Raw genomic sequence first — 72,089 nt, 5'->3', positions numbered from 1 at the left:
ATAGGAGGGGCAAGTACTCATATCTTTACTCTTGTGACCAGTGACAGGACTTGAGGAAATAGTATGAAGCTGAGTGAGGGAAGGCTTAGATTGAATATCAGGAAAAATTTTTCACCAAGAGGGTGGTTGAGCACTGGGACAGGCTCCCCAGGGAAGTGGTCAGGGCACCAAGACTGTCTGAGTTCAAGAAGTGTTTGGACAACACTTGGGGTGTCCTGAGCATGCCAGGGGCTGGACTTGATGATCCTGATGGGTCCATTCCAACTCAGCATATTCTATGATAAGTGTCAGTGTCAGCTGTGTTAACAATTGAAGGTATGCCATTGCAATTGCAGCCTGCACAAACTTGCCCTTAGTCATGCATTACAACTGTTCAGAGAGGAGTGGGTCTTCATTTGAAATACCAATGCCTTGCTAATAGAAGTCAAATGTCTCCTATGTTGCCTCTGAAGGAAGAAGGGCAAACACCACTTAGCCAGAGTTCTTCAAAACTGCAGAACTTTATTCCTGCAGAAGGAAAACAACTGGGGCAAAGGAAATTCCAGTCAAAAGGAAGGATTATCATCCTGAATATAGAAGACTGAGTTGCATTCTGAATTTTAATTTGCCATATGCATTTCCTTTGAGTCACATTTACCATTTATTGAATTCTATTTCCCTCTATCATCAGATTTAAAAGAGGAATTACAGAAGTGACAAACTTTAACCCACTGGTGCCCCATTCACTTCTCCATCTAGGAAAAGTCCCAAGCCCTGTTTAGTGAGGGTGAGAGAGTAAGATGTGCTGTGCTAACAAAATATTTACTAATTACATAAATATTTACTAATTGCTGCTGTTCAAAATATTTACTAATTACACAGCAAATACAACCAGCAGTTTGGTGCACTGAGTAGCATCCCTTGCAAATCAAATTAAGAGAGGGACAAATTCTCATCAGAAAACACGATCACTAAGTATCATGACTTAACCATTGGATGCTCAGATCAGAGAGTTCACTTTCACTGCCTGTTAAATTGTGCTTACAGTATCATAGTCAGTGTCAGGACCTGACACTGTTTTTCATTCCCCAAGCATTTTATTGCAGTGTAGTGAACCTCATCAGAACAGGTAAGTAAAGCCTTGCAATAAAATATTTTTGTACAGGCCATCTCTGTGATCAAGTTTGTCATGTATCCACACAGCACAGGAGATTTCGTGGCAAGAGGAGTGAAAGATTGAAAAACAAAACTAACTTAGTTGGAGCTCCTGTGGGATGAGAGACTGTGGAATGAGCTCTCTGGCCTCTAACTTTGGCAACAGGTAGTACTATACACAGGGGTGTGTGTGAGATTATGCTCTTTAGCCATACAGGAATGCTCTTATGTCAGTCCCGTAACCAGGCAGCATTGGCTGAGTTTCCATCTGCCTCCAGAGCTAACCCACTTTTTTCAGAACAGAGAGGTAAGTGGAAAAAAAAAAAAAAGCATTCTAGTGTGATACAGAAATGTTACATCACATGCTCACATAGAAAGTATGAGTATGTGTCCACGTGCTGTTAAAATCAGGGGTGTCTAGCAGCAGGTGTTTTCTGATTTCACTTACAAATTGTAACTTTGATGCACCACGAACATAGATAATCAGTAGACTCCCACAGTCAGCTGCAAAGAGATTGCTGCTATGTAGCTCTTTGCTCACTGTTTTTGGATGCTCCCCTATGTGGATACGGTGTATTTCTCATAGTATCCTTACTTGTAAGAGAATCTGCCTATACTGCAGGAGGAAGTGTCTCACAAGAAAATTTTCTGCTTTCTTCATGGAAAAACAAAGACAAAACACAAACTTGTGAATGGTTACTTGGGGAGTTTGAACTAAAACATCACTTACAATATAGATGTGTACAGGCTGTCAGGATGGATTTAAAGACAGAAGTTGGAAAAAAAAGTAATTTGTAATCCTTGCTGAACACTAAGCAGAATGAGAAAACTTCCTACTATCTGGGACTTAGAAAAATGTCTTCCTAATATAAAGAGTAATATGAGGTTTCTGACAAGGAAAAATCAGACACAGCAGGGAAGCAAAACAAGCAAAAGAGGTCAGAGGTCTGAGAAATGAGGCAGCAAGGCTCATAATCAGCTAATAGAAATAAAAGTTAGCAAAGCTTTAATTAATTAATTGAATATATATGAAAGCAATGGATGGGAGATGTATTCTAGTATAGGAATAAGTAGGGATTGGAGGAGAACATGGGATGGAAACAGCAGGGTATAACCAAAGAACTAATTAAACATCCATGTGTTGGAGGGAAGCCATCAGGTAAGGTAGTCATGAATACGTCATATGGGCTTGCAAATCTGTGCCGTGATGGAAAACTGGGGCAGCCTTGCATGTAGATAGGGGCTACAAGTGAAAATAAATGATAAGGGGAGAAGGAAACAAAATTATAATGATTCTGTGCCAGGGCTAGTCTTAATGCCTCTTGTTTTCCTTCTTATCAAATTATGTTGTCTTTTTTCTCATTTCATATGCTAAATACACTAGAAACAGTGAGGTGCAGAACTTCTAGAGTACTGTAATGCATTTTGTAACATGTGGTCATTAATTCTCTGAGTGTTCAGCCTCATTCCATACTTGTATCACTGTGAGTTACCACTAAAAAAAGAAACATACTTTGTTCCCCTGTTGTTTCATTACTTTGTTTTTTATATGTCTAAAGTCAATGGGAGTTCCCAGCTCTGCACCATACTTTCTAGGATATCAGCTCATGTGATTATTAAGCATCAGAAATTTTTGCTGTTCTTAAGTAAGTGCCTCTCAAGAAGTCCCTCAGTGAAACTTTGTGAATGCCAGAATATACTTGCATGTCTTGTGATGCTCTCTTTTGGCTTGTTGTGTATTTCTCAGTTGAGGTAATGCTGCAAATGTCTGTGAGGGAAGTAAAAGCTGCTACATTTCTCTGCATTAATTGTTGGCCTTCAAATTGAAGAAAAATGCTATGAAGAGGAAAACTGCTGATATTTTTATGCTTTTATGTCCTTGATATCATACTTAGTTGCCAGCTGCAATGACATTAACCTTAAAGTCTGCTACATGTAAAATTCCAGCATTGGTGCTCCTGGATTTTAACTTGCCTTTTCTCTACAATTTCTAAATTATTAGGGTCTTCAGTTGCACAAGAAATCCACACATAAGCATTTTGGTGAAACCGTTTTCTCAGAGAACATGTAAATTCATGAACATTGATCACAAAGAATTTACAGTAGTGTACTGGTTTGGACAAAGTTTCACTGTGTTCCCCTGGTTATTTCAGAAGAGCCTCAAACCTGCTACTTTCCAAGTGATCCAGCTGGTATCTGAGGGACCAGAGATTAAATAACCTTTGCTTTGCCAGGTTTGATTCAAACCTAAGTGTCACTCTCCCTCATCTGCAAATTTGGATTTCTATGGTCCACCTAATAGTTTATTTAGGTTGAACAAGTCCCCCAAAGAAGATAAGGGTGTACAGGCCTGCTTTCCACATGGTGGTTCTGGATGTCCCTCAGTGCTACATAGTTGTGCTGCATGGTACACATGCCATGTCATGCAGTGCAAGCTGCTGTTTTCATGATGTAAAATTCTGACTTAAACTAGGGAGGTGATGTCTATTCAGGACTTTGAGGTCTTGAGTACTAACAAGGCTATTGATCTCTGCAGGGCTCTGTGGGTTAGAAAGTTAGAGAGTTTAAGGAAACCAGTACTTCACATATATAAACAGGGGAAAAAATCCTGTCCAGCTCTTTTAGCCGCACTACTCAACCCCTTTCTAAGTGGTATATTAAGTACTATATTTACACTTTGATGATTTTGTTACATGTTTGAAAGGCATCCAATCCATTTGTTAACACATTTTGCCTACAATAAACAGTTGTATCTTTGTGTATTACACATAACATTCTCAATTTAGAATTTCCTGTTTTCACACTTCAGCTCTGATTATAATGCTTATAGCTGGCTGTTTGTGGATAAAACTGCACATCATGTTATTTGGTGGCAAAGGGCTGATGCATGGGATACCACAGCAGCACAAAGTGGTATGATGAAAAAATCTGAAGGAAGTTTGTGAAGAAAGGAAACCTGTCCAGATCTTTACAAGGTACAATAGTACCTTATTGTATTTGTATTATCTTACTGTATTTTGTTATCTTTCACTATATTTTATACTAGAAAATTTAGAAAAACAGGGCTCAATTAAAACTTTTTTTTCCACAGCTGACTTCAAACAGCCACAGGAGGTTTTGATTTTGTGATCTTTTTTTCCCAAACATCACTTGCTAAGTGTGAAACCTCACAGAAATCCTATGAAATCAGCTCAATATTACAGAGGCAGAACTTTTTTTCTCCATTTTGGTTCCATTTGAATAGAGGATATGATCTTAGCACTCACAGTGTCATTTCTCATCCCTCTGAGTATGAAGTAAGTCCCTTATATTTTCTGAAAGATCTGTATTGCTCACTTAGTTTCTGAAATATTTTTCTATACTAGATTTGAAAGTTCTAACATGTTAATTGCATAGCTCAAAGCCAAACAAAACCACTTTTGAAATGCTTACCCATTTAACTTCCTGTAACTGAAGGATAGTTCCACTAACCTTATCTTTCTCAATCTTCTTCCTGTTCCCTGAAAATTACACTTGCACAAAACATGACCAATGGACCTGGTTTTAGACTGGACTTTGTTTCAAAATCTGTCAGGTTGAAAATTACTTGCTTTTTAAACCCAAATCAATGGTCTCTGACGTAGTGAAGGAGCTCGGAAAGCACTGGGAAGTATGTCAGAATAACATGTGAAGTGAAAGAATAGTTTTTCAGGGAAGAAGGGATAAGAAAATAGAAAGCAATAATTACACCATGATGAATCCATCATGCAACCACACCTTTCATGATGAGTGAGGACTAATTCCCATGTATTTTATTCGCATCTCAGATAAGATCGAGAACTTGTATGCAGAAGAGTGAGCAGGCTGGTTACAATATGCAATAGCTTTTGCTTAAGACACATTTCAACAGCTTGGAAGATTTAGGAGGGGAGAGACGTGATAGAGGAATATGGTAACTCAAATTGTATGGATGAAGTGAATGATTATTCAGCTTCTCACAATAAACAAATAGGTGACAGCAAGTGACTGTCATTCTCAAGCTATAAACAAATACACAAAAAAGTGTACTTAATAACCAGTGTTTCTAGAAATTGCTTACTAGAAGTCCCATTTCAGAGATTCAACAGTCAGTTATGTATGTATATTGTGAGTATTGGATATTTTACAAAGTGATTGTGGACAATGTTCTTATTGCTCAGAGCAGCGTTTTAAGGAAAGAAGCGTTTCTTTTCAGAAAGCTAAATTGCACAGCTGATCCAACAGGACTGATTCCTGTACCTATACAGTAGTGGGAGTGACATCATTTTTTACCCAAGAACAGGCACACTTGTGTGAGTTCAAACATCTGTTTCACCTTGTATTTTACTTCTCTGGTAGGCAGTAGCATGTACTTAGGCAAACAGTGACAGAACAGGGAAAGCATACAAGTGCTCTTTCCCCAGTGTGTATGGACACATTCAGTTCAGAGACTTCCTGAGCCACAGAAAATAGTTTTCTGTTTAATGGTCCCAATGGATAAATGGAGCAAATGTAGTTGATGTGCTTGTGCACCACAGCAGCTTCTGAGCAACTATGGAAATGTTGGTTTTCTGCCTTTTGATCTCTGGATAATCTGTGTGAATTTACCCTTAAAAAATAGACTTGTTTCATGTAGGGTACATATTTAGTTTGTTCATGTTAGTATATCACACATCTGCAATTACAACCTTAGGGTTATATCTAACTTATCTGCCTTTGTAGGCACATAATATTTATACTGTGTATTTAGGGAAGCTATTAATTATTGAAGGTACCACTGAATTGGAAAACCATGTATATCAGCCGATCTGCTGCATTTTAAACTGTGAACCATGGATTGTTTCATCTGTGGATCATGCCCAGCATATGACAACAATAACTAAAAAAACTAAACTCCTTCCCAATGGGTTTAAATTTGCTATATGGGGACATGTAGCTCCATTGGAAAATTTCTAGACATCTGCAAATAGAGAAATACACGAAGAAAGAAAGATCAGTAAAGAAGGTGGGGGAAAGTTTCCTATCATGTTCAACAGACACCCCTATCATGTCTATTTTTTTTCTTGGACTGGTTCTTGAATAAAAACAGTGATCTACCAACTTTCTGAGCAAAGAAAATCCACAGGCAAGCTTGTTCACCGATGGTTTTCAGCTAGAAGCAATCAAAACCACACCCAAGCTTTGAAGATTGAGTTCTTATTTTCAAGTTGTAGTTGTTTGCACTCCCAAGTACTGGTGGGTACAGTTTTGTTTTGTTTGTTTACATGATTTCATAGCCTGCCTTTTTGTGTTTGGCATAACATTGGGCAACAAAATACTGGTCAGGAAGGTACGGCCAGAGAGATTGCTCAGACGCCAACCTCGCGTTACCAGTCTTTAAGAAACAAAAAAAAAGTGTGATGTATCGGCTAATCTCAGGTCGCGTAAGAAGGGGCAGGAGTGTTACAACCAAAGCCTCACAGGGCCTGAGCCTTCTATTCCAAACAAACGACCACAAACACAATCATAGCCCGTGGGCACCACGGTCCTCCATCAGCTGTTCCTCTCCAGGACGTCTGCGAAGTGATTATGGAGATGACAAATTTAATAAGTGAATTTTAAACCCAACCTCTGAAGTGCTACAGTGCCCGAGAGGGACCCAGGGCAACCCTCACGACCCCGCACTGGCGCTGGCGCTGCCAGCGGGGGAAGCGGCCACCCTTTTTTCACGCTGTTGGAATTTCCTCTTCACGCTTGCACCAACAGTAAAAACACCCACAACGCTCCCCTTCCTTCCTGCGGAGACCCGCGCCGCTGCTCCCCGGAAAGCTCCCAGCAGCCCCGCGCCGGCCCCGCCGCGCTGCCGGGAAATGTAGTGCGGGCCGGGCCGGGCCGTGGAGGGCTCAGCCTTCCCTCTCCCGCAGCACCCTCGGCGGGGCAGTGCCCGGGGTGTCTGTGCGCGGCTGCGGGAGCGGCTCCAGCCCCCGGGGCCGCAAAATGGCACCTGCTGGGTCGGGCGACGCGCTCGGAGCGCCGCCGTGTCCCGGCCCGGGAGGGGCGGCCCCGCTGCGGCTGTGCGGGCACTTGGGCAATGAGCACCGGTGGAGCAATAGGCAGCACAGGCCCCGCAATGTTTTCTCTGGGCCTGCAGCTTAGGTGTGCCCCTGGGTGGTGACGTTTCCATGGGTGAGACGCACCTGGGCGCTTACATGCGAGCAGGCTCCCACCCTGCGCTCTGGGAGTGCCAGGTGTAAATGTTACAGTCCGAGTTACGATCAGACCTGCTTCTCTGTGGTCCCAGGACTGGAATCTTTTCCCAAGTCTCCGATGCTTAAAGCTCAAGTAATCCACAATTCCTGGCTTCCCGCCTTGTGTTCCCCGCACCCTTTCCTTTGGTGGTCGTGTGCTTTCCTCAACTCTTTGGGGATCAGAAGGAGATCAGAGTCCCTTCTCCCTTAGGAGAAGCTTATCTCCTTCCACTGAGAAGATCCTTAGCCAACCCACAGTTACCACATATTGTAATTCTATCAGTGTCCTAAATATCACCTCTTCGGCATTGGAACATGGACACACAGCATTTTAAGGCCAGATTCTCAGCTCTTATCACCCCTCTGTTTTTGTGCATTACTAACTTCAGCACTCCCCAAACTCTGCAGTCTTTCCTGCTCAGCAAGGTAACCACTGTTTTATTCTTTCTACCCTCAACTATTCTCTTCGATTTTGTTTTTACTTCATCTCTTTAAATCTTAAAAATCAATCCTTTAGTTACCAGTTACATCATTGAAATAGTATCTGTGTCTCAGTCATTCTCAATTGACCTCAGAAGTCTGGGGAAAGACTTTCCACAGAGGAGGTTGCCCAGGCACTTGGCTAACAGGACAATGAAATGTGTACCAGATTGTGAGAGGCTGGTGGCAGACAGTTACTGATACAGCAAAGCCAGAGAACCTCTTAAGCATCAGGGATATAAGAACAGTATTGTTAATGACCAACAGAATCTGTTTCTTTCTTCATTCCTTCTGTTAGGTCTAGAAAGCAGGGACAGAAGGCGCTCTGATGCATACGCCAGCCACTCCCTCAGAGAAGCCTCTTGTCTAAGGTTAAACAACAGTAGTCAAAGCTGGGATAGTCTAGCACGTAGGAACATGTTTTACCAGCCAGATTTACACAGGTCAGTACTGCAGTATAGGAGAGCTTTCTGCTGCATGGGCCTGAACAGGAGCTAGCAGAGAGCAGCAGTGTTGTACTGGCACCTGTGTACTTTGACTTCTTTTCCTTGGCACTGGGAAGGTGCTGACCTGAATGATGCCAACCATGAAGTTACCCACTCTAACTTTCTAAAAGGTTGCCGTAAAGTGCAGAGCTTCTCTCACAAGCAATTATGGGATTAACTTGGCCACAGGCCATACTTTCCAAACCCACACAAATAATGTCTAATTTACCTACTCTTCATACATCTTGATGAACATTCAATATTTAGGTCTGTCTCCACAATCTGCTAGTGTTTGTTGTCCACCTCTTCATCAGTTCTGTTTCTGTTGTATCTAACTTCCATATGACTGTTTCTGCATGTAATGAATGGTGAATGACATTTGGGTGAGAGGCAAAGTGTTCAAGAAAATTCTCTCAGTGGCTCGCTTTCTTTGTTTGGGTGTTTGTTTGGTTGGTTTTGTTTCTTTTACGGACATGGGCCTGTGTTTCTTTGTCTGCCATATATTTATTCTGCCATCACAGTGTTCAGATGTGACAGGCAATGAAACTCACTAGGGTTTATTTTCATGTACTTCCCTGCAAACCTCATTCATGTCTGGCAAACTTGCTTTGCATGTGGGAAATTGAACTGTAAACACTTTCAAACTAGCTTGTCTTTTTAACTTTTTCTCTGAATCATTTAACATGCTCCATAGAAAAGTTTTTAATACTGGACATGGTTTTATGATGGTCCAATAATAAAAAGAAAGGTAAATTGAAAGCTTCCTGAGTGTCCTAATTCAGACATAGTGGCTGTTTGAAGAGGTGATGGTCATTAGTTGTTGCTGGAAATTACTGGACCTTTAAGTGTACAAAGATCAGTGCAGTACAGAGGCTTCAGTTTTAATAGGTTAATATGATTCACAAAACAGTCTCATTTTAAAGAAGATATATTTATCCTATGTAGAGAAATTTCATCTGTGTGTAATTTTAATATTACTACTAAATATCCTATGACTGTGAAATCTTAAGTGAAAAAACTATGCAGAGAAAGGGCATGTGACTCCTTGAGCAGCTGAGCCAGCAGTTATCTATCCTGAATAGCTGAGCCAGTGCTGCCTGGTTTTCAGAACTAATGCCCACACTAATAAGTCCTTCAAGTGGAACCATTATTTGTCTGTGTCTTCTCATCATCTTGTCTCTGGTGTCCCTTTGTAGAAAGTCCTTGAAACAAATTTCCATCCTTGTTTAGTTTCTCATGTTTCTTCTTTATCAGCGTATCCTGTGAACTTCTTGTGTGTCCTGCCAGCTCCTGTATAGATGTAGTGATGCATTCCCTCATTTGTTTAGGAATTGTAGCAACCACAGTAAAAGGTACACACCAAGGTATTTAATACATAATAAAGTGACATCTTAATTTGATTTATTACCAAGAATAATAGGGGAAATGTAAGAAGGAAGTCCTGGGCTTTCATATTTGAGCAATTATACATGTGTGGAATGAAGCTAGAATGGTTGTCATCCTGCCAAGTTCAGTCTTGCCTAACCTCACTGTAGTTCCAGTTCCCGTGACCATCTCTCAAGGCCTGACAGAACTGGAGTTGAATGGAAGACATCAGAGATCAGAAGGCTCAGAAGTAAAAATATGAACTGGAGCTCCCTGTGGGCAGAAGTAAAAAGGCCACCTCAGATTTGATACACTCAGTATGTTGCCTCATACAGATAAGATAATTCTATGAGCAGTAAATAGATCATACTGTATCAGCAGTAGATATATATGTTTGCCTCCTAAACTCCCATTTCTTCATGTCTGTTCAGGTTTCACTTTGTTTATTTTTAAAACTTGGAAGCACAGTTGCAGGTCAAAGCTAAGCTAACACCATCTTTGCAGGTGTTATTTTCCAATATTCATGAGTTTCAAATACAATCATATTTTTCTATGAAGAAAAAATACATGTTATCAGTATTCTATAGAATACTTTGTATAGCTAATATACAAGCTTGTTAGGCTTATGACTAAGTCTGAAACACACAAGACCACCATCCATAAATTCATACAACCAGAAAAACAGGGCCAACAGTGCATCAAAGACTCATGATAAATAAACTGTCTCAATTTTTCTGAACATGATGGTCATATGAGGAAAGAGGATTGTATACAGAAGGGTGAGGAAGAAGTGGCTGAGCTTGTGATTTAAAAAGCTTGGCTATTAGTTCAATAATCCTGCTTGTTTCGCTGCAGAAATATGTGTTGCCACATGGTCAAAATTGCTGTGTAATGTCTCATGCTCCTTCAGAATATGCAGTGCAATAACATTCTGATCTCTGAAAACCGGAGTGAGGAATCAAGATGCATGTTAATGCAAGCTTAACACTTCCTCTTTGTACAGGTAATGATCACTTGGAGTTGTCTGATGGTATCCAGTTGTGTCTCCATCTTTAGATGATACCGAGTTCAGGGGTTAGGGATTAGCTGAAACAGCTTGAGACAGCTGTTAATTAGGGCATGAGATGATTCATCCTTCAATATGGGATGAAGGATGAAGGCCCTCCTTTGGGCCCTCTCCAAATGAAGATCACAAAGATGATTAGAATGATGGAACACCTTTCTTACAAGGAAAGTCTAAGAGAGCTGGAGTTGTTCAGCCTGGAGAAGAGAAGGCTTCAGGAGACCTTGTTCCAAACTTTGAGTATTTACCTGGGACTTATAAAATAGATTGGGACAAACTTTTTACCAGGGCCTGTTGCAATAGGACAAGGTGCAATGGTTTTAATCTGAAGAGGGGCACATTCAAACTAGATATAAGGAACAATTATTTTGCAATGAGGATGGTGAAATACTGGAACAGGTTGCCCAGAGAGCTGGTGGATGCCCCATCCCTGGAAGCATTCATTAAGGATGGAAGTCTGAGCAACCTGATCTAGTTCAAGATGACCCTGCTCATTGCAGAGGATTTGGACTAGGTGACCTTTAGAGGTCCCTTCCGACCCAGACTATTGTATGATTCTATGGTCCACCCCATTTTTATGATCAAAAGAAGACAAGAGAGATTCCCTAAGTGGTTCAGAATGGCCAAAGCCAAGTTTTATACCATGCATCAGTGGTGGATTCCTGTGGTCTTGTCAGGGCTGCTGATGTTCAGAGTGTGTTGTGGGGGTCAATGGCAGGCCTGTGAAAGTATAGCTGTGTGTGAGAGTTATGTGGTTGAGAACAAAATAACCATTTATAAAAATTAACTGTGTTAATTCTGGGTACAAGACTAAAAGTTTGAGTGCACAGCTGTGTGGGATGCTTTGATTTAACATGTCTAATGGAAACATGTGCTTAGTTTAGCAATGAGGTGGAATCAGTATCTAAACCTCAATTCTAGAACAATATAATCTTCACGGGTAAAATATATTTATGTGAATTAAGCTACAGGTGCTCAAAGAGAGCAGAATTTAGGTGATTTTGGTGTGTATCAACTAGTTATTGCTCATCTTCAGAAGTCTGAGTGCTAGTGAACATGGTGCATGGTTGGTGTGTGATCGTATTCTGATACTTCCTCTCCTACACCTCTCTATAGTAAAACAGGGATAATGATCAGACTTCGAAATACCTAAAATATGTTAGGGTCAGTGAAAGAAACAAAAAATTTGGTCTAACTCTGCCAAATTCCTACAGCATATTAGGGACATTCTTCCCTTTCCCCCAAATACACCATCTTTATGCCAGGCAGGAGTCCTGGCTCATCCTCTTTATTTCCTGTTGAAGTGCAAAGTTGCAAGTGTGTAAAATGCTTGTGCTTTCTATCTCATATTTCCTGTTGCTGGGCACAACATAGACATCACTTTAGTTCTGGTTTACCTGAGGTATCTGATGTGCTGCATCTGGAGATGCTTCTTTATAATGCTTCATTATTTTTCTTTGAAAAGGAAAGGGTGGTACTCCTCTTATATTCAGCCTAGTGAATTCATACCAAGATTGATCAAAATAGAGAATAAATTGCAACAGTTAAATCAGTAAGTTGATCAGGATAGATCAGTGCATTGGGGGGATTATGAGTCCAGATCACTATCTCCTCAGTAATTTATGCACAGCAGTGGTATGTTAACAAAGAGCTTGTGATCACTACAGTCACCCAAAACATGTATAACCATATGGGTATAAAATGCTCTTAGAAGAAAAAAAGAGGTCAAGATTTTCTGGCAGCAGCTTCTGGAAAGAGCAGAGCCGAGATCTGCAATTTGCTTGTGAGAGCTCTATTTGTCTGTAGTGAAGAGACTTATTTAAATCTCATGAAAGTGGAATGTGCTGCAGTTTTGCCCTTCCCAGTCTGAGGGTTAAATTTGCATTTGCTTCAATGTCTCTCCAGCTAACATGAAAATAGCTTCCATGTGTCACTTCTCTCTTTAAAACTAGTTGGAGTTCTTTCTAAATTATGTTCGGTATTCAGAATATACCCCCAAACTACAAATATCCTGAAGCACTTGAATGTAGTTTTAATTTCTTAATTTTGATGTGTTCTTGATTGCTACAAGACCTCCTCTGTTCTGCCTTCCGTGCTAAAAGCAGCAGTCTGGCAATATACAACCATTGTCTTAAACACACCTTTCTGAGCATTAGTTTTAATCAGCGCTTTCGTATTTTCGTTACACAAAGAAATGAGGACCAAGGTCAAATCCCCTAATGGGGAGCACAGTGAAAGCTGTTTTTAGTATGTATTGAGACCCCAGGACTCTTGTGTCACAGGCCTGGTTTCTCACCACAACAACACAATACTTACCAAGATGTCTTTCAGCTGCCCTGCTGGTAATACCATCAGGAATATTTGGCAGAATGGCATAGAAGTTACATTTCCACTCTTTTTGTGGAGAGTTATAGGAGAGAAGAGCATTAAACTGAGGGAAATGTAGGAATAATTAAGTCATTGCCTGCACCAAAGCAGCCAACCACCCTTGGTGAGTCCTCCAGTGGTGTCTGGTGTGCTCACTCTCCATTCAAACCAGCAGGAGATATGGAGAGGGGACAAATCTGAGCATGAACTAAGTAGCCAGAACTAGACATGCAAGGGTAGACTGAAGGTGTGACAGGGTCCTGCCTTGGTGGGGTAGAATTGGAAGAGTTGGGAAGGGATGTGAAAGAGTGGACAGGGATGCTATCATGATGCTGCTAGGGGGAGGTAGGATGTTCTGCAGGACCCATGAGTTGTGCTGCCCGTGGAACAATCTTTAATTTAGAAGCCCTGATTGCCATTCAGAGAAAGGGATGAGAAGAAAACAAGAGTGTCAGAGAATAGTTCTGTTTTCTTTTGTGATGTGCTTTCCTGCACTAGGACTCTTTGGAATGTTAAAATTAAATAAACCAATGCACATGTACTAAGATACACTAAACTTCTGTGTGGATGCTCTCATTCATTGTAACTTAGGTCACCATATCTTAGCCTATTGTGAAATAAAACTGCCTTTCTTCTAAATGAAAATGTAATAAGACCTGCCTTACTTACATTGTCAGGTTAATTTGTCTTGACTAAACATTTTCCTTAGTGTCCCATGTAAATAAAATCTTAAGTGAAGACAGTACTGGAGGCACATTGTTGGGCAACAAAGGTCACAAGCTTAGCTGAGAGTGGTGTTAGGGTATGATAGGATCAGACATCAGCTTTTCCTTAGGAAGCCCTTGTTAACACCAATCTAAAAATACCTCCTTCTTGATGCAGACAGGCACATCTATTCCAGGCCATTTCAATCTGCCTTTTTTGAAAAAGTTTACAGTGAGGCAATTCCAGAAATATTTGGAGGCTTTCTATTTCCTTGATCCCCACCAAATTGGTTTCAGGCCTCATTATGGTAGGGAAACTTTAAGACTGTCTGCCTTACTAGCTTACTGCAAATAGTCAGAGGCTGAGTTTACATATCAGTTATCTACAACTGGGTCAGCAAGTTTGGGGACATCCATAATAGACAAATACTTAACTGGCAAATATTTTTCACAATTACATGGGCACTTCTTTCAGTGTAAGAAGTCATGGTGAAAATGTCAACTGATCTTGTCTTGCAGGATTTATTACATGATGTTTGACAAGGTGGAATGAATATGGAATCTCATCAAGATCAAATATAATAGAAGTGACTCTACTACCTGGCAGAGCTCAGTATTTCTTATTTTGTGATGATGGGTAGATACATGACTTTGCATATGTCTTAAATGCTTGCATTTTGTTTGTTTTGGTCCTTGAAAACATAAAAAGCTACCAATACTTTGTGACAGTTATCCCAGCTATAGTTATCCTTGCTTACCCATAAACCGAGGAGAGTTTCCCACAAGAACAATAAATAATTAAGATCTTCAATCAGAATTAAGAATTCAGTTCACACTTTTCATATCAAAAGAACCTCCCTCTATTTATCTGGAAGGGCATGCCCACAGGATAACAGCTGTGGGTGACACCATTGTTCATAAGCGGGAGCTGACCGATTCCCAGGAATCAATTATGTTCTGAAGGTGGAGTTGTGGGAGAACCGCAAGAGTCAGCAATAGTTCTTTGCAAAATCCGGAACTGAGGACTCCAAGGATCTCCTGTGTTTTTCAGCCAATATAAGGATGTCTGTTAGGACCTGGATGATATTCACATTCTCTAAAGAAAATGTTTCTCCAAGCCCCCCAGAAGAACTATGATAAAATTTTTGCAATGAAACACGCAAGACAGAATCACTGAAAGCAGAGTAAGGAAATAGATTATACTATGAGGCCACCTACTGGGCATTGTTGCATTTGCAGAACACGTGGTAGAAAAACTGGAGAGTCAGTTGACAAGATTCCAAAACAAAATAATTATCTTGCTCCTCAAACCAAAACCAAAACCAACCAAACAACAGCAACAGCAAAACAAAAAAAAAGAGTATGGGGTTACAACCCAAAAAACCCTGAAAAAAGAATCTTATGTTTTGGAAGCTCAGAAATTTTTTAATTCTTTGAGAAGTTTCAGAAGTAGAAATGGAACTTATAATGGTGTGACTTTCTTTCTTTCTTTCTTTCTTTCTTTCTTTCTTTCTTTCTTTCTTTCTTTCTTTCTTTCTTTCTTTCTTTCTTTCTTTCTTTCTTTCTTTCTTTCTTTCTTTCTTTCTTTCTTTCTTTCTTTCTTTCTTTCTTTCTTTCTTTCTTTCTTTCTTTCTTTCTTTCTTTCTTTCTTTCTTTCTTTCTTCTTTCTTTCTTTCTTCTATCCTATCTTCATCCCTCTCCTTTATAAAATCAAAGTACGTTGTGTAAAGCAATCTAGAAAACCATAAAACAGTTAATTCTGATGCCTTTAACTAGTCCCATTTGAACCAAATAGTAGAGGATATCTAGGATGGTATGGTAGGAAAAATGTGTTTTTGTCTCTTAAAGTGTGATATTAGGCATAATGACTAACCATTATATACTAAAGTTACTGCTTTAAACTTATTCATCACATTGAATTTTGTACCTGGATTTGTTAGTGGCAATGTTGCAAAGTTGCTCTGGGGAGAACATAGACATAAAACCAGTATGTTAATGCATCTTAGGATTTGTAAAAAGGAATTACTCTTATCTAATTCTATTAAAATGAAGTTTGTTTTTCAAATTTAGTGTTTGTTCTTTGGCTTTAAGATACCACTGTTTGTGAGCAAATTCATCAGCCCAGGAAAGTGTTTGCACCTTATAAATGCCTGTGCGGAGTCAGAGGAATGTGAACAAATGTAATATAGTTTCAGCAGTGCTTTGAGCAGAAGTTTGTATAAGTGCAACCTGATGGTAAAACTGAAAGATTTACATGAGCTGAAGGTTCTTGGTCTTTGATCTTTTCTGCCACTTGACTTTCAAAAACCTGCCTAAGAAGAAACTATTTTTGGAAGATGGAATATCGTCACCAGAAGATACCTATCTTTTAGGTACTTCTTCATTACTTTTCCTTTCTACAGCCTTCCCCTCTGTTGGTATGAAAAAGTGTGAATGGCTAAAGAATGTGTAGAAATCTGGCCACTGATTTCAGTGCAAAATTCACAGTGAAACACTATCAAAGCAGAAAACTCTTATTCTACCACCTGTAGCTATACAATCTGTAGCAATTAATTATAAATATGTTATGGGAACGCCAGATTTTAAAGGAATCAGGAGCAAAATATCAAAGACTTGGCAGAGGAAGATTCTCCTTAATTTCAGCGTGGAAGGTGGCATTGAGCTAATTCAGACATTAATGTGTTGTAGGTAGTACTATAGGCTGCAGATGGAAGCAGGATCCACGCAAGGTCCTGCTAATGATCCCCCACTGGTGGCTGTGGCCCCAGTCCTGCTCTATTAGCCCTTGTGCAGCTGGTGGGATCATGGCATAGGAAAGGTGTTGTGGTGCTCTGCTGTAAACATGTCACAGATGGGCTTTAGTGTGTCAGAGAGTGAAATGGAAGCAGGTGATGCTGTGTGGAGTTTGTCTCATCTGAGACAAATGGGTTTTAGTGGGATGAAAAGAAGGTTACCTTCCAGGCTGGTGTGATTGCCCCAGGTAATGGCATTGAATGGAGCACAGTGCATCCCCTCCTTTCACAGCCTGCATGCACAACTCAGTCAGCCATGAAAAATTCAGTCCAGTGGGAGAGTTCTCCATCCAGTAGGACAGGGAAAGAGACCACCTCTATCCAGCAAGGACTTGAACAGTTTTGGCCTCAGTTGTCTTGATTTCTGGTTCTGGTTGTTTCATAACTAAATAGGAGTGGAAAAAGCAGACCTCAAGAGTTTATTTCACAATCAAAATAGAACAACATGGGCATGTTACAGACAAGGCTACATTGATGGGGAGAAGTCTGAGCAAAGCACATACTATCTGAACAAATTATATGGGAGAGACTCTATGTTTCATTCAGAGCATCTGAGCAGTGTCCTGTGCTTGCTGATGCTGAAACATCTGAATTGGGAAAAGCACTGTCAAGGATGAAAGTCTGCTGTGTGGTTTTCCAGGCATTTCACTGCAGATTTATGGTCAGTAAACTTGGCTTCTGAACTGCAGGGATGTATTCAATTTTTTTCCTGGCTTCAGTATGCTGCTGATCTTCTGTGCACTATTTTTCCTTCTGAAAAGTTTCCAGTTCCTAATGAATTGATTATAGATTTAAGTACTATTTTCTTCCCTGCTGAAAATAATATGCTGGTCTTTGACTGGTCTGCAAAGAGCAGATCTAGCTTTCAGCATATGTGTTACTTGGTATTTACTGGAACCAATTATTGATGTGATAATGTAGTCACAACTTCATACAGTATAACAAAATATACTCACAATCTCAATGAGTCAGAGGAAGAACACATTGTCATGTTAGGAAACAACTATCTAATATCTCATGAGACTAGAAATTTGTACAATGCTTGAGCACTGGAAAATATTCCACTTCTCACAGCCTATGTGGTAAATTAGTCTTTTAAAAGACAGTAGTGCAACTTGTTTAATATATTCCATGGAAAATCTTCAGAAACTTGGGAACTACACTTTGAAACTGCAAGTAGTATTGAATGAAAGTAATTCAGATACTTATGCAGGAAGGTCGCTACCATCTAAAATACTTTAAATTACTATTTTAGTTGAGAATTACAGTCATAACAATTTTCTTCTTTTACTGTTTGTATTTGATCCACTGTATCTCAAAAATATTAATGTTTTAGCTGAGAGGTAATTTTCAGCACTGAAACATAGTATTTGCATGTCAAATATGAAGCATTTTCATGAAATAATTTTTTTTCTCTAAAAAGTTTTGATCTCACCTGTAATGTGTTGGCCCTGATATGCCGCTAGTTTTATGAAAAAATAGTATGTTGATGGAATAAGTAGCTTTTCCCTGATGTAACCTTTCCTAAATGCACTTAACAAAAATAAACTTTTATTTAATTAGAATTACCCTTTTTTCCTCATGTCATTAGCATAAGGTTTTTTTCATAAAACTAGTATTTATTAGGCCAGCTTTCATGCATAAACCATGGAAACTCATTCCAAAACAGGTTATGCATTTAAAATAGGAATGTGAAGTTGAAGTATTTTTCTTAATTTAAATAACAATCCTATAAAAACCCAAATTTTCATTAATTCTCATTAATTTATAATGAGTTTAACCATCATAAAATACTTACTGGAATAGCAGAATAGAAATAATAGAAATAATACTGTTAAATATGTCTGATGCTATTCTATCTTGCCGTACATTCTGGTATGTATATGCATATGGCCTAAAATAGGATGTGATTGATCATATCTTCCCAAGAAAATAAAATTCATAGATTCTGAATTTAATGACAGTATCGAAGACCAGTGCTGAATTCCATTCATTGTTTGAATAGGTGATGGAAAAAGCAACCTGTCCATTTTTCTGAACACAAAGACATGCTCCTCTATCAGCAAAGGGATACTTACTTACTTACTTACAGGTTGAGTAGCACTCCCATTGCCAATCATGTGGATGTTACAGGGGACAAATAGAAGTCAAATCTGAACCAAGACTCTGTTCTGGTGGATAGTAAAGCAAATTTCAAGTGGGCTACACTGGCAGGAGTATTGCCAACAAGTTGTGGGAAGCTATTTTTTTCATTGTAAGGTGCAATAACCACAAGACTATAGCCTGGGATGTTCAGGAGGGACACTAGAAAAAACTTCTTATTACACTGACAGTGCAGCACTAGCGAGGGAGTCCACGGAGATGCAGGAATCTCCTTGCAGTTTTCAAAAGCCCTGGCTGACCATGTAGTGCTGAGTGGAAAGATGGATGAGAAACACCCAGAAACACCTTCCAGTAAATTTGCTTATGATTCTGTGAATTTTCTTGTGAAAAAGAAAATTCTGCCTGCCTGAAATGAAACCTGGCAAAGTTCAACTGTGCTTAGCACAGCCCATGAGTATTTTTCATGTGATTTAGGAATTATTCCAAATACAGTGACATCATTCACACAGCTCTGGATTGTACAATGGTTACAAAGAATCTCTGCTATCATTCTTGGCTGTCAATAGATGTATACATAGCATAAATTTAAAACAAAATTGGGGGCTATGAAGCCCCTACAGTCCTCAGCCCAGGTTACTTGTCAATGTGTACTCCATAAAAAGAATAGAAAGACCCACAGCACTGTTTTTGAAATGATTCGGAAGCACGTGGCTCATGAGTCACATGAAGGAAGTGATCAGTCACCACAGCCTTCCCTGGCTCCTCTGGGACTATAAGAAGATGCATCATATTCTTGATTTTTATCTTCATCTATCAGTGTCTGCATCTTATTAGTAAAGAAAACAGCATCAGAGCCTGAGCACTCTCCTGTGCCTGTCTATGCTGTGGCATTATTAGGCAACACTCTCCTAAATAGTATGTGGCCATGATTTTGAGGACAGTACAGGTCAGGGATGGTTCTCCGAGGCCAATCCATTTCTGAGGGGAAGAGAATTTAGGTTTGTAGACCTCAGTGACTTGACATCCTACTTATTATTTGTTGCAACATAAAAATGTTGAAAATTGTGTATATATCTGTGAGGAGTCAAATAAGTTAATGTGCTTTCTCAGGTGTCTCACTAGAATAAGGAAGATTCAGTCAGTGGCAAACATTGAAATGTTGCTTGTAGATTCAAGAACCATAAAACCTGATCAACTAGTGTCTAAGATTATTTAAGAGCTGGAAGCTGTTCTTCAGATGAAAAGAAACTGTAAAGATACACATATTTATATCTACAGTGTATTTTGTTGCTAATATCATTTGATGTCTTCCAAATGTTTTAGAACAGATTTTCTATTCACCTTCTTCATGCCACTCTGATTTCTTGACCTTCTATATGATCAGCTGCCTCCTCACCAGGTTTATTAATCCTAATCTAATTTACCTCTTCTTTAGAGGAAGGCCACTCTGTGGCTCAAAATTATCCTTGCTAGGTTTCTCTCTATCTTTTCATTTCTCCTACACCCTTTAATTCATGGTCTTGATATTCATAATACACATGATTGATTTTACCCTGTGGCATAATGACATTTTTTGCCTTTTTCAGTCTTAATTTTCAAATAATTCATAACATTTCCCTGAGTTGTTTTTTTTTTAAATCATTATTTAACAGTGGTATTTGGTGTTTGTGTTGATACTTTTATGTAACTACCTATTTTATCTTTAAAATATCACTCTCTAGTAGTAATAGCCAGTTTGGGGTTATAATTAAGTTTGTTTTCAAAGTTAGGATTCTGTTTTCATGTGTCATTTTACATTTGTTTACATAAAAATGATTTCCTCTGCTGTTTTTGTACTTAGTCACTTAATCTCCTGAGGCTCTTATGTGGTTCATTTTCAGGCCTCATGATGCTGTATAACTGATCAGCAGCACACCATGTCTCCTTCTGAGTCACACCTTTTTTGTGGTCATTTCGGATATGATGAACACTTTGGATCTGAGCACCATATAGTTTGTGGCTGCTGGCATTTACTCCTATTTTTTTTGGAACAACTGTAATGTCACAAGGGCTTTTCCTGATAGCTCTTGTCAGTGTAATTATTTTAATCTCGTCAAATGTCATTTTGAATCTGTATAGACTGTTAATTTTTTCTCTCTTGTCTGTAGGCTTCTTGGTTCCTTGAAAGAAGAACAATAGATCTGTAAGGCAATCTAGTAGGTTGCCTGAAGTATATTGAATTCTGTCTCTATCCTGTATTTCTTGTATCAGTCATTTGCAAGAAACAGATAATTGCCTCTGATTAGCATAGGTAGAGGTATATTGAATAATATTAATGGAAATGGACACTTGAAACTATGCAGAAAAGAAATTCTGGAATATATAATTGATTTGATTTGTTTGCACTGCTTTAATGAACTTCTGACAAAATTGCATTGCGCATCTACTACTCACAGTTCTCTCAGTCAAGAAATATTGTAGATGTAAGTTGCATTTTGCCATCAAAAAATTCTTGAGTATTTATGAGGCAACTACCCATTAGTGAGGAGGTATTTTTTCTTTGTCCTATTCCATTGCAATAGAGATGTGCAAAATATAAAGCAATATTACAGAAAATCTGTTTTGATCAAGCACTAGTTTGTTCTGTGTAGAAAATAAGAAAGTAAAGGACTGTCATGGCTGAAAAAAGAATTGGAAAAAAATACTGACAGACTCATATTTAATTACTAAATCTTCAGTCTTCACTATGATCTATTAACTGAATAAAGTGAAAAGTCAGACATTACAGAGCTCAGGTGTGGATCACACGTCAGCTCCTACTGAGTTCCCACAAGCAGGCATTTACTCTACAGAAGAAACGAGATTACTTGACCTCAGGTCTGGCCACTGACCTACAGAGCTATTGAGCTTGAGTAGCTAAATGTCACTAAGATGAATAGAAAGGACTACTTAGAGAGAACTAGCACGTTCACCCCCTCCCATATTCTTCCAAAGCACTTGAGATGGTCAGCCATGAAAATAAATTGCTTCCTCTAAAAGAAAAGGATGTTGGAAAATGTATCAAGCTGCTTTGAATCGTTTCTGAAGGATTGCATGGATGAAAAATTGCTAGATATTATTGGGCTGCTCACATGTGGAGTTCAAGAACGATACCTCTTGGGTCTTTTATATCATCAAGTGAAACTGATCAGGTGACATACACTCAAGTACTAGGAAAAGGTAGATGAGACATAGCTCTACTGCTTACTCCATACAACCATGCTGCTGTTTCTGTGTTGTTGGCTCTGTATTGGACAAAGTTAGACCAAGGATGAAAAACATCTGTGTGAAACAGAACCCATGAAAGAATCATGATGTTAGGAAAGCCATTCTGAGGAGTACAAAATACAGTCTACTTTGAGTTAGTTGTTCCACATCTGTAATTGATCAACTGAATCTATAATTTAGAAGTCTTTTTGCATTCCTTGATTGTGCTAAGTTTGGACATAGCATTACCCATGAGTAATGTTTTCTATAAGCTTTGATTGGCTAGAAGACCCCATCCCATGCTGGCAGACGATGACATGTTACTCAGTTGTTCATGCTTCACTTGCTTCCTGGCTGGACTGCAAGACTCTGATGTATTTGGTCACCAGGCTTTCAGCACTTAGAACAATTCACCTAGAATAAAAAGCCCTTAGCCATGCTGTTTATTTTGAGTGTATCATCAGACTTGTCCTCAGCTGTCTACAATCTCTTCCTGCAAAGAAGTCAAAAGCAAGATATGCTTCTTCTCATCACAGCGGGGTTTTCCACAATTGCTAAAAAATGTTTAGAGCTTAGTGTTGACAACTGCACCCATCTGTCCGTGCAGACCATTCTCTTTGCTTCCTTTCTCCACCTCAGTAGGGGTAAATGCTGTCATAAAAGTTGTCTGTCTAGGAGACAGAATGTTCTTGGAGATCACTGTGAGACTGTGAAAGGAATATCCTGGGATATAAGGACAGTCACAAACCTGACCTTCAATTCAAAGTTCAAGACACATTTATTTGACCTTCTCTAGCAAAAACACTGAAGCAACATAATAGTTTATAATCAAACTAACTCTATCAATCAGACAAGACTTCACTGCCCAAGCATCCTCCCTTGGGAAGAAGATGAGAGAACAAACAGCATGCAGCAAGCAGGAAGTCATGCTGCTTAATATACTTTGGAATGAATCTCCAATGTCATGCTAGTGAATGAGATATAAAGACCTCCGCAAAGCTGAGCCGAAGGCTGCTCAGAGCTTAGTTCTCATGCTGTAAGCTGTTTCTGATGCAACCTTGATACTTCTTTGAACAACATGTAAATAGTGTTGAGAAAGTAAATGCAGCCTTTTCTTCAAACACATTTTTTCTGCTATTTGAACATTTGCCATATTATCATAGCATTTAACATATAAATTCAACATTATTCTCTTGTTGAAGTTTCTATGATGGGGGCCCAAACCCTGCAAAAACACTCTTAGTTCTCTGTGCTCATCCCTAAACTCTTTATCCGTTGAATTCCATCTTTTATTCCTTCTACCAGATGCCAAATATTTTGTCAGGCCTGAAGATTTCTTATCCATGATGAGGTCTTAAGCAGATTTAACAAACACATGAACACGCAAACTAAAAAAGTAGTCATCATACTGAAGGGAAAGTAAAAACCCAAATACTAATAAAGAAATAAACCTAAAGTTAGTACTCATATACTTGTCATCTGCCTTTATGAGAATTCATTTTCCTTCATCTACCTCTCGAATATTCAATAGAAACCTGAAAATACTTAACACTTTACATGTAAGGCCTTTGAGTGACAAATAGTTACATGCACTCAAAAAAAATACTTGCCATGGAACCAGCATCTTGGAAATCCTGCAACAGAGATTCCTGTCAAAGTTTCATGGAAGACACGAGAGTAAATGAATTTCCATGTCTCATTTTCCATAATATATAAATAAGCATAAACTTTATGTCTCCACAAGGACACTTTTTTCATGGTCATAAGGTAATTTTGACCACTGCAGACAGTGCCTTGCAAACAAGAATTATAATTGACACCACATTTTCTGTTAAAAAACCCTAGATGTATTTATGTATGTAGAATCAAATCTAGTCACTGTTAATTCAAGCTTATTTTCTTTTAGACTCGTAGTAAATTCCAGAGTAACTACTGAATCCTTCCTGGCACTTTCTTATTCTTTAAATGTTCTTGTACTTTCCCAGTGGGTCTCATTATGGAGTCTGCAGTTGCCTGATGTGCTAGGAGCTACTATCCCATACTGACCCAATCTACTGAGTTTACACGCCATCCTGGCTTTACAGCTTCTTCAGGTGTGGGGATGGGGGTGTGTTAGTAGAAGGCAGGTACAGCTGATCAGATGCCTGCTGTCCTTCACAGAGGCAAGATCTTGCTTTTGCAAGGAGCATTTTTTCCAGACATCCACTGCTCCAGTTTTAAGAGATAAACAAAATACTGAGAAACTGCAAATTAATTTCAAAAATTGTCCAGGATATTCTTCTTTACTCTGTGATGAACTGTGCATTGCATTGCGATTGTGCTCAGTTACTTTTATGCATCTAGAATACTCTGTGACTGGAATTATCATTCTCTGTGTTTAAATGTGAAATCAATGTGTGTGTTATTTGACCCTGTGCATAAACATGTACATATCTGCACACAGTGATATGGAATTTGCAGCCGAATGCTCTCATTCAAGGAATTTCACTTTTATTACACTGTAATTTGAGAAATTCCAAGTAATTAGAAAAACAAAGACATTTTTAGAATACTCATTAAAAATCAAAATTATGATTAAGGAGAGGGAACTTCAAGGCAATAGTTTATTTTTGAGGATTTTGTTTTGGGGTTTTTTTGGTTGTTTTTTTTTTTTAAATTTATTTTTCACCTAAACATATTGAGAATGCTACTTTCTAGAGAGGAAAGAAACTAGACCTGCTCCATAATAGCATATTCCTTTTTTTTTTATGTGCATTCTCATTTAATTATAATCTTGTTTGTATTCAAATATTTTCATGGCCTGTTGTTTGAAGGCAGTTATCTGACCCCCTCTGCAACGCCATACATCATCAAAAGAAGGTTAGAAATTACAAACAACAAATACTCAACTATTTACTGATCAATAAAGCAAAATTTACAGAGTTTACACATAAATTAATTAACAATAATCTTGTGTGAAAGTACTTATTTTCCTGTTTTACATGCAATGCATAAATATATACTAAATTACTTATTTTCTCTTACCACTTTCTAAGAAAAAGCTAAATGTCCAGCTATATTTATGATGAAACTCGATATGAATTATATGCTTTTAAAAAAATAATAAACACAATTATATTTGTGAAAAAATAAAGAGCAATTTTCACAGCATCATTTTGTTTAAAGACATTAAGTATGACATCCTGAAAAGTCTTCAGTATCATAAAGTATGATCCAAATAAGGACTAAACCTACTTCTGCTAATAACTATAGAAGAAGTTTAAATTACTAGTGCCAATGTTTCAAAGCTGTCTAGTTTCAGTCGTTCCTCTTCTGAACAGTGATGTTATCTAGGTGGTTGAAAATCCCAAAGTAATTAAAAATAAATGTTATTGTTTTCCTTAGTGCAAAACTGAGGTGGCAAATACAGAGTTCCTGTTAGAAGTTCCCATGAAGCTGTAGAAGTCATATTTTTCTTCCCCATCCCCAGTAAACTGATCTAAAATGAATGTAGTTAAGTTATGATTCATATTATTTCTTTATTTCTCTGGCTTTTTTTTTTCCATTTTATGTTTGCAAAGTTGCTCAGGAGGCAACAGAAGTAGAAGAATTCATATGACTAAGAGCACAAATTAGATGCAATAATAGAAATTGCTAAATTGCTGGCATTTAAGATCTTCAGAGCAATTTCTTTTCAGTAATTTCTCTTTCATCACGTGAATCTTTAATGAACTGAGTAATTTCACATGAAGATTGTGAGGTAAATGAAAGATATAAGCATAGCTTTTGAAGTTGCCAAACTTAGGAAACATTCCTAGTAAGCCATGAAAATATTGTATGTTCTCTCAGTAATGATATCTGAAAGCCCCTTAATTATATCTAACCTCTCCCTGTTAAATTCATCACATCTAAGTTAATACACAGTTATTGCAACATGCAATTTAGCTGTTACTATAATACCATATTCTTCTGTAAGTCTGACTCCATTCTTCATGATCTGGTTGACCTCAGACTGCAGATGAAGGACCCTTACTTAAATCATGCTCTGTAACTGAGAGAATAGTCAGTAACAGAGGTTTCAGAAAATGGGAACTGTTGATTCTTCCCTCAGAGGGCACTTTGCCAGAACATTGTGCTTGAGACTCATGGAAATTCTTGGACTAAATATTTGCATGCATGGGACTGAAAAAATACATATGAAGCATGTGTCTCTATAGGAATCCAATTCACCTAAAGCCTAAGATTTGAAAACACTTCTTTGTGACTCAGATTGAAAATGACCATGAGCTTGACAGTCTTTCTTATTGCCCATTTTTACCAGGTTTGTAGTAATGTATATTTGCTAATCAATATTTTGTAGAGAAGAAAGAGGCCACAAAGAGGAAAGATGTCCTTAAGTGCTTAAGTAAGAGCCTGCTTGCATTTTTCCACCTGAACTTCAAACTTGATCTTTCTCATGGAGTACTGAAAGTCTAAAGTAGAAAATGAAAGTGTGTGCCTGAAAAAATAAGAAATGGGGATTTCAAAAAAGTGTAAAGTTTCACATTCAGCTTTTCTTATTTTAAAGCAAATTATTTCAGTATTGATTCTCCAGTCTCACAGAATTGCCTCTCAATAAAATCTGCAAGAACAGCTGCAGATATTGTGAGATTTTTAACAATGAGTAAATAACACTTCTTCCAGAGACTGGTGAAATTTGTAGGACTTTTTTCCCACGGTAACTAACTTGTTCAAATGTTTACCAACTCATGCTATGTATGAATATTCAGGGTTCTGCGCCTGTAAATGCATGTCTAATCTGGGCCAGCTGAAGGCAACTGCAGTTTCCTGAAGCAATATGGACATTATTCTGGGAAGGCAGATGTAATTTGCACATTCACATACACAAAGAGGGCTCAAAATCTTAGTGGTACTTAATACTAGTTACCTGCCTTCAGTCTTCTTTTCACTGGCTGCTTGTGGAATACACGTCTGCAATTATGGTTACTATTCTCATCAAGCTACAGGGTCTTAAAAGCTGAAGATCATGGCTCATGAGCTGTACTGCTGGTACAGTCTGATGACATCTGAACTATATCAACATTTCCTGGGATATCATCTGTCCACGTAACTACAAAGGGTGCCAGGGTTCCTGGGAGAGTCATGTTTTCCTTCCTGTTCTAGGTTAGACATTAGGAGCTACAACATGCTGTGAAACACTTGTGCCTTCCAATGGAAACTGAAATAAAAGCATAGAGAATTACAATGTCATTTGACGGGGTGTTCAAACTGAATCTAAATTTCATTGGGAGAAAGCATTTATTTTTCAGAACTGAAGCACATAGGGAGCATACAAAGATTTTATCACAAACATATGTAGCCTTGTAGCAAAAGAGAGCTACAGATTATCTGCACGGTCATGCAAATGCTGTGCACACTTTGTAGAGCCAGTGGATGACTGTATTTGTCTTGCTGTATCTGACCACCTCAGGAAGCTGCACGAAAGCCCCTGTGGTTTTTACACTGTGTGTCTGCACAAGGACTTTTTTTTTTCATTTGTTTCTGAGGATATTTGCTGAGTAGCTGTTTTCCATAGAGAATTTCATCAGTTTCATGAGAAGGAAGAACTAGGCCTTCCTAAGTGCTAGAGCTGTGCCCTGTCTTTTCTTGTCCTGAGGCCTTGCAATCATGAAGGAATTATTAAGGCTGTTGTCAAAAACCATAAAGAAGCGCTTAATATTTTTTCTTTTTTTTCTCTAACATGTATTTCTTTAAACGCATCAATTATTTGGAAAGAAGAAAAAGCTTAGAGGCTCGCAGAACCAAAAGCAGATAGCCCTCGGCGGCGGCACTCATTCCCTGGAGAAAGAAGAAGGCTTATCCCGTGAGAGCAGAGAGCGGCAGGCGGCAGAAGGGCTCCGCTGCACGGGAGGGCTGCAGTTCAGCAGCAGCGGCCGCGGTTCACCGCCCCGACGGGAACGCACGGACGAGGGCGGAGCATCGGTAGCCGCGTCCTGCTTCTTTACGAGGTAATTTCACAGCCTCTTCACTTGCTTCTAGAACCCTGTGGGCAAAACTTGAAAGGCAAGGAGGTACTTGTTCTTATTTTTTTACCTTTCTCTCTAGTTGCTGATGATGTATATTTCCCGCTCACACCGTGGCGTCTGTTTTTACAGCGAGAACATTCACCACTGGAAGTGACTGAGGCATCAGTCCTCTTTTCACTCCCTTCTTCTACCCCCGGGCTTCACAAGCCCCCAAAATGAGGAGTTCCCCTTTCAGTGACACAATAGAGTTGTACATCGGGAAAGAAATTTGAAGGAAGGAGATTTACATAACACCGTTATAAAAATGAAAGATCCGGCATCCAGCTGATCCGTTTTAAGATATTGCCTGACTGTACTGAGCCATGTAAGCTCTGTGCATGCAGAAGTGTCCTTTACTGAATAATAACATCTGTATATTGAAAGCCATATCTTGCCTTGAGTATTTCAAAGTTAAGAAAATTTTTGTGTGTTTGAGCGGCAAGTAATTTGGGTTTTTTTTTACAAAACTGTCTTATGTATCAGATGATCCATGTACACCTTCTAAAACATCATGGAGTCATTCATGTGCCAGGGGTGCTGGAGGTCACTGAAATACGTGATGACCTGTTGATCATCGTGCCCTGACTCACTGGCAATAAAGGACACATTTCTAGTTTGAACTCCTCCAGTGTGTAGCCAGGCAGACACGGTGAGGGCAGAGTTTAGGGCTTTTTTGTTTAAGATCCAAAATTCAGAATGGGTACATTTTGTCCATCACTCCAGCAATGAAACCTGAGCAATGCAGAAACAGAAGCAACCCACCAGCAAATTTCAACACTCTGCTCAGCATTGTGACGTTACACTGTAAATGGAAACAGTCCACAGCAAGGAGCTCCCAAGCTCTTTCTGACAGATTCATCACTTTTTAATTGCTTTCAAAGTTATAATGGGTCATTGAGTTCCTCTTTTCCCCTATATTCTGGCCAAGGTGCTATTCACCACCTCTGCAGATCCATGCCTTCTGTGAACTAACCTAAAAATGCTGACCACTTTTCTTCTGAGGAAAAAACAAAACAGTTGGTTTGCCTGAGTTTAGCCAGTACTTAATTACTACTTCTGAACTGCAGATACCTGGCACACAAACCCATCAGGCAAAGAAAGGAGTGAAATAAGTGATCAAAGTGTTCTTAATATCCTTTTTATCATCAGATGAGTTTGTTACTTCCCCCAGTATTCAAGATCAGGAACAAATGCATGAAATGAGCACAGAGCCCAGCACAGAGATGTCACTGGGGTTACCTCTCAGCCCACCTCCATCTCTGCAAATCAACTCTTTTCCTTGTTGCCCTCCACTTTTAAGCCTACCTTAAAAGGACCTAAATTTTCTGTTCTATAGCAGCTTAGTTTTCATAAGTGAAAAACATAATTTCTAATTAACACAGAATCTTATAAGGTACTCAAGCAATTTGTTTGATAATAAAGAGATTACAAAAATCAGAATATGAACCCAAACTTCATGTCTTCATCAGTACTTCCCATGACATGTTTTCCTTTCTGAAGCTGTGAATGAGAAAGGTGAAGTAATCTGTTTAGCCAAGACCATGTTCACTAGACATCTGGTGTTTCAATTGCCTGCTGCACTCAATGCAGAATCTATTGTTTCCAGCTTACCCAATTAGTATAAATTTATTATTTATAAGTAAATGCTAATCTATGTCCAAATATTTGGACTGATATCACTAAGATTATAGGTTGGAATTCCTTTACCCCATTTTTAAACAATTGAATGGATATTTCAGGATAGGAAATCCATTTAAACTTCCTCATCTGCTGGTAGAAATAAATTGGTGCTATCAGAAACCAATCAGAAAATCAGGCAATGAAATGAGTAGCTTGGGTCTGTCTGCCACCTCACCTCCAGATAATCAAAATTAAATGAAATGGATCACTTACTGCTGCAAGATCATTCAGGAAAGCAAATACATTTTAGCTTGAATAAGCAAGTGCTGCATGTTTAGATCTTCAGTTTAAAGTGTGTTACAATTCTATGTAATGTACTTTAATTGAGCATCATCAGGAATATTCCTTCTGCATTAATGCTCTGGAGAGCACTTTTTTGATAGTCAATAATGAAAAGGAAGATGTTCATGTGCAAGCAAAGCAAACAACACCATGATATTAAGAAGTGAAATTTAGAAAAGACAACAATAGGTTGATTAACATTGTTTATTCAGTGGGGTTTTGTGAGGAAGAATAGGACATCTAGGGATAAATACTGTAGAAAAGACCAGCTCCCTCTGTATTTTGCCCACTTTTGGTGCAGTCAGAGAATTTTACTGGCAGGAAAGACAGCTTTGCCTACTCTTTACTTAGTTCCTTTTTCTTGGGATGGGAAAAATAAATGTGGACCAGCAGTATTTATCAGACTTGTGGGGGCCCTTTTTGCTTAAATGGAAATGTGTTTAAGAAGTGAATTAGCTATTTTTTACAGAATATTTCTGTCAAGCATTACATTGTTTGGAGATACAGTGTTATCCAACACCTCTCTGATGTGTTTCTCAAAATTACTGTGGTCTCCAGCACATTCTAGAGTACATTAGGAGCTGCTGAATTAAACAGGTTTTTCCAGGTGGTTGACACTGGCCAAGGCTTGTCTAGTTCAAAAGTGACTGGGACAAGTTAATGACTATTTGAATATAATTTGAATAATGCTAAAGAGTTTGTTTGCTTGTTTGTTATTTTTATGGTAAATCCAATTTTTAATAAATGTTAAACCCAAGTAAACTCCTAAGAATCTTTTGCTTTTTGGACCAGAGTCCCCTGTGGTAAGATTCTACTGACCTGCAGGAGGTATCCAGGTGTGAGGAGCACTGTTTCCTCAAATGTACCTGGCAGCCTTACCTCCAGTAAGCAGGGAAAGGTAGGAGGCAGTCCTCTGATATTTGATGTGACATACATTATAGGAATCTTTTCCAATACCTGTGGAATTCTGAGCAATTTTGCATGCTCCAATGGAAAGAGGGGAAGTGTGGCTGTGTGCTGGCATCTGTGAATGGTGACAGAAAATATCATTGGTGTGGGGCAGGAGGAGTTACTTGGCCAACCTATTGCTCTCCAGCAGCCTCCACTGTGTTCTGGATCTCAGCATACTTCAGGAGGGGCCTGAATCCTCTGAACCTATGCTGACAGTTTATTATGGAGAGGATAGAGGTATAAATGGTTCTCTGTCTTTTTGTAGGTTTTCATTCCTTTTCTTCCTTAGATACCTGTCTATAAACCCGAGCTAGAAATTTATGCTGCCAACATCTACTCAGGATAAATCCCCTTTCTGCCAAATTGTTGGATCTTTCTACCAAAACTCGGACTTGCGTCAGTAATTTCTTGCTGTCCTTTGCTTAAAAGCAGATTTCAAGGAAGCAAACAAAAGTGTCCTCCCATACCTGAGAGTTTGCACATTGATTTGGCACAGGCACTAAAAGTATTTTTCCATTTAACTTTCTGTTTTGTTACTTTTCATTGCTTTCAGGATTTACAGTTTTAGGAAAACTGGTAAGTTCTTCCTAACTGTGACAGGCTGAAATAAATATATCTGGAGACAAGCATCATAAGAAAGAGTTTTTGAAGTCTTTGTCTCTTGTATATGGGCTTCATTTAATAGCCAGGAGAGTTTGAAAGTGGATCTTGTACTTTTTGCAATCAGTGGAATATTAGTTGACTGTTAAATTTTAGCAACATTTAGGTGCTAACCAGCAAAGCTGATGAGAAAGTACAGTAGAAGAGCCAAGTGGAGGCAGAGTGTGCTGGAGCTTTGTTCTGTAACTGTGGTGAATACCACAAGTAGAGCTTTATCCTTGTGCCATCCAGGCAGAAGGCAGCAGCAAGGATGAGAACCTATGAGAACCTACCACTGTCCTTTTTCCTAATCACACCCCTGAAACCACAGTTATTACCAGGCACTGCTGCTCATACACATCTGACTAAACTTAAAGGACAAAACCAGAATTAAGTTTCCAGTTCTGTATAATTTCATGGTATCCCTTGTAAACTCTGGGTTTCAGCCAAAGGGAAAAACTTCAACTTTTATGTCTAATTCTGGACTCTGACTAAAGATACCTTTAATCAGAAAGCTTAAGGTGAAGCAGGTTCTAAGGCACGCTAGGCTGTTTATAACAGACATGTTTTAAGTATTGTTTACAACTTCCATGTTGAATTAGAAAAAGATCTTAAACCTGTTTGTTAATCCTCTTTTCCAAATGTCAAAATGTAATAAAACATGACTTTGGAAGATTTACTCTTCTAAGGAATAACAACACATAAGCAAGAAGTCCTGTCCTTCCTCTATGGCCTTCCTGCTTCCACCATGTTGGTAGGCAAGCATTCCTTATATCTGATTTTCTCCAGGTAACTCAAGTTCCTCTTTTTACTTTGACAGTGACCTAGAGCACTAGGATAGCTCCAGATGTGTCTCAGTTTAAGGCAAACTGCTTTCAATCCCATTTGAAGATCTGATTTTTCTCTCTAGGGGAAATAAGGATGATATAAAAACTTCAAGAAGATTCCCAGTGATTGAACTGTCTCTGACATAATTTAAAGTTGCACATGAAAAATACTAAGGATAATTCTCTAATAAGAAAGAAAACAAACCAGAAATGAAAAGCTGGAAACATAGATAAAAAAGAAGGCTCATGAACTTAAGAGTTAAATAGGTACAACCTCTCTCTTGCATGCAATGCCTGTTAATGTTAAATGATTCTTGTACTTCCCCAGAAAGAGGACATTTCCTCTTAATAGTACAAGGGAAACAAAATGCTGCAAGTGTAGTATTATCAAATTCTTTTAATAGCAGTCTTCTGCACTTTCCTTTTAGATATTTTATCGAGTTATGTTGATAAGTATCTGAGTGCATCTATGTTGCAATAGTACTGAAGGAGCTATTTTAAAGGTATTTTGCATTTAGTGGAATACAAACCACTAAAACTAATTGTTGTCATTAACATCACTAGACATGATGCCATCTCTGAGATGGAAACACACCTTTCATTTACAAAGTGCATGTGTTGAGAATTTATTCTAACGATGCATCAGTTGCCATTATGTGTGGTTGAAGTGATTTAAGTTTTCCATTGAGAGAAGTGTACCATGATTCCCAAATGGTGGAAGTTGTTCCTTATGTAGGAATTCTGTCGGTTGTTTCTGCTGAGGTATGACAGACTTGTTTCTTAAATAAAAGAAGTGGTACTTATTTTTCTGACTCTTTAGTTATTGCAATGGCTTCTGCTTTCTATATAAAAGTATGTGGCCTTCTTTGGAAAGATAATTGTAAAAATGCAAATGGAGGTAAATCTTTAGTTAGAAAGTCACTAATCAAGAAATCAGCTGCCACTGAAATATATATATTAAAGAATTATGTATATTAAATAAATACCACCAATTTACCAGGTGGTAAACAGATCCGTGTAAGGCAAGCACAGTCCTATGTAACATGGCTTAAATATTGAAGTGGAGCAATTTTCTTCTAATTTCTATTCCTGCATGGGTCCTCAGTGTGCATTCTTATCTGGTTTTGAAGACATGGCTAGAATCATGGGTCTTCTCTTAATTTATGTGGGGATTCTCAGACTTGCCATTATATCAGTCCAGGCACTGCTATTCCTTCAGATTCCAGGGAAATACAAGCTTATAGATAATAAGGGCTTTAGATAACAAAGTAGACAGCAGGTCTAGCCTGATTTCCTACTTTTAATTTATTTGTTGTCAGGCTCTAAGTAGCTTTGAAAGACCTTTTCAGGACTATCACATTCTGGCCTTTTTTCCTGTTCTTTAGGGGTTTCTAATTCCTTGTTTCCTGTTACCTCTTAGCATATTGTCCCAGACAGACAGGCAACACAATGGACTCAAGTCAGCTCTACTCAGCCCATTCTATTGCAGAGAGGAAAATATCTTTAAGTGTGTAAATGTAAGAGAAGAATATATACATTTTAATCTGCATGAAATTTGTATTTCATTTAACTATAGGAAACAGAAAAAAAAAAGGTGAGAAAAGAAGAACTAATGTTTTAAAAATTATTTCAGCATAGTTCCTAAATATTAGTGTGACTATGCTAGAGAAATTGTGTGACAGCTACAGAAATTTCAAGAAACTTAAATCTTTTGTGTAAACTATTTTTGGATACACATAAGCTAGTAGCTACAACCATATAATTCATATTTATCCCCTTCTTTCATAGACATGTAGTTTGCTTTAATTATATATATGTTCTTCTTCAACACTAAACTAAAATCTATTATATAATTTCTTTATAAGATACTTGATTCTTGTTTAAAAACTCAGGAGACACCTTCAAGTATATCATAATTGAGCTGAAAGTGATATTAGTTTTTTTTCTGCTAAAGTGAAAAACAAAGTGGGTTAGAACCAAATTTAGAACATCCACTTAAATATACTTATCTGGTAATAAAGCATCCTGAAATCTGAGCCTTAGCACGGCACATCCAACTCAGCTGACTATACAGTCAAATAAAAGAGGAAAACTTAGAAAATATCTCTAATTAATACAGGGAGATGCCTAGAACTAACTCATGAGTAACGCTGAAAGCATCTAAAGAACTACAGAGCAATTAGTGTCTCAGAATATGGAAGCATTTCAAAAGACTTGCATAGTTCTTAATTAGCAGGTAAGATGGTCTGGATAATGAAAAATATTGAATGCTTTGTCTGTTTGTGTGTAAACATCTCTGCTGTTTGTACTGGTCTCATCATTGCTGCTACTTTGCAAATACTTTTTCTTGAAGAAGCTGATTTTGGTAAAGAGTAAATAATTGAAGTGTAAGATAATTATTGAATAATTTCTTTATATGGAACAGATGATTTGCCTGTACTTCAAAAAATTTATTTGCAGAACCATAAATAAAAATGCTTATAAAACAAAAATGATAACAGTGAAAAGACAACCTTCTGCAGTGAACTTTTATGATTTGTGGGCCTTTTGACTAAGTATTTGAGAAATGGAGAAATAAAACAACAGTTTCTGTCCTTATGTCATCTTTCTGTCTCTCATGAGTGAAAAATAGAGACAATACATGTGTATATATCTTACATCACTTGCACTATTTTTGTGCTTCTCAGATTACAAACACAGATATTGAAATGGCAAATATGTTGTGTAGGAAAGGTTTATGACAAAATACCTTTAATCATCAGCCCATTGCTTGGTGGAGTGGCAAGCAATGCTTCAAGTGAAGAACTGCTCCAGTGAAAAAGATACCATCCGAGATCTCTCAGTTTTCCCTCCATTGGATAGGAGGTCTGCCCTGCTGCCTGGTGAGTTCAGTTGACCCAAAGCAGACATCTACACTGTCCATACCTGTAGACACAAGCTACCTAGACTCTCTTTAATGTCAATGCAACAGAGAAAGCATTCCTGGGTATGATTCATCTAACTAGATAGCAGTAAGAAATCAGGTGAATGGTGACTTAAATGGCATCCAGAATGCATATTATAATTACTAATGTGCCAATTGTTAACCCCCTTTCCGAGAAAGAAGCAACGGAGGAAGCAACAGAGCAACTTCTAGAATGCCACTTGCATTTGAGCAATGAACACCTGGGAAGCCTGGAGTTTATGCAAATGTTGAGCAATGCTTTGTGACTTTAAATCACTGCTACCTCAGGCAGTGCTGCCAGCTGAGATTGGTTAATGAATTAAATGGCCACCTGATCATTTATTTGACTTCAGCAAGAGCTCTGTGCAATGGTAAAAGGTAATTAGATCTGTATTAATTATTTTTAAATGAAACAGTCATTCTTTATTAGCAGTCTGTAGCATCCTGAAGAATCTGAAGTATTGAACAGAGGCATTGTATTAACTGAAGAAACTAGAAAAATCCATAATAGTAATCAGTGTAGAATTTTGATCTGTTAATAACTGGGCTCTTTGGATTGATTCAGGTTTTTCTTCCTCATGAAATGATATGAAGTACTGAAAAACATCAGACAATATAGAAAGTATTAACATTTCTCTAGGTGCAAAAGTAAAGAGATGAAAATCTGTTTCTAGTTGCCATGAAAAATTGTGTAAGCATGAAGTTTCCTTCTCCCAGGACTTGTAATAATGAACAATAGCGACAGTACATTTATACACATTTTATGCACTTTTCACTATTTTTTGTGTTTCCCAGGGTACAAATAAGGTCAAAGACAAAGGTAGTGACAGAGGAACAGGGAATTTCCTGACTTCCAGCACCAAGTCTACCCCTTCACAATGTCCCATTACTTGTGGGAACTGTGGACTAAACATCCTTCCAGACAGAGGCTAAGAAGAAGATACAAGTTACTCATGAAAAAAGACTTCAAACATTGCAGGATTGGAAAATATGTTTTTGAGTGCCTTTTGTAAAAGCCATCCTTCTAAAATAGTTTCCTTTATTTCTCCCACTCTAGGCAATCTTGGAGTAGATTCCCTAGTTTCAGAACTACTACTGGATAAAACATGAGAATAAGGTGCCACTGGAATCTCCTAATATCTAGGAAGCAAAATGCTTGTAGCTTGTGTTTCAACACTATGAAATTAACATGACTCTTCCCCACGGCAAATACCATATTCAAACATGTGCTGCTCTGTGGTTGTTGTGCAGATGCTTCCGTAGCTTATATGCAGGCTGGAAGCAGCTGATGGAAACAAATTTGCCTTATCTGGTATCCCAAGACCTTTGACTGGGTTTCTGCAAGCACCAGTGTCTTGCTGGCATGGAAAGGAAACCTTGCACACAAAGGTCTTTGGACTGCCCCCTGTGTTACACTGTCTTTCCCCATTTTTTTTCCTTTGGTCTTTGACTGTGCATTTCCTTTCTCAGAATGATTTCAGTCTTAAAAGCTGGGATCCAAACAAACTCTTTAGATAACTTAAAATAATGAGTTTTGTAGGCTGACATTTATAGACGGTGATCAGGCCTTCAGAAAGACTGAGGTTGTTCTGGAAATGTTTTAAAATTTAACAGGCTAATGCCAATTCAGGTGATTAAACAGACCAAGCTATCAGAATTTCTGGGAAAGTTGTTTCTGTGATGTACTGCAAGTTGTTTCTCAGTGTCTCTAAGCTATTGTTACATGCTTAAAAGTACATCAATGAAGAATTTGAGCATGTATGAGAAACAGGTGTTGACTTAAAGGAAATGTATAATGAATTTGATTGGATGGAATCATTTATCTCTCAAGTAAAAGAGGAACTAAGAAATGTAGGAGAACATATGCAATATATCACCATCTCCATACAATGGCTATCTCCCATAAAGCCATGTACTTCAGATGGTTATCCCAAGTTGGCTGTGATAGTGTATACACTCAGAAGGAACTGCAGTATTTTGGGTCTGAGCCTGGAAGGCTGCTGCATAATGACCATCGTATCATAAAATATCCTGGGTTGGAAGGGACCCACAAGGATCATCAAAGTCCAACTCTTGGCCTTGCACAGGATAGCCCCAGGAATCACGCCCTGATGCCTATGGTTTAGTGTATTGTATGGTTTTGTCATATATATGATATTCTCTGCTTTCTGCAGATGCTTTAAAAATGTTCTTCCTCCAGAAGGAGCTTTGTTGCAGGACAGTAATTAAGTTCTACTGAGCCATCCAGGCAGTGGGCTAATTGGAACAAGGTGCTACTGTGAGCCTCTTTCTCTTCTTCATGCTCAGGGCATTAAGAAGTCACAGGCTGCCATGCACCAACAAAACCACCTAAACATACACTCAGTTGCTCAGAGACTGTCACAGACCGGCACTGAAATATCTAAGTGGTTACAGAAATTGATGAGAAATCAAAGTTGCATATAGTTGCCTCTAAGATTTTTGGCAGATTACAAGATGACCCAACATCATTCAAATATTTCTTTCTCAAAAAAATTGAATGTGATTATTTGGATGTGAATAATTTGAGTGTGATTAATTGTCTTGGGTTGAGCTGGCAAAATGCCAGTTGTCCAAGACAGAGAGAAAGGGTTCCTCCTCCCCCAAACAGCTAAGAGAAAAAGAAGAGGGAGAGGAAAAAAAACCCTCTAAACCAGGTTTATGCTGAAACTAACTATATGTATTTATACAGAATAGAGAAAATTAAGGAAAAACTACAATATAACACACACTTACACAAGTTATATATATATATATATGTATATATATATATATATATATATATATATATATAAAACAGGAAATAACTTCCCACTTCCCGATTAATACAAAGCAAAGTCTATTACACCTGCACTCCAGCCATAATGGAAATGACCTAACACCTCCCACTGCTGCACACATATCTTAAATTTGCGTCATCTGGTATGAAATACCTTCTTGGTTACCCAGTCAGGTGAGAGCTGTCTCCCAATCCACATAGATTCTTTGAGCCTGACAATTTGAGGCCTAGCTAAAACCACTACATTAATGTTCTTCAAAAGACACCCAATACTACAAGCTCTTCTATAAGAAAAATAATCTCTGAAGAGGTATGCTGTACCAATGGGCATAAAACAAGAGCAAGAAACTGTATTTTATCTGACATCACAGATTATCTCACTGTTGATGCAGCAACACAGGTCTCTTCATCAGTTTTGCAGAAGATAAACTGCCTTCTAGTTTTATTTGCAGCTTCAGTAGTAGCAGAATTTCTTCTGTCAAATGATTTTGCGTGGAGGAATTACAAAATCAAAAAAAAGAAAAAAACAAGAAAAAAGTAAGCTTCAAAGAAGAAAAGGGCACATTTCCTAGGAATTGTTGATAACTCTGAGATACTTCTTAAGTGGCACACTGTATTTCAAAAGATGAAAGATAATTTTACATTGAAAAAACAGGAATAGGATCTGATTGCATCCTCTGTGCTTTAATAGGAAGGTCATGGCTTAGATTTTTAGAACTGTATTACAAGATCTATCACACGTCTGTGCAAAAAAAGACAAAAAACCCAAAACAACAACAATAAAACTCCAACTAATCTCAATACTCAAAATTATTTCCTGGTATTTTTATAGAAGAGAATGACTTACTCACTTCTAGGGCTGATAAGAAGATCTAACAGATCACCATGACACTTAGAAAGTATAAGCTTTATAAATGCCTTCTTGAGAAAAGCAGATTAGCCTGAAAAAAAATGAAGCCAAAGAGTGCCCTTGGCTGAGGTTGCAGCTATACAGAGTAAGTTTTTGCAGTGTGGCTATGCAAAATAGGTGAAATAGCTTACAAAATATAACATTATTTCCTTTACATTATTGTTAGTCTACTCACGTCCTGTCTATATAGTTGTTAAAAACTATTAAAAGACTATATTACTCCCCCCTATATATTAAGACTGCAGATGTAGGTTGAAAGGTTCATATACTTTAGTTCAAGAAACTGAAAATAAGAAAAGCATCCTGAGAAGAGAGGCCTTATAGTGTGCCCTTTGGCTGCAGATATTTCATCCTGAGACCCCAGATTTTAAATGATGGGTAGTCCACCAAATATTAATGTCACTAAGAGGTGACATTACTTCAGGTGTGAGTCTCATTTTACGAATCACTTTAAAATATATTTTTCTCACCTCATGACTCCTGTTTTTAAACTCTGCAGCACCAACAATGAAATTCTGCATTCAGGCCCACAATACATTCCCAAACATAATGGCATGTCAGTTTACATTGCCTCCTGTAAATCACACTTAAAAATAATCATAGCTCTAGAGCCAAATTGCATCATTCATGTGGAATAAGGAAATACCAATCCTCAACATATTTGCTTGCAACTAAGAAAAAGATCATTATTTGCAAGGAGCAATTTAGAGTTTGTTCCTGTCTCATTAGTAGGAAGAAAATAATTTTTCAATTACTCATCCACCTAGAGAGCTTTTAAAAATATAAATCAATTAACCTTGCTTTCCAAAGAGGCAAACCCCATATACCTTTCTCATTCACTCAGTTAAAATTTTCCCTGTAATATCTACAGGTACATAGAAGAATTTACTGAATGCATGCATACTTTGGAAACACTGGGATTAAAAAAATAGGTTTTTCATTGGAACGTGCACCCTTATAAGCATTTTTAGCAAGAAGGGAGCTTGTAACTATGGGTTTAGTTTAAGTACAATGAAATATGATGGCAAATGTGGGCAATATACACGTGTTAAATGTTCTCTTTAATTACTTACAGTGGATTTTTATAAACTAAGCCTTGTGGATTTAACATTTTCTCAAAATTTAAATGAGGATTAATTTATATCCATTAAGTACTGGCACATACTTTTGTGCAACTAACCCCTGAATTTCTGCTCTTGTGGAGTTTTTTTGTTCTTTATGATCTCTAGGTTCTAGTTTCATTTAAAGACAGTTGGAGGACATGGCTGTGACTTCTTTCCAAATGTAAGAAGAGATTTTGCCCAAGAGCCAGTCCATAATTGTCTAAGAATATGTGAGGTATTCCTCCTGTCTGTATTCCTCTTCCCATGATTTTCAACAGAATTATGTTCCACACTAACAAACCTCATTGAAGTTGCAGTCTGAAATCTCTATAGTCCATGCAAAGTTGTTGCTTGATCACTTAACACAATATCTATGTAATTTTAAATTTCAATGATTTTTCAAAAGTTATTTGGAAAATTGCCAAACATACAGACATAAAAGACAGTTATGAAGAATTAAATTACATGTTGACCCTTGTCAAATACAATACAAGAAGTGAATTGTCTGTCAAATAATAAACATGATTTAAAATTATTTTTTTACTGAAAATATTCAATTAGATGGCACTTGAAGTTTTCAGAACATTTTTGTCTCAATCTTTTTTCTTCCGACCATAGGCTTTATCCATGCTCTCAGCGAACTTGATGTAAGATTCAAAGAGTAGTATCACTTTTCTAGGAACAAGACTGATGAGACAAACACAAGGTTAGGTTGGGGTTTTTTTAGAAAAATGCACTCTATAAATAAAGAAATGATAAATTCATTATATGTGCTCAATAATTATAATATCTGGCAACACACCATTTGACGTTTTCCCCATGTTATAGATTGGGGAAACAAATGACAGACTAAGCCATTTTGTGAAAGCCCAGCCAGCAGTGGAGGCAGTGACAGGAAGTAGACTGTTCTAGTCCTGGCATTGTTCCCAGCATACCATCTTAAGAAAATTCTTGAAATTTTAATACCCAACTGTAGCTTATGACATATATTAAGAGACAGAAGGGGCCAGAGGTATGCCATTCACCGAGACTATTAAAAAATTAAAACTACTCCTTCTTCAAAATTTGGTACCTATAACTGGATTGCCACAGGAATATTAAATAAAGTGGTTTTACTAAACATTTCTGCTGATTTTACAGGCATATAGCAAAAGAAGGAAATGCTAGAAGACAAGTCACATGCTTACAGTTTGAAACCAAGTAAGCGTAGAGTTGGAGGCATGACTAGGTAAAACTTTTCCTTTTTAATTGCATCCAAGATCCTGCAGGCTACATACTCTGGATCATAAACAGGAAGCAAAAGGGGTTTTCTGTGACACAAGAAAAAAGTGTTATGAAATTATAAAACTTTACTTTTGAGATGTATTCTAACACATACATAATTAACTAGTTTATGAATTTCCCCCTTCCCCTCAAGGAGTCCTGAAAATGAATCTCCAAATCTTTTTGTTCCTGCTATCATCAAAATAAATTGAAAACACTTCGGTGATGTCTTGAATTTTAATGACTTTGTGCAAGCGGAGCATAATGAAGTTAATGCCCACAGTGACTGCAGCATTGAAAACTTCCAAGTTTAGCCATACTATATGTTGTTCTGTGCATAAAGTTCTGCCTTCTGCACACCTCCTCCTTTTCCTGCAGTAGATGCTGAGGTGACAGCTAAGTAGATCAGAACCAAGTCTGTCTCCAGCCAGGAGAGAGGCTGTGCTGTGCGTAACATATGGTACTGCAGTTAGCATATGTGGAATGGTGGAAGCAGGACCAGAGCATTGACACTGCACTACTGGTATCTGCACTATTGAAATGGCTAATTCAGTGCTTGCAGCCCCTCCTATCACTGCAACCAGAGTCACCCACATGCTACTATCACCACAACTGTTGTCCTTCAGAGAAGTACAGCACCTGCTAATACAGATCGTGCAGCACAGTTAATAGTGACAGGTCGTGGGTATCCTGACAGCCTTAACTGTAATTACACTGCCAAAATTATTTGGGGTAGAGAACAACAGCAGTACCCATTCTACTGACAAATAAGGCTCCCTTAGCCCTTGCATACTGCTGTGCATCCCAAGCCATTCCTTGACACAACTCCTGTTGCACATTACTTATTAACTGTATAGAACACTTGCATTTATTTACATCAAAAGACTCAGTTTTATGTGCCAATAGGGCAAAAACACTGAATTGAAGATCAAATCAACCTGGTGTATCTCGTGAATGGTGATTATTTTTGCCATATGAAATAGTACACAATCTGTTTTACTTACGCGCTTTGGAAACCTTTACTTAATGCAGTATTAACAAAATAAGGGCAAATGATTGTGGTTTTAATGCCATGTTTTCCTGCATGATACATTTCTGAATTTATGCCTTCCATCAATCCAATGAGTGCATACTTGCTTGCACAATAATCTGAAAAGTGAAGAAAGAAGAAATATTCAAAATGTCAAAAGCAGCACAGTAAACGCTATATACAGAATTTAGTTCTTTGTAACAATATTTAATCTTTGATACTATTTAGTTCTATAATGAGCAGCCTTGTAATTAGGATTTTAAGCATATTGGTGATGCTAACTCTGAAGATTAATGACTCTTCCCATGATTGATGCACAGTTATCTGAGGATAAGATTCATCCTTTCCAGAGGAGGTTTTTTTCAATGCACTGCAGAGCTGTAGGAAGATAAGCTTATTCAACCTTTAATGTACGTTTCCAGATACTCATATACAAATCAGACATTCTTTCAGTTCAGAAAGAATATCACAGGTTACATTTGCCTTTAATATCACAGGTTACATTTCAGAAAGAACTATTTCTAGTGGTAAAATATAAATACCTACTTATAAATGTTGCTTCAGCCTATTTCTTCTGATTTACCCTGCAAGTTTTTGTTTTGTTTTCCCAGGAAGACTGAATCTGGTCTGATTTTTGATGAATGTATCCTTGGAGATAATCAAAACTTGCCCTCACACAGCCCTGTGCAACCTGGTCTAAGTTTGGCCTGCTTTTGTTTGGGTCTATTGACCAAATGGCCTTCAGAGATTGCTTCCAACCAAATTATTCTACAATTTTATAACTGCGAGACACTACTTTACTATAGTGATTTCCATGTGGTTTCCTAAGGTTTTTTCAAATGTGTGTGAAAATAGTTGTTAGATACAATGAAGTCCAATTTTGTCAAAAGAGTAATTTCAAAGACTGGCATCAGAGATTGCTGTTCTTCAGAACTTCACCCACAGTGAATGATGGAACCATGAAGCCTAAAAATAAATAGCAACGGTATGAAAAGTTAATATATGGATGGGGAGGTCCACTCCTGTAAGTCTTACAGTTATTTGATGAAAGCTGAACGTAACCGATATTGTCAATCCCAAATATGACCCAGTCATAACAGGACTACAGTAACACCATCAATCAGCAGGAGAAACAAGACATACTTTTTACACCAAAGTTCACATTCTCAGAAGGTGACCTCAAAGATACAGTCAACATGTAAGAAAGGCTCGCGGACAGACTGGGCAGCAGACTCAGACTGTTGAAATAGGCAGGACTACAGCAGACTGCTCTCCTGAGGGAAACAGCTGAGAATATTGAGCTGTTAAACAGCTTAAAACTTTATTCAAATTAATTTTATTGAAAATTCTGCCAAAATGCCTTCTGAACCTGAAAACAATTTTGCAGCTAAACATGTAGTTCCACATCTCAGTACTCTGAACATTCATCTGCAGAAAACTTGGCATGAGAAAGAGTCAGACAACCTACATGCAGAAATCCTTCCCACTGCATGCATATGAGCTGTATTGTCCCTATTCTGCAGGGATAATCAAACTGCAAAACCTGCAGTGAGCTTCCTGTGCCACTTGGGCAATGTGACACCATAACACTCTTTGGTGCACCACCACCTTTGGCACTCACAGTTTCTTGTCTGTATAGGCTGCTTAAGCCAAGCATTTATGAGGTCTCAGAGAAAAGTCATTGGTATGTAGATCTAATTTGTAATGGCAATTGACAATACTAACCTGTCCCTCTGTAGAGTCCCAGTAATCCAGCTGCACTGGATGTGCTAACCAGGTGCCCACGGTTACAGGCCATCATGGCTGGAAGAAAGGCCTTGCAAGTCTAAGAGAATATATATGTATTAGAAAAAAAACCCCTTTATAAATAGACATGCCAAAAAGTTGCATTACAAAATTAGGTTTTTCAACCCAGTTTGCTTTTTGGGGCTTCAATATACAAGAAGCGCAAGTGACCTTTCATCTCTGTAACAATTTTTAAACGATAGACAGAATGACTGCCCTCTATCTGAAGATCTAACTGCATTAAAATCATCTTATTAAAAGCAGCAAAGTTTGTATTTTCTCTGCCTTCTGGGTTCCTCACAATTTGAGTCTATTTGAGACTATTGCCAAAGGCTTGGTACACAAGAGGGAGCTAGAAGTCAACACATCAGTGGAGGTTCAACTGTCTGTGGGCTCTTTTTGTTACAAACTGAACTGCCTGACGACTCCAACACCCCGGACTACCACTCTGGGTGATACTAAGGAGAACGCTAGTGTTTTACAAAGGCGTAGTTAAGAAAAAAAGACAAGAGCAATAATTTTTTTTCAATAGCTAAATCATGCTATTTGACTCCAGATGTTAGTGCCTAGTACATCACTAACCTCCTGCCCTGTGTTTCTTCAGACCAGTCAGAGGGAACATCTCTCCCAGTCCTTTTGCCTCAATTATTTGGAAGAATGATTCAGTGTGGCTGGGGAATGCTTAGAGGACTTCTATCCACAATGAATTTCCATTGAGAACTGCCTTTTAACAAGGGAGTTGCAATGCTATATTGTTCCCTGATGCAGGCTATTCACTCAGGCATATAAACAAAAAATGCAAGAGGGGGCAAGAGTAACACTCCGTCACAATAAAACCTCCTAAAGGTCAGCTGAGACCCCAAATAACAACAAAGTCCTTCAAAAGTAAGAAAAAAAACCCCAACACAACAAAACCAAAACCAACCAAACAAAAAAAAACCCCAAACAAACAAACAAAACCAACAAAAACAATCAAAACCCAACCAAAGATAATACTTACTATCCACATTACTTTTCTATGTATTTTAATCAGATAGTGACTGGGAATGAAAACACATCCTGAAGATTAACACCAATATGCGCAGAAAAAAATTCATGGAATCATTTAGGTTGGAAAAGACCTGTGAGTCCAACTGTAAACCTGACACTGCCAAGTCCACCACTAAATCATGGTTGTATCTCCCTGAATGCTACAAGTCTCTTAGACAAAGCCTTCTGATGCCAGCAAACAGGGAAGTCATATGCCATCCTGTCAGCAGGCAGAGCAGGTTTCATGATACAGTTTCACAAACTTTTGATTTACCAGAGTGCCCAGGCAGGTTTGTGTTAATATTACTGACCCATAATGGGGAGATTGTCAGTTTGGTGTGTCTCTGATTACAGGATGATTATGAAAACATATTTTCCCCCAACCAAGGACCTTCACATCCCCATTCCAAATTGGAGTTTTGAGATAGATACCACCATGATGATTTTCCCACCAAAACACTTGCCTGTACGTTTTGGTCACCCAGCAGAAAAAAAACCACAAAACTTTACCCAGACTTGAGAGAAGAAGTTGGTTCTAAAGGTCTTTTCAAAATCTTCATCTGAAAGGTCACGGAACTTCTTCCCAATCAATATGCCAGCATTGTTGACTAGAATAGTAACATCCCCAACTTCTTTTTTAACCTGAATTAAAAAAGAGATTAATAGAAAGTTTTAGAATCAAAGGTCCACCTAAGCCCCCTAGTCTTTGTCTCATGGTGAAAAGCAATAAAAAAGGATGAGGGCTCTGAGGTCACCAATGTACTTTTTACTTGCTGCACTTTTGGATCTTCCTGAGATATATGGCCTCTATATCTTTGTGTTTAATATATCCCAGTGATTCTCCACCCTTCCTTGCTCTCTGAATTTGCCTAATTGCTCCGTGAACACCAGAATACATTTGGCTTCCAGAGGAACATAAGGTAGTAAGTTGCAAAGCTTCAGTGTGCACAATGAGCATGCTTTAACTGCAATTGGAACATTTCTTGTCCCCCATTTCTGGTATTGTGGGAAACTGCATTCCTCAGCCAAGCCTGTTCAACCCCTTTTCCATATGATGTCTACTGAACTGGAACAGTTTAGTGCAGATTCCTGCAGATACCAATCCTATGAGTACAAAAGCATCTACCATGAAATAGGTAGATAATATCACTTGAAAGAAGGCCAAAATCACCATTAGCTCCATTTATTATAAAAAGATTTTGGTTTATTATAAAACCATTTTGTCCCATGATTTGGATTTATATAAAAGCAGATGGCCAAGATTTATTCAGAGTATTAAGAATCAGTCTCACAGATTTCTGTGCTAGAGGCGGATGGTTATCTAGTATCTCAAAAATTATAGTATGACTACAAAACCATAAAAATTCCACCTGTGCAGCTGTCTAGCAATTTGGAAAGAGGTGCTTGGATCTAATACCCCAATATGGGACCTTCTTTTGGCTCTCTCAGGGAACCTTACTGTTCAGTGAAGACTCGCTTGATGCTTCTCCAGCTGTGTCAGGTTTATTCCTTGTCACAGAAAAACAGGGCTCAGATATTAGCAAAGTTCAACCAGCACAAGTGAATGCAAATCTAGACACTGCTGAGTATTGCAGGAATACTCAATTCTTCCTTTGTGGCATATATCTGTACTTTCTTTCTACTCATACCTTTCGACTGCTGTGTCAGTCCATATGATGGCCCTCTTTTTCTTCTCATGACAACACAGCCTCACCAATGGCAGCATTTTATTTGACTTGTCTTCATTTGACCTGTTTACTCACTACTACAAAATACACGTGAAGCTTGGCTTCCATTTCCAAAATGTCAATCTGATTATTCTACATTATGTATTTCTTTAGATGTCTATTAATTTCTCCCTTCATTATCATCTACCAGTTTTCTCTAAGAAAAGTTCCTAGTTTGTGTCCTTTCAAGTGCTCTTTAAAACTGCCATATTTGCTACTCTTTGTTCCTTGACCGCCTGTTGTAGCAAAACAACCCCCCACTCCTGCCATTTCCAGCCCATCAGATCTATATCTGATTTCCTTCATAATTCCCAGGGGAATGCTGCCTGATCCTGTAAATTAGTTGCTGTTCACTTCACCAGTTTATTTTAAAACCTCTTCTTTAAGTCCGCCTTGCTTCCTAGAAAAAAAGCTTTCATTATTGAAAAATATCAAGGTTTTTCAGCAGTGAGTATACCAAATAAAACCAATTAATTTAACTTTTTTTTGCTGTTGCTTTATCTTCTTTGTCCACCTCAAGACTTCTCATATTACCAATCAAGAACTTGCAGGTATTTCCAAGAGTAGAGGAGGCCCCAAGATGAAAAACTCTTGAACTAAGAAAATTTCTGGCTTCATCATGACTGTCCAATACATGCAAATAACTACGAAGATGTTAGTATGTTTAACAATAATTTAACACCATAGAAACAACTTCTGAATTTTAAACAGCCTCGAAGTTTCTGTTGGCAGGTCAGTTTGTGCCCTGCAGTCTAGCATTTGCTGATATGGGCACGGCAAATTCTGCAGGCTGGAGTTTTGTGGCTGATTTGGTTAATGCATCTGGAGATTGAAAACTACTGGAGGGCACAAAACAAACCTTCTGAGACTGTTAAACTAAGAGCAAGCAAATAATTTCAAAATGTTCAGCATGAACAATGAAGTCCAACAAAGAAATACTTACATAAACTAAGTAAATGCATTTTGGTGCATGTCTTTGCAAGAAGCAGATAGCATTTATGGAAGTAGGGCTTTAATTCCAATTTAAAATGTTATCTTTTAGAGACTTGATCTTGGTAAATTCTAAGACAAGTCTTTATTTTTACTTGTAAAAATAAGATTTGAGAAGATCTGCTGGGGGGTTTTGTAGTATAATTCCAAATAAAGATCATATATGAAGCACTGACCACAAGTTGCTGAGAATTTTCATCTTCCTTAGAAGTGATAACAGGTAATAAGATTGCTGAAATTGCAGTCATTAACAATGTCTCACACAGTTGACAGGATCACATCATCTGTACTGGCAAAGATCATCCTCCTTTTGAACATCACGTGTTGTGTCAGCACAGGACACAACACTCAACAACTTGCTCATCTGTGCAGACATACTATTAAGGTACAATAATTACACCACTGCCCAAGCAATACTGTGATACCACCTGAGGTTCTTAACATTTAGTACCAATGGCCCCAAGTGGAATTTTTACTGTGCACAGTCAGCTGTCTGATCCTGCTAACAGGGGTGGGTCAAATAATGCCTTGCTGACTGCAGGGATGGGAATTGCAGTTCCAGATACTTGCAGTTCCTGAATCCACCTTACCCTTTAGAAGTACTTTTCATGAGGAAAATTTCTTAAGGGAAAAAAATGTTTCAAAATTTCATAGCCATGCTTAGAAAGAATTAATCTGTTTTGGTTAAAATTAAAAGCAATAACCTCAAAAACACAGAACCCCCCTCCCCAATTTTCATAGAAAATCAATGTTACATTTCAAGGCTGTTCTGAAACAATCTATCAATATTCATGTGTCATAAAATATTTTAGCTAATATTTCTGATTGTATGTTTTCAGACACAGAATTTCAAAGATGTGACTTGAGAGTCATATGTATATAAGAACATACACTGAGAATTAACAGAAGAAGAATTTATCCTGGGATAAAAAGGCAGAGTGGTGAGATTATACTGGTAAATATTTTCAGGCAGTTTAAGGAAAAGTAAAAATTAATAATGTTAATTTAATGTCCAATTTCAAGACTCTGACATGAAAATAATAAAAAAAATAATAGTTTAAAAACTGTAGGTCAGTACAGAGGAAGAGTTTAATTTAAAATGAAGCTCTTCACTACCTTGTTTCTCAGCTCTATTGACCAAAAAATAAACTGAAGCTGAATCATCAATTTGACTGGAGACCCTGATGACAATTCTGAAAACATTCCACCCCACATCACCCTTTAAGAACTACAGTTTTTTAAACAAATGGGCAAAAGAAAGAACCCTCCTCTTTCAATACACACTGATAGTTTTTAAATGATTTCTTGACATCTTGAACAAATTTTAAAGCCTAAACAAGTTAATATATGGAAATAACCTCTGCTGCATGTTTTACCATACTCTTAATCTGAAGGTTGCCATATCACACTGAAGACTGAAAACAGATAAATCTTGACAGAACAGTCTAAACCCAGTTACTTTATTGAGAACATAGTTTAAGTTCCACCTAGTTGTCAAAAGAGATAGTCATTGCCCTACATTATTACTTTAGTGAATAGTACAGTTTCTAAGGAAAAAAAATAAAATTTAAGAGAAAATACTATTTAAAATGGAGGAAAAATTAGAAATAAGAAGACAAATCTTACCTTTTCTGCTGTTTCATAGATATCCTCCCTATTGCTGATGTCACAATGATAGACAAACACCCGGTTAGCTCCATTTTGTTCGGCTAATCGGCACGTTTCTTTGTTACCTTCATCATCAATGTCCCAAAGAACCAAAGTTACTCCCAAAGGAGCAAATTTTAAGGCAATCTGCCTTCCAATCCCATTTGCAGAGCCAGTAATAAGAACTATTTCAGAAGAAAAATTTCTTCTACGTAGAGGACATAAACAGATGAGGTTCTCGATTAATAAATAAATGAAAAATTTCAGATACTGTAGTAACTTCTGGAACCATCTGAAGTTGAACATGATTTCTCAGGTACAAGCACCACTCTGTTAAGAAAACCCACAAATACAATACATTATAACACTGAGATACTGATTAAAAAAAGAGATTGACATTCAAACAACTATTTCTTTTGCATTGTTCTTTTATGCAGGTACAAAATACATTATTAAATATTTGTTTTGTGAAAGCTACCCGCTCTTTACTAGTAGGATTAAAGCAAATGTCTTCTGTTAGATCCTACAGACCTTCTCTTTCATCCCGGAGTTCTCAGCTCCCATCTCCTTTTTTAAAAAGGTTTAGTGACATACAATTTATATAGGTATGTTGCTACAGATCACTTTGTTTTCACAACAAGGTGATGTTAGCTGATCAAAAAAGTACTGAACATATTGGCGCGGTATCAACCTTCGGAAGGAAGGTGTCCTCCTTAGCGGGAAATACGAATTGCTGTTTCGGGAGGCAGGTAGTTGGAACGTTCCCACATCGTGTGTATTTTCCAGTGCCAGCCGAAATCACACCCCATATTCCCACTAGTGAGAAAATTACGGGCCACAGAGAAACCCTAGCAGTTACGAGCCTTGATTTACACTATACATTAGACCGTACCATATCCTTTACAGTCTGCGTGGCGCGAAGAGCGAGGCTCGAGAGAAGGAGCGCCCGCCGCTGGGCTGTGCCTCGGGGGTAACTCCCGTTCCTCCACAGCAGCGGTCTCCTCGCCCCCTCCCTCGCTCCGCCAGCGCTGCCCCAGCGGGGCTCAGCGCCCCCCCCCCCCCCCCCCCCCCCCTCCCGCTTTCCCTCCCTCCGCCCGCCCGACACCTCCTGCCCGGCCCCGCGGTGCCCCCGCGCTCACCGCCGGCTCCTGCCTGCCCTGCACCTGCCCCGCACCTGCCCGCCCGCCGCGACCCAGGGCTCGCCTAACCCTACCCGGCCCAGCCCGACCCGCCCAGAGGGTTTGGCTCCGTAGGGGGGCGGAGGCAGCCCTAGGCGGGTGCGGGGTGCGGTGACGGGGCTGGGGCAGGCGACGCTTTCCGGCCGATGGGGTGCGGGATGCTGGCGGGCCGCCCTGCTCTGCAGCAGAGAGTACAAGCCTTCCCGAGGGCACCTGTCGGGCGACAGCCCCCACTCCTGGGGTCGGGACATCGGGCCGCTGCTGCCACTTCGACGACTCTCCCGCTCCCGGCCGACCCGGCCATCGGGGATGCACCGCAGGCTCCATCCCTCTTGGGGAACCACCTGGCCAAATGCTTGGAGAGCAAGTGATCTCTCCTCCCTCTGCTGCTACTTCGTTGTAGTTACAAAGTCAAACAGTTCTTAATTTACATCATGAATTACTGTTCTCCGGCTTGCTGGGATTGCAGCAAGACGGGAGACACTGATCATAAATGTGTCTTCCTAAAACAGTGAAACCCTACGATTATTATTGTTTCTTGTGGGACCTCAGTTTTCCATACATGCATTATCCAGCTTTAAAACAGCAGTCCTGCAGCACTGTAGCATCACTATTTTTCCCCCCAAGTTTGAATAGAAAATCATATTCCTACTTAGGTCTCTAAGAACGTACTTTTCCTATGGTGTAATCAGCTTGTCTTGGTCACCTTGACATCTTCCACACTGTTTATGTAAAACGGCAATGAAGAGAGCACTACTTTTTTTGCTGTACTTTACATTTTGAATAAGTGATACTAAAAGACTTTTCTATCAGCAAGGCATAGAAGGAAAGAGTTTTAATAAAGCACAATGCATTCTGATCCACACAATCCAGATTAGTTTGTGGGGATTCATAGGGTATTTTTCAGTTAAACTGAAATGATAGTTCACATAATTTGATGTAATTTACATCAAAAATATGGTGGGAAATTCTATACCGTCAACGTGAATAGTTGTATGGAAGGGATGTGCTTCCATACCCAGTTACCTGTTAAATATTCTGTTTAGGTGCCAGCAAAATAGGAAGCTGAAATACACACACTGAGGCTGAAGGCTGATCTAAAAGCTTCAATGAGCTGTGGTTCCAAACAAGGCACCAAACAATGCAAAACAAGTGGGTAAGGTAACACCAAGTGTGTCACTGGAATCGGTAATTACATGCAAATCCAGCAGATTATGGTGAGGAGAAGCTGACATGATTCAGCAACGAATTCCTGGTTATGAAATCAGCCAGAGGAGATGCTTATTTATTATGATGACATTTCAAGGTGAACAACATTGGTGAGGAATGGTGTTGCAATCAGAACTTTGCAAGCTGTAAGTTAACAGCAGGAGCCTGTTTACAAAGCACGTGCTTATGCAAGCATGAAAACACGTAACTTCCCTGCTCTCGCACTGAGCTGACCTAAGGGATAGCTAACTCTCATTCCATACATAGTGAAAATGACAAATGATGATTAATAATTTATATACCTAAATTAAAGCTTTGATGTGGTAGTGGAGTATTACAGCTCATTGCTAGCTTTAGGTAGAGAGCGGATGTGGTGACAAGGGGCTTGGGGTACACACAGTGAGTTTGGATAGGTCACATTCTGCTCACCAACAGCTAGATTTGACGACTCCTTTAGAGACTGGTTTGACGTTTGGAAATTGCTTGTGTGGCTTTTTGTCTTAGTTTTGTCCCAGTGTTTCAAAACACTGAATTTTGTTGGCAAACAGACACCAGTTCTCCCGGATGATGTATGTAACTCGTCTTTATCCCCAAACTTACTTTTCTTTAAATTTGTATCTGAAGCTCCATTTCCTAAATGATATTAAAAGCACAGGAATTAAATTGTCCACAATGTTTGACTGCACGGGAAAAGAACAAAAAAGCTGCAAGCAGAGAAGCCATTAAAACAGTTCTTTGAGCGGTATTTTTTTATTGACCTTCCAGTAACAAACTTTCACGTATGACATTTGTTTTAATCATAACAAAGTTATTAAACATATGAAACAGGGTAAATGCATAAGTAGATCAATTTGGGTACTGCACCAACAAGACCAAGAACAGAAATAACCACACAACTGAGAATTCATAAAAATGACAGTTAATCAGCATTATTATGTATTTCAGAAAAACTGGTATATAATCCTGTTATAGTTTAAACTATGGGGTGAATTTTTCACACCGACACAAAGTTAGGCATAGGAGAAGGCAAGTCTCTGCTAGGGAGAGATAAACAAACATCAAGGTTTCATTGTTTTCTAGCTAGGATTCTAATGGGTCCTCTATTGAAAAGCTAATAGGTTTCTCTGCAAAGGTGGGACTTAGTACACCTTTGAGTGGGATTGAGTCAGTAGGGGAGGCCTCAGATTTTTTTTCCCTGGGTAACTTTGGCTGATACACCAGAGAAAAGGGAGGAGGAGAGAGAAAAGGAAAAAAAGGGGATGGCAGTTCTGGGTTTTTTGTTTGTTTGTATGTTTGGGGTTTTTTTGGGGGGTGGGGGTGGGATAGGAAGTGGGTGGAATGCTTTGTTTGTAGAATCACAAAATCCAGCCGGGTTGGAAAAGACCTCTGAGATCATCAAGACCAACCCTTGATCCACTACCACTGGGGTTACTAGACCATGGCACTAAGTGCCACATCCAGTCTCATCTTAAAAACCACCAGGGACAGAGAATCCACCACCTCCTTGGGCAGCCCATTTCAATGCTGGATCACCCTCTCTGTAAAGAATTTCTTCCTAATATCCAACCTAAACCTGCCCTGTCAGAGCTTAAGACCATGCCCTCTGGTCATATTGATAGTTGCCTGGGAGAGGAGACCAATACCCACTTGGCTACAACCTTCTTTCAGGCAGCTGTAGAGTAGCTTTTCTGTTCTGGGACTGCCACACGTGCTTTTCCTAGGTCTGTGCCATCTCGTTTTGGAGGGGCTTACCTAACTCAGCAGGATAGTAGAGTTTTCTGTCTATATCCCTGCCTGCGCTTGCTGCTTGTAGGAGGGTCCCAGCTGTTCCCCTTGCTGCCTTGGACCTTGATGGCTGCCTGCACTGAAGCCAGCTGCCAGCAGCGTGAATTTGCAGGAAGCCCCCAAGGGGAGGACAACTGTCCTTCCCCTGTTCCCTTCCCTTGCAGGAGAAGCTCTGGGCTGGCACTGAACTGTGCTCTGGCTCCCACACATACATTTTAGCTGCTGCCACCACCCTCCCAGGGCCCAAAGAGTCCCCTGCTGCTCATGGCTACAACTGCACCAAAAGACAGGGTAGGACTTAATTGATAGTTGTTGTTGCTTGTTGTTTCTTTTTTGTTTTATATATTTGTAGTAAAGAACTGCTATCCTCTTTTCTACATTTTTTGCCTGAAGCGTCTTAATTTCAAAGGTTGTGGTGCCTTGAGTAGAGTGGGGTTGTCTTTCCAGTCTATGAAGATTCCTTGCTTTCCTTGACAGACATTTTGTCTTTTTAAACTGAGACAACTCCATCTTATGAGACGTTAAGAAAAGTCATAGTCGGTTGTCATAACCAAGCAACCAAGCCTCATGCACCTGCTCACTCACTCTCCCACCAGTAGGATCAGAGAGAGAATTGGGAGCATTAAGGCTGGAAAACTCATGGGTTGAGATCAAGACAGTTTAATAGGGAAAGCAAAAGCCATGTGCAGAAGCAAAGCAAAAAAGGAATTAATTCACTGCTTCCCATGGACAGGCAGGTATTCAGCATCTCCAGGAGAGCAGGGCCCCATGACCCATAATGGGTTCTTGGGAAGACAAATAGCATTACTCCAAACAATCCCTCTTCCTCATTCTTCCCCTCACTTTATATACTGAGCTGATGTCATATGGTCTGGAATTATCCTTTTGGTCAGTTGGGGGCAGCTGTCTCAGCTGTCTCTTTCCAATTTTCCATGCCCTCCCAGTCTCCTCACCAGTGTGGCAGTATGAAAAGAAGGGGCAGCCTTGGGTCTGTCTAAGCACTGCTTAGCAAGAACAAAAACATCTTTATGATATCCAGAACAGAGCTCCATACTAGCCACTGTGAGGAAAATTAACTCTAGCCCAGCCAAAACCAGTATAGAGGCATAACGGAAACCAACCGTGGGGGAACGGCTTCTCAGAGAAGACACCACACACAACATGGGGGTGAAACCAAAAAGCCTTTATTCAGTGGAGGAATTGGCCTTTAAAGGGTCTGTTCAGGGAGGGGCTTAGAATGTTCCCACTGTTCCCATTCTTCGTGTGACATTTGTTTCCATACAGAGGCATATATAATTAAGCTTATCAAGTCTATCAACCAAGTCTTTTACAAAAAATCATTATGCTTTTTTTCTGTGCATAAGAATTGGTCACTACCCATGTAGTGAGGGATTTGGCTGAGGTTTTCTCATGTTGTAAATCCACTGACATGCTTGCAATTGTTAAGGTGATAAAGTATTTCAGTAATATTTTTGTGATATACAAAGGTGTCTAAAATGCTATAGGCCTTGCACAGTAAATGCAAGTATAACTCATTTTATTGGCCTTTTGATTGGTAGTAAAGATTGGAGTTAGAAAATAACCTACTGTTCTCAAGCGAGCTGGACCTTTTGAATATTTCTGGTGGATTACACATTGCCCACTATATTTTTGTTACTGAGACTGTGAAGGTGCTTATCTGCAAGGTGCTAAGCTGAATGACATGGAAAGGCATCTTCACCGCTGAGCTGCTATAGGTGCTTTAAATATGTTATTAATTACTAGTAATTAATTTATCCAGTAGCTTTTTATAAATTATTATTTATTGATGTATTAATAAGAAAATAATGTACTATGAGCATTGTAAAACATTGTAAACATTGACAGTAGAGTGTATCACCTGTCAAAAAGAAAAATGGGTTTAGTAAAATGAGATTATTAAATGCTTGATGAATAATTATTTTACTGGGCAGCTGAGTGGCTTGTGTTTGTCTTTTCAAAACTTAATATAAGCCTTTCCCATGTTGCAAACAGATGTGACAAACAATGCTTTGAAAAATACAGACAAATTAAGAGACATCTTAACATTTTCTGACAAAGTTCATTCTGCAGACCCTTAACAGTTCTTTAGATCTTTGCTGAGTTTGTGGAAGAATTTTCTTTGACATTCAAAATGGTTTGATATTGTATCAGTGCTAACAATTAATGTAGTTGTGCAGATCATGTGGCAATTTCCATTTATATATTTTGAGAAACAAAACAATGCCCTCTGCCCACCAATAATACCTAATTCCTGAAAAGATAAACTATTTAGCACTGATAGGGATTGGTGAGGAAATGTAGCTCTCTGCAAGTCACTAGTATGTGTTGAAGTTAGTGAATTGATACTATTAAAATCAAATGTCCAGGTTTATAAGGATCCAGACAAGAAGCATATAGTGTCTGTCTGTGATAGTGAATTTACTGAAGTGATTGAGTTTCAAGAGTAATCCAATATAGGACACCAGATGAAAAATGGAAATCCCTTATTTCACAGGGTATGTGACAGCCTTAACTCTCCAACCTTAATAATTTTAACTTTCAGAAGGGCAGGAAAAGCTCCACTTGTTTCCTATAGGGGTCAAAGGCATCAGTCGGAAATCTCACTAGATAGCTATGACTTAAATAAAATCAAAGTAGTAGTTTTATTAATTTATCAAAATGAAATAAAATCCTCAGCACAAACTTTATGTATCCCTTGGACCTGTCCATATTCTTTCTTACAGCTTTGGCCAAAACTCAGGACTACAACAGAGCACCCAAGAGGCAATGCACTCTGCAGTGAACCTGTCATCCTACCTCAATATGAACTTGGTCAGGGATGCATAGGAAGTGGTTGTACACCTGATAAATGAAGAAGAAAAGGTATTCCAGCTCACAAAACTTGGATTTTGTATCTGAATCAAAGCATGAGTTTCTTGCTTTCCAAAGAATACTAGGGAGCAGAGAGGACTTCCTTTCCCATGTTTTGGTTGTTTTTTTTCCCTTCTGATTGGTTCAGTATACTTCATCAGACAGTCAGCCAGACTAATTTAATCTCCATTGAACTGAAATTAGGAGTTGCTGCATTAGGTAGCTGTTGCAATACTGCTGTGGCATGATCCAGGAGATAACTATAGGCTATTCCATCTAGGGGAGAGTTTGCACTTCTCATAGGCATTTAAAAAGGACTTTTAATACTACTGTGGGTCTGCAGAGAAATTACAACTCAGATCTGTATAGTAGGGATGCGTCTGCAGTCCTGTGCATGCCACATCCATCCTCAAAGGTGTGGCTTCTCTGCATCCGCATTTAACTCTGCAGGTGCTTAATGCCAATTGGTAATTACAATGTCAGTCAAAGGGCAGCTCCACCCTGTGACTGAGAAAGTGCTTGGAGTATGTGCCTCAGCAGCAGCACGCTTGTACTCTCTGTGACCTGGTGGTATCCAGGTGTGGTATCTCTGAGAGTACAGTCATATCTGGTGTAAGGGCGCCAACTGCAGGGCACCAATGCTCATCTGCTGCTTCATTCCAATGAAAACACACAGCTGATAGTACCATTTCTTAGGAAGAGGACACAAAACACAGAGCCTGTCATTATTGTGCCTAGACACTTAAGAATTTAAGCTGCAGAACCTCACATTCCTAAAACTGTGTGTCATTTGGGAAAAGCTGCTATTGACTGTGCTCTTCACAAGGAAAAAACCTGGTATCTTGGAGACACCTTTAGGCAAATGAACAGAGGCCAAAACTACAAAGTTTTCTGTCACATGTAGAAAACTGGCTTTGTTTCCCAGAGCGAAATATCATATTTGCCAAAAGAAGCCAGGAAAGAAAGAGATGTCTTCTGTAAGTTAGTCAGACAGGCGAAGTATTTTTGTATGTAGTCTGACCAGTTCTTCCTGTCAAATGGTATTCCCTGCCTCCCAATTAATTGAAAGGCTGAAATTGTTTATGACTATAGAACTACATATTCTTTTGTCTCTTAAACCATTTTCAGGTTGAATGACAGGCAATCGGGCCATTTTACTAGGATTGGTTTTTTATTTGCATGTCAGTATAATGGCACTTCAATGTACTCATAAATAATTTACCTTTCTTCTTGTATACTGAAAAAATGAGTTCTTATTTAAGTGTTGGTAGTGCTGAGGACTACAGAAATGGATGACTTGGTCTCTTTTAGCCTAACTAAACATTGTCACTGCACCCCAGTAGAGTTCAAGAGTGATGGGGCTGTAATAATAGTGGTGAGGAGCCTAATAGTAAGGGGAAGGAGAGATGGTATTCCTGCTCAGAAAGGATCTCTTTTCTGAAATCACTTTCTGAGATTAGGGACTGGGTTGGATTAGGGACTCTGCACTCCACCAGTACAGAGCAGAAGGCAAAAGGGGTATACCAATTGAAGTCTGGGCATGTAGGCTGACAACCCATTGTTTTATAGTAACTGGAGCTTTTTCAAAGTATGACTCAATGCACTCTACTAAACTTGAATAATCAAATAGTCTGAAAATCACCAAAAAGAGAATAATCATTCCAGGAAGAAGTGCACCAGGAGACTAGAACAGCTGGAGTATACCAACAGTTCCAGCAAACCACAGAAGACCTCAAACCTGTGCAAGAATTGGAGGGGAAGGTGTCTTCGGTAGTGAGGGGCATTATTCAGAAAAGGATTTCCTCTAGGAATTTATCTTTACCCAACATCATGTCTATTTATTTTGTCTCAAAGTCAGTTTGTGATTTAGTTGCTCTTTTTGTTAGATACAAGATACTGAGAAACTGAATGACGATATTCAGGTTTACACAAAGAAGGTAGAGCAGCTTTGTCATCATACTGCATCTTTTTGGTCAGGTTTCACCAGTGACCTTAGCCTTTGGAGGGCCCACAAGGACTGGTGCCAGGACAGTGAAGTTGGTAAGTTTAAAAGGTATTTGCAGGCACCACATGTTCTGAATGGTCATGCTGCTGTGAACAGATTCATTTATGCAGTCATGGTGAGACAACTTGAGTCTAAGGGATCTCTGAAGACTCCAAAGGGAGAAGCTATTACTTCTGAACTTCTTAATCTAGACTGAGAACATATTTTCAGAATTTTTGTCTCAGTTACTACAGAGAAATTCAGTATGATGGATTTCTAGGAGTAAAACATCTCCCCTATTTTGGGTCTGCTGGTCCACAGCTTGGTAAGCAAAGTTTAAGCATGTGTGAGTTCCCACAAAAGTTCTTTGCTTTGACTAGCTTTTTTTTTTTTTTTTTTTTTTTTCTGGCTGATGGGCAAAGAATGAGTTAATCATGTTCTGAGAATGACTTTGTCACATTAACTATGTCATTTGCTGTCATAGCATGACAGCTATGCTGTATTAACAAAAATAAAATAAAAAAGGTATTCTCCTACATAACACTTTTCTAGAGGGAGAAATGTAGTACAGTTGAAATTTCAGCCCTAACTCCTGCCCCTGTCAGCTAGTTATTTGCAGAGATGAAGATGGAAATGTAGGGAAGTGAGAAAGTTTCTCTTTAAAACCCTTTTACACTGCAGGTCATGATTGAAAAATACCAGTGTATATGTTCTTAAGAGAGGCTTATGTGGCTTGTCTGCCTCAACTGCTTTTATGAGGAAAATCACCTATTTGTGCTGCTGCTGCCATTGTCTCCTGTTCATGAGAGGGAAAAAAGGCATTACTTGAATAAGTGTTTTAGAATATTTTCCAAGGCATTAAGGCTAAGTTAAGATGCAGATTCTCATAGGAGCAGTTTTCAGAATTCAGCGTCCTGTAATTTTATAGATTGGAATTGAGATGAGCTGATATCAGACATATGCACACAGATCTCACTGCACTTGGAGCGCATGTCAGTGCATACATTTAAACTCAGTAGGAAGATACAGGGTTGGTAGAATCTTTAGCAATAAGTAACATGGGCTGGAGAAAACTGTGTTGAGAAAGAGAGTAACCAGAAAGACAGGAGGCAAAAGTCATCTATGCCTCTACAGACATGGGGTAGCTATGAAAAGGTTTAACACTTATAATCTGAGTACAAGGATATGTCAGCCTTCTCCTTGAGGAAGGAGTACAATGCAGTACACTGCTTTTAACAAAACTTTTAGCAGAGTGTAAAAGCACATCTTTTAGATGTGTTTTTGTGACAACTATTTAGCCTTGAAGGATTTCATTCCATGGTTTCAGCAAGGATTACAGTAAATGCTCAATTTAGGTAAAGTCACAATCTAATTAAACAAATTCTGTCTAAATCCCTGCTGGGCTAGCAAAGATTTGTCTGTCAAATACCTCTAAGCATTTTCATTTTCTACAGCAACAGTTAATTGGATATGTGACTGTCAGTTTAAATGCTTTAAATGAGGCTGATGGGATTAGTAATTGAATGCTTGGATTAATGATTTACAGCTGGCTTTGCTGCCTTGTTCCTTACTTACAGCTAGGTTCATGATAGCTCCCTATCTTTATCAGGTGGATGGAATAGTGGTCTGTAACTGCCATATAGTTATGAGGGCACGGAATGCAGGTTTGATACAGGTTTGATGTAAACAGTGCATTCCTCTTGAAATGTAAAACTGTTTTTAATATTGGGCGAGCAAAGGATTATTATTCAACGAGAGGTGGCAGGACTGCAAAGGGAGTGGAAGAGATGAAGTCTGCACACTGCCAACGTGTCTGCTATTGGAGAAAGAAACCAGACAGCAAAGCTTAGTCAGGTAAAGGGATCTCATTGGTTATGCTTGAATCTCTCATCTTGTTGGGAACTGAAGAGATGCATGAAAGTTTTAAGACTGTGATTGGGAAGTGGCTACACTATTCTCTGTGTGACTTTTTAGATCCCTCTTCAGTGCTTTAAAAGACCAGAAATACAGATGCTCTTTGGGGTGTTACAGGTTTCAGGGCCAGTTAACCTGTACCAGGAATTGCTTCATTCTCAAAGCAACCTAGGGTCAGAGGACTTAACTGTTCATTTGCCTTTTAATTTGCAAATTCTAGGATGCTCCTGTTGGTATAAAAAGGAATACTGCTGTTTGTGGCCAGCTAAGCTATGTAGTGCTTGAGGAAATAAGCTGTAAGGAGAATTTTCTGAGGCACTGAGATGGAAACAAATTATAGAGCTGTGCTATTGTCATTTTTTGCCTTACATGTAGGTCTCCAAAACCACCTTTAATGACTGAGAGGCCCTTATAGACCACACAATGAAAATTTAGGTTCTTCTTAACTAAGTTCCCTTCAGAATTAAAATGAGCCAGTGCATACTTACAGTCTGTGTTGAACACAGTATAATAATACTTATTTCAGTATATTAAATTAGAACATATTTCTGATCTTCTAAAGATTCTATCTTGGGAAACATTATCTGAAGCAGCTAACAACATTAGATGTTATAATTAGTTATATTTATGATATAATTATAAATAATTATAAAGGAAATTATTGTATTTGGAAATAATTACAAAATAATGATTGCAATAATAATTTTGAAGATATTTATATTTATTATATATCATACTACATAATCACTTACCAGAAAAAAATACTAAACAGGAAGTTCAAAGTTACACTCTGCATATTTTAGCTCATAGAAAATGCCAAGTTAATCTGAAATGTGGGAAAGAATTTATGACTTTTCCTCATTATCCCAAGATTTAAGTTTGGTATTCAGAAGTCACTGTATTCATCAGCTTCTCTGTCTCTCATGATCTTCTCCTGTATGTGAACTCCATTTAGTTCAGGAACTCCTCTTTAATTTTTTTTGTTCCTTCCTGTAATTAGTTCCTATTAAAAAGCCCAAGTCATCCTTGTCTAACCTCAATTAGGCTATCTTTTTCTTCCTTTTTTTCCTAATGCAGAGGCACTAATCTCTTTGACCGGTCAAGACCCTTCCAGCATCCATTGTTCATATTAATTTTTTTTTAATACTTAATATTCAGACCAGTGATGCTATATTTGATCATAGCCTGGAACAATGAGAAAAGCCAGAGAAAGAAAATATAGAACCTTGGTTTTGGTCTCAGGATGACATTTCTTCCCTCAGAATATTCCTGCAATTAATTTCCTTTCTAGAGATCAGGCTTTCCTCCTTTCTGTTTTGATTTCTATAAAGTAATACAGGTATTTCAATAATATTTTGATGAACTGATAGTTCTAGGAGTGTATAGTAAGAGGAAAATTAGAGAAGCCTTTCAGAACGAAGACTAAGGGGGAGATGCTCTTTTTCATCTCTCAGCTCAGGAGACCCTATCTTCAACCTTAGTTTTGATTTGAGATTCAGGAAATCTTGATTGATTCACTGGCACATATTTAGTTGATTTAAACTGAATTGTTAATTACTGAAAATGTTAGAACACTTTAGTGCTAAAGAGTGAATGAATAATGGCATAACTGAAAGTTATAAAATAAGAAATTCCACATCAACAGAAGAAATTAATCTCATTCTAATTTCACATCTTTTAAATTATAATTATTAAAGCAAGAAAGTGTCTGACTGGAGATATTTTCAGTTATAATGAAAGGAATGAGGATTATTCAGCTTTGCTATTTTGTTCAGAGAATCAAAGTTACATACCCCCTTTCATGTACACTGCCACCTGCCTGTTGAAACAGACTTACTCCTCCACTTTGCCTTCCCTTACTCCTGTTTTGGCTTGAACGCATATATGTATGTACGTATGGCTAGGCCTTGTGAATGAAGATTTGGGAAGGGCTGTCCCCACATGGGTGTGTCCTTCGAGTTTTTAGGTGAGGCACAGCATGTGCAGAACTGGCCCCACCCTTTAACTCCTAAGGTTCATCAGCCACGACCAAGCGAGCTTGGACGGTGACAGTGAAGTCCTCAGGACTAGAACCTACAGCACCCACTATTCCCAGGAAGTCTTCCATCCAAGTACTAACTGGGCCTGACCCAAGTACTTTTTTTTTCTTTGTAAATTCAGAGAATCACAGAATCAATTAGGTTGGAAAACACTTCTGAAGTCGTCGTGTCCAACCTTAGGTCAATCACCACCTTGTCAACTAGACCATGGCACTAAGTGCCATGTCCAGTCTTTCCTAAACACCTCCAGGGATGGTCACTCCATCACCTCCCTGGGCAGCCCATTCCAATGTTTAATCTCCCTTTCTGTAAAAAAACTCCTCCTGATGTCCAACCTGAACTTCCCCTGGCACAGGTTAAGACTGTGTCCTCATCCTGTCATTAGGTACCTGAGAGAAGATGTTGACCTCCACCTGGCTACAGCCTTTTTTCAGATAGTTGTAGAGAGTGATAGGGTCTCCCCTGAGCCTCCTTTATTCCAGGCTAAACAACTTCAGTTCCCTCAGCCACTCCTCATGAGATCTGTGCTCCAGACCCTTCACCAGCTTCATTGCCCCTCTCTGGACTTGCTCCAGCAACTCAGTGTCCTTCCTGAATTGAGGGGCCCAGACTTGAAGTGTGGCCTCACCAGTGCTGAGTACAGGGGGACTTCCCTGGTCCTGCTGTCCACACTATTTCTAATCCAAGCCAGGGTGCCACTGGCCTTCTTGGCTACCTGGGCACACTGCTGGCTCATGTTCAGCTGCTGTCGACCAGCACTCCCAGGTACTTTTCCACTGGGCAGATTTCCAGCAACTCTGTCCCCAGCACTGCATGGGGTTATTGTGACCAAAGCGTAGGACCTGGCTCTTGGTCTTGTCGAATCTCATGCTGTTGGTCTTGGCCGCTCTATGCAGCCTGCCCAGATCCCTCCAGAGCCTTCTTACCCTCCAGCAGATCAACAATCCCATTCAACTTGGTGTTGTCTGCAAATTTTCTATGGTAGATTCGATCTCCATCCAGATTATCAATAAAGATATAAATCAAATACCAAGTGGATGCAGCACCATTCACCACCACTCTCTGGGCCTGGCCATCCAGACAGTTTTTAATCCAGCAAAGAGAACAACTCTCCAAGACATGGGCTGTAAGCTTTTCCAGGAGTATGCCATGGAAGTCAGTGTTAAAAATGTCAAATTGATATAAAGGCTTAGTAGATCAAACCCTTCATTCTTCAATATACATACGAGGTCCCTAGTGCTTTGGGAGTTTTATTGTTTGTTGAATTACCAAGTTTTCATTAACTGTGAAGGATGGATAACAACAACTCAGGATGTTGTTGTTTTGCCTCATCAAGTACATTTTGCTTGTTTTAGTTTGAAGGCTGGCAAGGGCCTTTCTCTGGCCAAATTAGATGTAAGTAAATTTTTAGGGGAAAGAAATAAAAGATTAAGGATGCCATTTTAATTCTGGAGTGTATGTTTGAAGCAAACCTATTGGCGATGCCTGCCTGTGTAGGCAGGCTCAGTGTGCACAGCCCAAGGTTCTTGTGGATGAAACCACTCAGGTGATGTGTTCCAGAAGCCTGATTGATGTTCTCCAGTCAGTACAGGGAGGTGCAATGGAGGAAAGAACAGGAAGAACCTTTTCCTTTGGCTGGTGGCATCTTGAAGAACTCTGCAGAAAGGGGATAGGGAACACAACTGATTCCTGAAAACGCCATGGAGCTTCTACAGGTACCTGTAGAAGGTGCCTTGTTTATTATTGAAGGAAAAAGAATTCCTTACAGTTTATCAAGTCTTCACCATGATTTTGGCCACTTCAGACCATCTATATTATTCTCTAAGGGCCAATCCTAAAATGATGACAATTAATTGTATGTATTGAGGCTTTTAAGTGCATTTTGAAACACATCTTTATTTGTAAAAGTCCTGAGTACCTAGAGTTTCTTGTTGACTTGAAATTAAAGAAAACTCAGACCATTAATTTGCTCTTTATGTAAGTAGGTAGTACTGGGCAAAGCTGAAATACAGCTACTGAATGCAGAGTCACAGATGGTTTTAGGCAGTGCTGATGGTCAAAGCAATTTTCATCATTTTAGGTGGGAAGTAACCAGTAACTAATAGTAGTAAGTGGGAGAAAAGTGCTCACAGACTAGGAATCTAGAAGGGTCGTCAGAAGTCTGGAAGTGTACACTGGGATGTAAGTGCCACCTATGTAAATGCAAAAGGATCTAGAGTGTTCAATTTTTTGTTTATTCTCAGATTTACTTATATTGCCTTTGTTTGAAACAGAAAAGACTGACCAGCAGTTTCCTGTATTTCATTAGTGCCAAAGTGATTTATAGCAGTTGAGGAACCAAACACAAATCTTCCATGGAAAATTCGTTGGAAAATCATTTGCCAAGTGCTCTGCAAAATTAGGAATTTGAAGGGTTTTTTTATGCAGTTTTGGGTCATGTTTATTTTGCACAAACCATCTTACTACTTTTTAAATAACTGTTTATTACTTTAAGGCCAGTGTACCATCCTGTATTAGATGTATCTAAAAGATTAACTAATCAAACACATCATTGTATTGTGCACTGGAGAAATGTTTTTAGTGATTAAAGTCAAACACACTTGTGACTTTTTTCATGTGAATTGGCTGAACACTATGAATTATAAATTTAGGCTTTAAATATTTATTCTGTTAACCAATTAAAATAGAAGCACCTAGAGATAATACAATTATATTTGCTTTAGAGCTTATTTATTACTCTAGCATTCTCAGGAACTGAGAACAGCAAAGACAAAAATCTGTTTCAGCTGTTGTGTGTGCAGTACAAATTCTGCAATTACAGAAAAAAAGCTGGCATACCTCTGATTGCTTAAAGAAAAATTGAGATGCTTTTGATTAAATGATTCTGAGAAAAATAAATAACATTTCAGAATTCTTGCAGTTAGGATGAAGAATTTATTGTACATACAGTTAAGCAACTCTACTGTAGATGTACTTCCTCTTTAAAGAAAATTATTACAGTAATCAAAATAGTTCTAGCATGGAAACTACAATACAGACCGAAACTTGACTAAACCAGAAACTAGTTATTGACTTGAAAGAACACAGAACCTGTAACAACAACTTGCAGGCTGCATCATTAACAAAGGACAGTAAAAAACTGTACAGTACAAGCAACACATTACAATAAGTTATGACCAGTAAGGCAGTCTTTCTCATTTAGGACAAAAGGGATGAAGGGAAAGGTATTAAAATCTCATAAATCCACCATATCTCTTTTCCATCTCTGGGACTTCTTTGGAATAAGTTTCCCCATCTTCTTCTGAAGGGAGAATAGAGTCGGCGAAGCGCTTAAGAAAACCACCATATCGTTTCTGGTAATCCAGCCACCATTCTGGCCTGCCCACTCTTCTCATGAAACCACCGTATCTCTTTTGCAGCTCTTTGGCTTCATCTTCCAGTTCAGGGCTGCGCTTAATGCTTCTCATGAAGCCCCCGTATGTTTTGCTGACATCCCCGTCGTTCTCATTTATCTCTCGATAATGTGTTGCTTCAGGGTTATCCCCTGTTCCTAGAAGCTCCTTCAGCAGATCAGAGGAGTTAGCAAGGGCATCATCATCTGAGTCTTTCTTCATAAAACCTCCATACCTCTTAGCCAGGATTTCTCCTCCATTAGCTTCATCCTCTGGTTCTGCCCGGTAGAGCTCATCCATTTTCTTCATGAACCCCCCATATCTTTTCATGAAGCCTCCGTACTTCTTCGCAAGCAAATGATTTTCATCCAGCTCCTTCTTATCTCCTGGAGCAATGTTGCTATCCTCAGAAAGATCCAGTTTCACCAGTTGCAAGAGCTCCTTGCAGGTCTCCCAAGCTTTGGCAGAAGGCAGTTTTCCTTCACATTCTAGTGTACATGCCTGAAAAATCGATGTGATTTACTGAGAATTATAAAAACAATCATCTCACTGCCACCTTACCTTAGGTTTACTTGTTTATAAGAGCCATGAGTGAGCCTTTGTGAGTGGCTTGGAAGAACTACTCTTTTGAGAGATGATTTAAGTACCAGTTCTGAAGTTCTTCATATCCCTCTCTGAAGGATATAGTAGTCTCCACTCTAAGAGACGGAATACCAGACAATCTCCTCTTGCCAGATGAACGTACTCTATCTCAGAGGAGTGAATGACCAGGAAAAAAGCAAAAAAATCTTGTATCTTACAGATACAGTGTGATAACTTCAGTTATCATGTTACTAGATGCTAGTATCTAGAAACATTAGCTTCTAAAAAATGTTCATACATGTTTAACAAATCCAAGGTATGCTACATTGCTTCTTTACCTATTTTAGATAATAATTGTTGTTACTGAATGGCACTTTGATTCTTTCTTGAATGATTACTTAAGGTAGGTGTAGAAGGGAGACTTTCAGTATAGACATCCAGAACATATACTCTAAAAAGCACATAACATTCTCTCCAAAGCAGCAAACTACCATTTTTTAAATTTTTTTTTAAACCTAGTAGACATTAAAACTAAAATTGGTTTGAAATCCAATGTAAGCAAAAAAAAGCATAGGGAACTATTTTGCCATTCACTCAAAGAATATTGTCCTTATAAACCTGCTGTGATTAAGAGTTCTTATGGTCCTGGAATAAGCAGAAGTACTCGGTGTCTCCTAATTCTGTGTAAGACTAGGGTCCTTCCTTTGTCATGCTTCCAAATAACCAGTGACATAAGAGGAACAAAACTTTTCAGATCATTTAGGTGTGCTGAGAGCATGATGGTTCAATATGCATGTATTTGAGGTCAGAACCACAGATGCCATTGGCAAAGTACTCCTCAGCCTGAGTTCCCACCTTCTCCAGGGAGGGCTGAGGGACCCTTGACTTTCCCGGACCCTGATCCCTAAATTACAAGTTAAGTTGCCTCTGTGACTATACTTTTAAATAATTTCAACATCATATAAATTACAGATAACTCCCCCTTGCATTCCAGAGTTAGCACGATTTAACTTAGAAGCCAGTGTCAACAGGATCTTTCATAGGCATATTCCTAAGGCTGTGCAGCACTGTGCAGAGAAGAGAAGCAGCGTGAGGTATCGCTACTCAAACTGAGCTTTAACCTCAGTTTTTTAAATTTGTTTGTTTGTTGGTTTGGGTTGGGTTTTTTTGTGGGTTTTTTTTTCTTTTTCCTTTCTGTGATATTCCAGGTAGAGTCGCCGCTTTTCGGCTGTCCTCTTGCTCAAGAGCGCGCTCATCTTTACCATGGAGCCCACGGCGCAGGGTTGGGATCCCCACTCCCGTCCCTCCCGGCTTCCCCTCTTCCTCTCCTGCAGAAATGCCCTCTCCGGTTGGATTTTCCTTTCTCCTAACGTTTTCACTGGGCTTTTTCCTTCCTCCCCGCGGGGCTGCTCGGGGCGTGGCGTCCTGCGCCCTCATCCCCGAAAGCCGCCGCTCGCTGTCGGGCAGCGGGAGGGACGGGCGGGCTGGGGAGGAAGGGGGTCTCCTTGGGGAACACGCTGGGTTTGTGTCGGGGTCCCCCGCCTCGCCCTCTCCCTAGCGCCCCGAAGCCCGCTCCTCTCTCCTTCCCTCCTTCAGAAAAGGCTCTTCCAAGCGACCCCGGCCACTTTCCCCACTATCTATATTTGTTATTTACCTGCTTTACCCCCACCCCCGCACCCCTCCTCACCCCCGTCCCCCTCCCTTCCCTTTTCCTTCCCAAACTCAAAGGCGGAGACGGGACCCGGCCCGGTCGCGGGGTTTCAAGGGCGCCGAAGTGGCCGGGCGGCCCCGCCAGCCCCCTTCCCGCTTACCAGGGGGTGGATGCCGGCGCGAGGTCCCAGGCGGTAGGCGCAGGCGGCACAGTCGCGGCCACAGTCGGCCCTCGCCCTCGGGAGCAGGCAGGTGCTGAGGGCCAGCAGTGAGCAGCCGAGTCTCAGGAGCAACGCCATGGGGCTGCAAGAGGGAGAGATCAGCCAGCAGCCGCCTCCCCCCCCCGCTCCCAGCCCCGGCACTGTCTCCCGCATTCTCGGAGTAGAAAAAGGCGGCACGAGTGGGTTCAAACCAACTCCGGTAACACACGCTTTTTGGAGCCGCGGTGATTGCGATTTCGAGGTAAGAGGGAGCTTAAGGCAACTTCAAGGCAACGGACCTGCGTCCGGAGCAGGAGAGGATAGGGAGGACGAAGCGCCCACAAGCTCCCGTCCGTGACAGTGTTCGTCCCCAGCCATGTTATCACTACCAGCCAGAAAAGCCGGCCTCACAGCGGGAGAGAGACCCACCTCTGAGCGGCACTGAGGGGACGTCTGCCCTTCCCGGGAAGCATTTCCCAGCGGGACCCCCCGAGCAACCGCCCCGACGACGGGCACCAGCCCTGGCAGAGTCACCCGGCCCTCCCTCGGTCCCTACCGCGGGCAGAGCAGTTTACTCACACACAGGCTGCCCTCGGGGCTCCCGGGAGTTGCTGGGGAGAAAGCTGCGCCTTCCTGAAGCCTCGGCGTCGGAGCCGCTATGATTTATAGCGAGGCCGAGCAGCCTCTGGAGAAACCCCGGGGGAGACAGGCACAGCCGGGGGCTGCTGACAGGTCGGGGGGCGCCGAGCCGACCGAGCGCCCGCTACCAGGGCCGGGCGCGCCGCTGCCGAGCGGAGCAGGTGCGGGCGGAGGCGGCGGCACTTTATAATTCGTGGCCGCGGGGAGAGGGCGGCTTCCCCCAATCGCCGTCGGGCTCCCACTGACGCAGCGACTACGACATTCCCCCCCCGGCACCGCCGCTCCGCCAGCAGTGACTCCAGCGGGGCTTGGGATGTGCGTGTGGGGATGGGGAGGGGGCCGGGGGAAGGGAGTGAGTGTGAGTGAGTGAGTGAGTGTGAGTGAGAATGAGAGAGAGTGTGTGTGTGTGTGTGCGCGCTCCTGCCGTCGCGGGAGGCAGCGGGGGACCGGCACCAGGAAAGTTACCGGGGGAAGTTTTCACAGGGAGCGGGCGGGGAATGAGACATCGCATGAGTCATGCGGGGGGTGGGAGTGAGGGACGGGCAAATGCACCCCGGGGCTGGCGGTACCCTCGCTCTCCGGGACGGTGGACGCAGGTTCCCGGCAGAACCTCGCACAGCGCCGGGCAGCGAGATTTGGCTTGGAGGGATTTGGTGTTTTTTTTTTTTTTTTCTCTTGGTTGGTTGGGTTTCTTTCTTTTTTATTTTCTTCTTTCTTTTCTATTTCCCTCTCTGCCACCTTGCCAAACCCCCAAGCTGCTGGTGCTGAGGGTCCGTGCTGCATGCCTTCTGGTTCCCTCCCTGGGTCTCAGGTGTAAAACAGTTTGAGGGAAGCAGATTTTACTAGGACAAGCAAACAGGCAAGGGGTTTGATTTGAAACCATTGGAAGTATGGTTAAGTGAGGGTAGATTTCCATTGTCTTCACAATTTTGATGACCAGGAAAACACAAATAAGGAAGAAACAGATAGAGGCAAACATCCAAGCACTTCTGCAAGATTCTCAAGCCCAGAAGCTAGGGCTGCACATGCTCTGCTCCGTTTGACATCTTGGGGAACAGGCATAGGGCAATGACACTGATTCCTGATGTCTCTAGTTTGTAGAAGGCTCTGCCCCAGTCTCACTAAGCTGCATTTCTGTGAGTGTCATACATCACCTTCTATTTCTAGCCCCAGATTTTTTCTAGCTGGTCTGTATTTACTTGATCTTCTTTCAGTGCTGTCCTTCAGTTTAAAGAGCATTTTCCCTCTTCCCAGTGTGTTTCTGTGGTGGGATTATTCTCCCTGCTCCTCATTTGCTAAAGTGAACAAGCTGTGCTCTTCAGCAGTCTGTCCTGAGACAGACCCTTTTCATGTGAATGTTCTGCTCTGCTTTGGCTATACTGAGAGTTCATAATTTCTGGGCATGAGTGATGGGAACAAAACAGAGTTTGTCAGTTGAAATTTCATTAGGACAGTAATGCTTAGTTATGTCTCCTGGAGGAAGAAGACACCTCAATTTATACCTCCTTGGTTCTCATTTGCCTTTCCTATCTCTGCAGTACATCGATGTCAGACACTCACTGAGATACAGCCAGCTCTTTATCCTTCAGAACTAACAGAAAATCCAGTACTATTGTTTTATGAAAGTTGCACTTTTTGCCGCCAGTCTTTACATCAGCAGTATAGACTCAGGTTAAGGGTGCTCAAATGCTTGCCTGGATTTTCAGAAATACATATATTCAAGCCAAAGACATTGTTCTTGCCTATAATCAGTGTATGTGAGAAGGGAATCAGGCTCTCTCTTTATGCCGTAATATCAGCCAACTTTGTGAGTGAACCCTCAAGAGAAGAGGTAGACATTTAAAAAACCATCCCAGTGGGTATATTTATGTTAGCATGTGAGGGATCCCTATTTGGAACAAAGCAAATCGATATGCCACTGAATCAGCAGGATTGCTCTAAAGTTTGTTTGAATCACTGACTAACTCCAGAGGTGACACATTTGGTGTATCTTTTGCTGTAAAGTTGCTCATTACAAACAGTGCTTTTTGTGATGGACATCAAAATAGTCCTCTGGGTCACTTACTGACTTTCAGCTCTGCCATCATTTATCACCTTGCACTCTAATAATCAGCATAGCCTGATGGGACAGCTAGCCCAGTAGTGTTTTAATTTTTCCTCCAGCAGCATACATCCCACATCCCTGGGCTGAGTGGCTGTTGCTTTCATTTTTCTACGAGTGTCCATTCTCGGCTGGCTCATTCAGCTCCTCAGCCTACCATGTCCTTCAGTACTCTGTTTAATGCCACATATTGTCCTTAATCTGTTCATGATGAAAACTAGGCAATGTTAGAATCTCACTGTGTACAGAGGTGTAGATAATCTATATAGGTGAAATACAGATTATAATAGGAAAAGATGAAGGATGAAGTAAGAATGAAGCATGTAAAAAGACCAAATAAAAGACATGTAAATTCTCTACAGAAACAGAGTAATAGAAAAGGTTATTTTTCAGTGGATAAGTCTTATAGCTGCTGGTGGGAAACAGGGAAGAGGAAAAGATGAGACAAGATTAAGTGTGAAATGCATGGCTACAAGGACACTTGCAACAAGTAAGAGAGAGAGGAGAGGTATTTGTGTGCAGCCAGCACTGGGCAGAAGAAATCCAGTTGTGGCTGTTGCGAGTACTACAGTTATCCCTGACTCCTTGGTTCATCTGCTTTTCCATATCCATCTTTAACTGGTTCCTCTCTATCACTTGTCCTCATCCTGCATCCTTATGGAGGTTGTATAAGGGTCCCTAGGGCCTGGCAGGGTGGAGAGTGGGAAAAAGGCCCTAGCCAGACTCTCTTTTTACTCTTTACCCATAGTGCCTGCAACACAGAGTTCTTTCCTTCCTCCTGAAAGATGCTGATATTCACAGAGGATGTGATACAAAAAAGGAATAATAAAGAAAATGTTTCTTGAAGAGCTTGCTTTTCCCAGTGTCACAAGATGGAAAGCTCTGTAACTCCCAGTCTGAGTTCAGTTTTGTACAGGGGTAGTAGTCTTTGCAGAGAGAGATAAAAACAGAAGAG

At 39.6% G+C, this 72,089-nt stretch overlaps 2 protein-coding genes across 2 annotated transcripts; both read right to left on the bottom strand.

The window, feature by feature from the left end:
• Nucleotides 1-38,771: 38,771 nt before the first annotated feature.
• Nucleotides 38,772-50,773, bottom strand: LOC139671523 (epidermal retinol dehydrogenase 2-like). Its single transcript, XM_071554486.1, has 7 exons — nt 50,730-50,773; nt 49,570-49,920; nt 45,737-45,868; nt 44,138-44,237; nt 42,387-42,531; nt 41,307-41,429; nt 38,772-40,806 (listed from the first exon to the last, which is right to left on the bottom strand). The coding sequence occupies exons 2-7, from the start codon at nt 49,894-49,896 to the stop codon at nt 40,713-40,715; spliced, it is 921 nt and encodes a 306-aa protein (XP_071410587.1). The 5' UTR covers nt 49,897-49,920; nt 50,730-50,773; the 3' UTR covers nt 38,772-40,712.
• A 14,621-nt stretch (nt 50,774-65,394) lies between these two features.
• PENK (proenkephalin) lies at nt 65,395-69,197 on the bottom strand. The gene is made up of 3 exons (XM_071553107.1): nt 68,974-69,197; nt 68,356-68,497; nt 65,395-66,463 (listed from the first exon to the last, which is right to left on the bottom strand). Exons 2-3 carry the CDS (start codon nt 68,491-68,493, stop codon nt 65,798-65,800), a joined length of 804 nt encoding a protein of 267 aa, XP_071409208.1. The 5' UTR covers nt 68,494-68,497; nt 68,974-69,197; the 3' UTR covers nt 65,395-65,797.
• Nucleotides 69,198-72,089: the final 2,892 nt, after the last annotated feature.

Source organism: Pithys albifrons, chromosome 4 (genome assembly GCF_047495875.1).
Source record: "Pithys albifrons albifrons isolate INPA30051 chromosome 4, PitAlb_v1, whole genome shotgun sequence".
NCBI classification, from domain to species: domain Eukaryota; kingdom Metazoa; phylum Chordata; class Aves; order Passeriformes; family Thamnophilidae; genus Pithys; species Pithys albifrons.
Note: the sequence above shows the minus strand (reverse complement) of the source record. Positions and strands in the feature narration are given on the sequence as shown.

What these genes read in the sequence shown, in the direction of transcription:
- LOC139671523 (XM_071554486.1), bottom strand. Translation starts at nt 49,896, where the DNA reads ATGTTCAACTTCAGATGGTTCCAGAAGTTACTACAGTATCTGAAATTT. An exon ending in TCTATGAAACAGCAGAAAAG is followed by an intron (nt 45,869 to 49,569) that starts GTAAGATTTGTC and finishes TTTTTAATTCAG; the next exon opens with GTTAAAAAAGAAGTTGGGGA. An exon ending in GGGACTCTACAGAGGGACAG is followed by an intron (nt 42,532 to 44,137) that starts GTTAGTATTGTC and finishes TTCACTTTTCAG; the next exon opens with ATTATTGTGCAAGCAAGTAT.
- PENK (XM_071553107.1), bottom strand. Translation starts at nt 68,493, where the DNA reads ATGGCGTTGCTCCTGAGACTCGGCTGCTCACTGCTGGCCCTCAGCACC. An exon ending in GCGCCGGCATCCACCCCCTG is followed by an intron (nt 66,464 to 68,355) that starts GTAAGCGGGAAG and finishes TCGATTTTTCAG; the next exon opens with GCATGTACACTAGAATGTGA.